General features: G+C 34.1%; 1 protein-coding gene across 1 annotated transcript; it reads left to right on the top strand.

Moving 5' to 3' along the window:
- Positions 1–377: 377 nt before the first annotated feature.
- Positions 378–45,938, top strand: MS3_00009256 (uncharacterized protein). Its single transcript, XM_051217605.1, has 8 exons — positions 378–559; positions 2,820–2,877; positions 4,010–4,412; positions 22,840–23,123; positions 26,201–26,807; positions 32,685–33,026; positions 35,391–35,874; positions 43,089–45,938. The coding sequence occupies exons 4-8, from the start codon at positions 22,863–22,865 to the stop codon at positions 43,363–43,365; spliced, it is 1,971 nt and encodes a 656-aa protein (XP_051065020.1). The 5' UTR covers positions 378–559; positions 2,820–2,877; positions 4,010–4,412; positions 22,840–22,862; the 3' UTR covers positions 43,366–45,938.
- Positions 45,939–60,948: the final 15,010 nt, after the last annotated feature.

Genomic DNA, 60,948 nt, shown 5'->3' with positions numbered 1-60,948 from the left:
GCACTTTGGCACTTGGCTATGCTTGTCTAGGGCGGGAGCAATCAATGAATATTGTGGCTTAACGATCCCGAATGATGTTGATTTGACGATATAGGACTTTATTTCTGGTAGTTACACATAGTTTTGTATGTGGAAAGCATGGATCGGTAGTTTTAGTAGGTTCTTATTCAGATCGTGGAATAGAACAGTTCACATCTATGAGCAATTTTGAAAATTTGTCAAATGTGTCAGCTACTGTCACACACTCGAATAACCATGTGTAAATAAGACTTTATTTGAAACAGCATCAAACACAAAAATGTGAATTCTATTTATTAGATGCACAGAGGATATGTATACTTTTGTTCGGAGTTTTAGGGTTGAAGCATTTCCCAAAAGTTGGTTTATATTTTTTCTGTCAAACGGTTAAAAGCGGGTTATTTAGCCTGACCAATAGGATTCGGGATTTCTTAGTACATATCCTGAAGGTCAATTGATATTCTGCTACATTTTCTACTGTTTTTGACGTAAAATTGTGGTTTCACAAGTACTGACCGTCGTGTAAACTAAAGAGAACTAGGTAAGGGATGTTGTGAAGTGCCCAACATCTGTATCTTAAGTTCTTCATCAAACGTGAGTAATCGTAGGATTTTCATATGACTTTAGGGAAAACCCGAAAATTGGGTGATCATATTCAAATTTCAGATTTGTGTAGTAAGGATAGAAGGCCTACGGCCTATGTTATTCCTTTTCTAGTATGCTTCTGTGAGTGTCCAGTCTTCTCTTGAAAGCGTCAATTGAAAGTGCGGACACCAAGTATTCCAAGTATTGATGACTCAGTGTGAAAACCTGTATGCCACGGGTATTTTGTTCGTTCTTGGCTTCTCTACTCGCCTGCTATGTCCTCTGAGGTGTCCCGATCTAGTGGGAAGAAAGAGAGAGAATTAGTTAGGTCCGAAATCATTTCTCAGTATTCTGTACATCAAAATTAGATCTCCCATTAGTCTGCAATAGGACAGAGTAAAGAGCTCCAGTTTTTCAAGCCGCTCTTTGCATGAAAAACCCCAGAGTTCCGGAATTGGATTATATTTTCGTATTGATGGAGTACAAACTAGATGATCTCTCTGCACTTGCTCTTTGGTGTTAACAATCACTTTCAGATCTGTTATCCTCCAATTTGGATAGTCTAGTCACTCGGTCGCACTATCCATAGTGGGCTCTACAGTCATTTTAAAATATGTTTAGTTTAGAAATGAGTACGTTCGTTTTATGGCAATATTTAGTCATAATTAAGATATCTGTCGTTTAATCTCTGATTGGTTTCGAATCACGGTAAGTTTGAGGAGTGTCGTGTAATTGCTAATTTCAGTGTTATTTATTAGTTGGATTGGTTCAAACTTGGTTTGTTGCATGTATGGTTAATGATGAAGCTGTCAGCTTTATTCATCTCACGTTGATCTGTGTTAATCATTATCGATCCAGTTACTAAGTAGTCACTTACTGTTACTCTTCTTGATTTTCTTGATACAACTGATGTCCAAGATTTGTTGTTGACATAGTCAATCATACAGTATGTAACTTGTAAAGAAATACGTGTCAATCCATTTTACTACAATTCCATGTGTTGTTCATCTGATCTGATCAAATCAATGAGAGAAGTTTATATGATGAGAAACCGACGGGTACATATAACGGTAACATCAGTTGCGGTAGAAAGACTGTGAGGGTAATTTCGACAGGCATAAGCTCAGTGATCAACAGGAATACAACAAGTGTGTGAACTCCCATATCACAATCAAATTTGAGCGGTTTTTCTACCCACAAATCACTATTATTGAATAGACCAATCAGAAAGACTTTATAAAAGTCAGTTAGTACTGTGGTTCCGTACAATTTGGGCTAGCTGCTAAGTATAATGTGTGGCCGTAGACAACGTAGAGATAGGATGACAAAAGCCTTAGATTAAACAAAAAACGTTTGTTACCAACTAAAAGATTCTGTTGGCTTGAGTCGCTCTATAAACTTGTTTGGGATTCACGAGGTTGTAGAAATAAGACAGTCAAGTGGACTATATATGCTTGTTTTTAATACGCATGAAGATTTTCACTTAAACTGAACATTCTAAAAGTTCTACGTAATTCCTATCCTCCCTAAGTATCACTGGAATTGGTATGTTTTCACTGTAAGTTCTTTGATATTTTAGAGATAAATATATGAAAATATAAGTAGTTTGACGTGGTGGTCTATGGCCTATAGTAAAATACATCGGTCATATTTTTTGGCAGTTTGCAATCTTTTCATATGTGTAGTTGCCTATGGATTTGTACTTATTTTCTTGAGATTCATCCTATTGCACACCATCTTTATGTTAATAAAAATTAATTGTAGATGACACATTCTACTTTTTTCATATTAGGGTTGAAACGAACGTGGATGTAGCATCGCGGTTTGAGCAGCATTTATTAGTCAGATGTAATTGATGTAAGAGCGTTCAAGTCTCCACCAACTGCGGAGTAATACATCTACCTTTCTCACTTCAGAGAGTTTTAGAATTTTACGGGAAATAAGTAGAAATTTATATAACAATATCAGTCTTATTAATTATTTTCTAAACGAATCTTATTATTGGTGAAATCAGTTTTACCATAAGTTTGGATAGTGTAATTTTTTCACTGGGATCGGTTTAATTTGGTGCAGTTCAATAATGAAATACAGGCCTTTTAAGCTCTGGGTGATACGTAGGCGATTATGTCAAATTAACATAATTTTATATACTATTATCATACTTTGTGTTTCGAAAATGCATAACTTATTTGGAAAATTTCGCTACAATTTTTTAGATGTGAAGGACGGGGTTATCCAGTGCATATAATAAGCTAAGGACCTGATCCTAAGTAGGTATGTTTTCTAGATCTTTTATACGCGTTTTATTTTGCTATTTTCCATACTAAACACCAAATTTTTGGTTATTTCTCTCTTCGATTTGTCAAGTTAAAATGGATTTATTTGTAATGAAATGTATGTTTCTATTAGCTACAGTCGTGGTTTGATTACTGTTCAGGTATCTGAACTGGAGTACATTTCGACCACTAGCTTAGTGATTTAAATTTTGCTTATGGATTTCTGGTTCTATATGACAACTGTACAAAATATATTTTTGTAAATGTGCAACTCAATCTAGCATGTAAACCTGTAGTTTCTGGTTATGTTGTTGTCATTTGATAACATTCTGTTATCTGCCAAATATCTAACTTCATTATTTCTAAAGAAATGGTTATCATAGTTTAGTGTTTCCTGTGATTTTATCTCAGTCTGACCCCACCTAAACGATTTTGGTCCAACATGTATAGCGTACTACTCATAGTGTCTAAACTATCAAAATATGATCTCTGAGATTTTCCTTTTCACTATAAGTCGTAATAAAACCCTATATTTTCATGTTTCTCTTTGGCAAGATATTTAGTGACTAAAGTCTGTAAACTTTCAATGGTTAGAACTTCACCTGGCAGTGGCTGTACATGCCTGCTCATGTAAGAGCATTTCGATAAGGAGAGCGGGATCTCTCAACTCGTCTGCAGACTTTTACTGCTAAAATTTCCAAGGCTGTAAATTGGGACGGCCAGTCAATATGAAATTCTAATGTTAGATATAAAGATCTACACAGATTTTCTATTTATCTCATTCGCAATATAAAGATCAGTTTATTTTGCTACTAGGTGCACTATAAGTGTGGGGGTTAGTGATACCGTCAGGTTGCCGAAACAGAAGTAGGTCAAGGTGGATTCGAGCCCGCAATATGGGGGCGAAATACCGAGTGTTTTAGCCATTGAACCACCGTTCTAGATTGAATGGTTTGTTTAGTCAGTGCGATTCTATCCCTGAAATAATCAAGCTATTTTGGATGTTGCTTTGAAAAATCGCTAGTTCTTCAATGTTTTAACAGAGAATATGAATTACATCTAAAATGGCATAGATTAACAACAACATGAAGTGCCATAACATGCTATAAATGTGATTCCTTAACATTTAGGTAAATATCGAAGTCCGCTTGGAATTCTTGCAAGAAGGAACGTATTTTTAACTTGATATTAAGAACAGATGAAACTCAATCCAAAACAAATATTCATGTGTTTTTCAAACTTCGATGGGGATACTTATTTCTTCTTACCTTATGATTTCATCATTCATAACGTGTTATTCTTATTTTTTTTGGTTTTTATTTTTAACTGTTACAACATGCCATTTTATGTTGGTTGATCCTAATATTAATTGTGATTGAAATAAGACAAATTTTCTATATTCTCCAGACATTGTGCTTGTTGTTTCGCTTCAAATTATCTAAGCAACTTGGCATCTACAATTTGAGATCATGCTTTTTACCTATCGATATGATATCGTATATAAATGATGATTATAATCACCGTTACTCACAAGTACGTTCACCTAAATACATTTACTGTATTACTTACTCTATCCAAACGGAATAAACACTAATGTACTATCAGTAGCTAAAATTTAAACCATCTACCGAACTTATTAAAGGCTAATAAATACGAAAAAGTAAATGACTAAAGAACAGGATTCTGGCTTGCACAACAAACTTTGAAGATATATACGTTATTCATTAAAATATGCTACTTTTTCATCTATGATTAGTCAGACAAAGAGTTATAACCTTTTGATGTTCTTGATGTTAGATTTCTTTAAAAGGGCGAGTTACAAAATGTTGCAGATTCCTATTACACATATTTTGGCAGTCGTCTTTTGGTGTCGTTTTCACTTCTTAGCTGTCTGATAGTAGATATAAGATTAATGATTGAAGGGATTATTACAGACTATTAGCTGATGTTCTTAGTAATTACGTTTGGGGAGTTATAGTTCAGTGTTGTAAACACTATTCGAGTTTGTTTAATTGCAAATTTCATTTTTCTTTAGGTGCCTTCAGTTTAGATAGTTATATATTAATATTGACCTTTGCTTAGTGTAGTCCGGTTTAACTGAAAAAAATTATGTATATAGTAATTTAATTAAAAGTGGTTTCAATCAATTCTTCTTACTGGTTCAGCTTAACCCACTTACCCTAAAGCTTCATGTTCAATATCTGTCACAATAATTTAGTTAGTCAGTGGTGTTTATTCTTACAATTTTTATAGTCGTCCTCATCATTAACTATGTCTTGGTGATGACTGCTATAGACTACTCAGTGGCTGATTTCCATCGAAAAAATCTCGATTGAATTCAGTTACGTAGACAACACTATCCTATTGAGGTGTTAGCAAAACTTAATCTACCAAACAATGTGAGCCATACCTGTTCGTATTCTGAATACGTCTTCATTTAAATATAAGATTGTTTTTCAGAAATGGTTCTCATTCACACTTAGGTTGATTGAACTAATTAACTGAAATATATATTTGCATTGCTCTCGACAATTTAGTATTAATTAAAATCTTGTCATGAGTAATATAGTTTTGATAACCATCTACTAACTTATTTCACTTATAGTTTGTCTTATAATGGAATACTCTGTTGGAGCGGTTCCAACATACAAATACTAAGTTTATTTGCTAAATGCAGGTGAAATAAAAATTCTATATTTTTGTAAGGAGCGATGCATTTGAAGATCCAGTCATGTAGGGTTAAAATTTAAAGTGTGCATTATTGAGATCCAACCTAGGGTTTCAGGTAACTTCATCTAGTTGACAAGAATACAACACCAATAAAACTAAGTGATGTGGGAAAACCACTGACTGGTTCAACCAAAATGAAACTAACTTGATCTGGCTGGAGTAGAAAAGTAATTTAAAATCTATAAAATAAGAGAAATCGGTAGTTAGAAATGTCCAGTAGATATATTCCATAACTTATCATGATAGCTAAATATCTTATTCCATGCATGGTTTTCTCTAGTTTTACTTTCTTTCATCGTTTACTCTCTAGTTTCTTCTCGTTCTTCCTATTATTATTACTACTAGTAGTGGTAGCAGTACTCCTGACCGTAGCTGTCCCCGATGTGGTGGTCGGGCTTTCCCATCGTGATGAACCAATCGACCTATGTTAGCTGAAATGCTTATTCCTGTAGATCCTAACATCGGTAAGACGGTAAGACTAAAAGAAGCAACTTAATGCTCGAGGGTGAAGTCATACTGCTGACTGTAGTGGTGTATGAGGGTAAAAATGTATTTCCCTCGGGCAACCAGTTTCTGCAGAGACACCACCTCACAATCGAAGGAGAAAGTTAGATTAGGTTTACTCCAAAAATAACGCATTACACCATCACACATTTCTGTGAATGTCTGTAAAACCCTGAAGAAAAGGAGCTAGTACATCAGAAAAATCCATGCGAATAGGCCGCATATGGCAGAGCTCAAGAGGTTGTCTTGTTGGCTTTGAGGTTATGCTTCCTGACAAGCGATAGCACTAAATATCCAGTTCTGTTTACAGGTTGCTCAAGAGGTATCTCTTCATGATGTGAGCAACCGGGAAGCGACAACTACTCGCATACTTCTAACAGCATTCAAAGTCACTTTTTTCATGAACAAACCTCACCTTTACTTTTAAGTATTTCCTATGTCGCCGCGATCAACCCTTCTCCTATGATTATACAACTACACCCTACCAACTCTAACGACTCAAGTTCACGAACCGTTATTCCCAGTATCTTGAAACAGTGCTCTGAATTACATGCTGCTGCTTTCAATGTCCGAACCTTATGTCTAATCAGACAATCGGCTTCGTTAGTTATGACTCAAGGATCTAGTACCATCAATGTATGCTGCGTTTTTGAAATGTGCATACATAATCCAAGTATGGTTATCCACTTAAACTGACCTAGCCAGTATAGGGAGCCAACGCAATATACCCTCATTGTGTCTGTTGGCTTGACTGCTACTTCTCATGGCCTCGCTTGTGTGATTATTTCATCAAGCTGAAAAGCAGGACAGATTCTCCTAGACTGGATTTCTGTAGATAGTCGCCTATCCACCATCCAACTAGAGAAGCCAGTAATAACTAAGAACGCTGGGAAAAAATATCGACTCCTCTTCGTCGTCTCTGACTACTCTCCAACTGACTTCAGCTCGAGCGAAGTGAAAGAGAAATATTCTAGCGAGCTTTCCACCCTCCTTCAAAAGACTAAATGCTTAGATGTAGTGGTGGTAGCAGGCGATCTTGATGCCAAAGTGGGTAGCCCGAATCTAGTGCAAGTCACTTGCTTAAGTCTTACGAAATCCCAGCTCAGCGGACAGAAATCAGTGACTTTTTACTGCAGCTGAGTTTAGCTGAATGTTATTTCTAGCAGACACCAACTTTAAACATATGGCGAGCCTTACAATTAACTGAACGACGAATGCAAATAAATCGTATCTCCGTCATCCATCGTTTGAGAGGCGCGATAGAAGACTGCCATTCATTCCGAAGCATGTGCTTAGACTCTGATTATTCTGTAGTATGAGCAAGCGCTTTTATGTGTCTTACCGGATGCAGAAGAGCTACAGCAATGAGATTTCCTTAAAGTTCAGTTTAATGACTAAAATGTCAAAACTATATTTCAAGAACAACTAGAGAAATTGTTAGTCGTGTATCCCCGACTTAGGTTGGCGTAATATCCAGATAGTTTTGAAGACAATGGTGGTAGCTACTAGTGACTGAAACCAAAAGATTAAGAAACATCAGTATATTTCGATGTCATTTACTGGACTGATAGTTGCCGGGAAACGTTTCCCATCAGGTTCAGATAATGGTATGAAGTAAAAGCATCTTAAATGTATACTGACAGTGATCGTGAGCAGTGGTGAACTGCGAAAACAGAGGAGATAGAAAAGATAGCAGCGATAGGTAACGGTAGACAACTATTCATGTTGATCAAGGAAACAGGTATTAAAATTTAATCTGTTAGTGAGACTATCCTTTGTGAAGATTGGACTATTATTCACTTAATCCAGGAGATCAGATTGATGAGTAGAACATTCTAAGCAAAAGTTTAACTGACCTCTAGCTACTTTTCAGTTATTATCTTCAAACTAAGTGGCGAATTGATACAGTTTCACCAACTCTTAGTGAGATTGCAAAGACAGTAGCTAATTTAAGTCTGTAGAGCATCAGTTCAAGACGGTTTATTGTAGAAGATCTTTAACGATAATGGTCCGGTTTCAGCTATTAGATATTGTTTAGAATTTGGGAATTGGACGTAACTCCATTTGATTGGGGTTGATCGCTAATCGTCCCAGTTTATTAGAAAGTGCAAAAATCTTTTTGTAGCAACCACAGAGGAATCAGCTTAACCAATATAGTTTCTGAAATACCTGTTCCTCCGATCATCCAGCGTTTAATCAGGGCTCGTCAAGATCATGTTGATAAGTGTAAAATTCTTTGTTGGAGTCCGTGTGATTATCATAACCACTTGTTGTAGATGTTGAGTGACATGACTCAAAGTTATTTTCGTTGAATCAAATGCATTCATTTGTTTTCCACAAGGTTTTAATTTCCAATAATATGATATACTTTTAATCTTTAAGCTCATTTTGTTTTGGTGGACCATATTCTCTGTTTTTAATCTTCCTTAATATCTTTCATATTACTTTAATTCCGACTCCTTCTCTATTCTTCTGTCAGTATCATCTCATGGTATACTGATGTAATGTGATGACTTGGAATGATGTATGTTTGTGCCAGGTCTTTCGTTGCTCGTAGCTAAATTAACATTGTTGTTGATCTTTATTGTCCTTTTATTTTGATTTGGTCGCTGAAAAAAGCCTTTCGAAATGTCAAGTCAATGAAATTTTCTGTCAGTTTACCGATATTCTGTCTGTCGTAAATAATCTGTGCGTCTTATCATTGTTATGTAAATTGAAGTACCAATGTCCAATAAATATGTGCCAGTTAATCATTGACTGAACCACTGAAATTAGTGGCATGTATTAGAATATGGAAAGAGAAAACTTTCATACTCACTCAAAAAGCTGGATTGTCGTGGACAGTGAATAACTATCAGTATTGCTAGAAATTATTAGTCGGACTTATTTCAGTCTAGAAATCAAAACAGTTGTTAAGTGTTCACTTCATTCAATAAGATTTCGTTTAATTGTTAGTAAAATGTGTTGTTTATCTTTTGATGGTATGTATGTGTTTCAGTGGGTGACTATTTCATGTTTCCAACATATATTCGTCCTTTTTTGTTCATAAATGAATAAAAGCAATGAATAAGCAGATTGAATTTTTTCAAATAATTGGATTTCTGAATGACCTACCAAGTTCGTATTTTTTAATCTCATACTTTTCAGACGACTGCTTGTCTTTTATATTTCTGTGTTTAGTATATTACATATAAGCGTGTAATTCTACTGAGGAAAAAACCTTTTCTTTTGGCTAGCTGTTTTATCATTGATATTAGTTCATTTGGACATTTGAGTCAATAATCCGATCTTGTGAGCAACCATCACTCGGTTACAACATGTCACTGCTCTCGTGTGCTGATTTGCGTTCCATTCATTCATTTTAACAATCCTAAACTTGTTCGTCAAACCATAAAATCCTAACCCATAACAATTCAGGCTAGTTGATTTGGACATACTGATATGATCAATTTATCTGTTTGAATTCTCTCTCACTATCTATAAAACAGTCGACATGATTAATGTAAGATATGGACTCTAAAATACAGTGATTATTTATTCTAGTAATTTTTTTTATTAAAATGACCTGTACAGTATTATTTAACTGTTGGTTAGTTAAAGGTAGTTAGTAGAAAGCTTTGAACCTAGGTTTCGGGCCAGTTGACATTCATCAAAAGTCGTGGGGGGACTGATCCACCTTATCGGTTTTAAACCCATATCATAATCAAAGATATTACCACTAAAGCTACTCAATATAACTCAACCAAAATTAACCACTGAGTAACATGATGTTGGTTACTTCTAAGTGATCAATTTATGTAAATACTTGCCATTTGATTGTACATTACTATGAGGAGGTTTCGTTTTAAGGTCTGCATTTTTGATTATTCTCTCTATACCTTCAAAAGAAAGTAATGACCAGTCGTTGAAGACGCTAGGTGAGATGGCCCACTAACACAATAATATTCAATCTTTATCCTCCTCTAAATTCTAAGCTTAGAATCACCCTATACTCTCCATCATTGTTCACATTCGTTTCATTTGAGTTTTATATCTTATGTCTAGTTTCCCACTACAGTTTATATTTCCTCATCTTTTTGCTTCTTCGTTGCCTCTTCTTTGTCTCTACATACGTTCCTACTGATAGAAGCTTGGATGAAGCAGGAGATGAATTTTGTAGGGAGCTTTCCAACCTCTTAAAAGCTAAACGCTCTTATATAGTAGTAGTGAAGGATGATTTTAATCTCTAGGTAGGTAGACTGTACCAAACCGAAAGGCACTTAGGTGGGTCTTAAGATGTTGCGGCTCATCGGACAGATAATGGTGACCGTTTAGTGCAACAATTTCTCGGAAGCATACGGTAAAACGTCATCTGACGTGTGACCCCCACAATCGAATCAGTGATAGATTCAAATAGACCACATTGCCATTAGCCATCGTTGGAGAGGCTCGACGGAAGACTGTCTCTTATCCTAAAGGATATGTTTAGACTCAGATGTATTTGTCTGAGTCCTACCGCACGTGAAAAAGCTACATCAAGGAAACCGTTTAAAGTTCAACTTAGTGGTGAAATAGTCAGAAATATATATCAGGAGAAACTTGAGGAGTTAGTCTACCACGAAAGTGATATTCACCCCGAGGCAACTTGGCATGATATCCAAACAGCTGTGGAAGCAGCAGTTATATCAAATAGTAACTTAAACCAAAAGGTTGGAAAAAACCAGTGAATTTCAGCAGCGTGAAGAGCTCACCCGAGAAAACCAGGCTGGTTTCAGGCCTGGACTTGTATGTACAGACCAAATATTCATCCTTCAGAAGGTTCCGGAATACGGGCATACTTTCTAACTATGCTTGTATTCCTTGATAATAAGGGCGTGTTCGACCCTAATCGCGAGGTCCTGTGACAATGTCTGTCATTAAAAGGCTTACCCGAGAAGTGCAATAGCGTTGCATAAACTTTCTTCTCAAAAACTGCTGATCGAGTAAGAGTTTAGAGGGAACTGCCGTCGGAATCGGTTATTTGAAGTGTTATTCGTTTGGGTTTTCCTCTTTCCTCATTTCCACCTAATTTTGCCACGTACATGATTTTAGGGACATTGCCATCGTCTGACTTTCCAGGTACCTATTTTCTACCAGGAGATACTCTGGTTGACTTAGAATATTTAAATGACACAATTCTGTTTGGTGAAGACCTTGACGAAATGCAGTCTTTTGACCACCTTAGGCAACAATGTATACATGCTTGGGATATGATTCTCTCCATCTAAATGCAAAATTTTGCTCCAGGACTGGTCTGCGTCAAAACCTGAACTAATGGTAGGAAATGCGTTAGTTTGGTGTACCAATCACTTCACTTATCTTAAAAGTCTCAGCTCTGATGCGTTAGTGTTTAATGAGACCTCGGTACGAGTTCGAAAAGCCCGGTCGGCTTTCACCAACTTGAGTCACTTGTGGCGTAGGTGAGATGCTTTTTGGCCAACTAACGGACGCGTTTATTTTGGAGCAGTTGACCTTGTTATATAGTAGTTGTGAAAAGGCCTTTAAAAGTAGAGGATATGTGTAGGTTACTAGTATTCGATCATAGATATCTTCAAAGCGTCGCTCGTGTATTTGAGGACCATTAGGTTAGTAATTGTGAGGTTAGGCTCAGAGTACTAAGTAAGTATGACAAATTGACCGACTGGGTACTGAACGTTGGTCGATTAAAATGGTTAGGACATGTATTACGTAAACCCATCCACCGAATACCTCGACGCACATTGATGGCTGGCATGGGAGTAGGTTGAAAGAAAGCTGGTAGCGGTCAAGTCAAAGCTTGGCAGTCGGACTGAGCCATATAAGTAGTTTCAGACTAACTAGTTTACATTTCAATTTTCTAAATTCCTGGTAACCTTTTGTTGTTTCACTAATTTGTATGTATGTATGCCTAATCCTTTCTATAACTATTAATCCTGTTACTACTTCTAATACTTTGAGATTTCCCCTCATAATTTCATCTCGCTGTGCCAATGGTGTATAGCAACTTAAACCGATGCACATGCTTATCCGGTTGTATGTTGAGATTGACAAGCTTTGAATCATACGTTTTGCGTATTTGAGGACGATTGATCAATATCCGGCTGCACAAACTTAGGTAGATAAAGTTGACAATAATACTTCTTAATAGTAATCATTTTTCCAACCGTTGCTGCTAACTAGACGTGGTGATCGGGCTTGCCTATCGTAATTAACCAGTCGCACTATACTGGCTGGAACAATCGTCCCTCAATGTCCTAACATGCCAGACAAGTCGGTTGAAGACTAAAAGCAGCAACCCAAGGTCAGAAGGCGAAGTCGTACTGCTGACTGTACAGAGGTGTGACGGCAGTAAGGTGTTTCTTTCACACAACCAGCATAACAGTGATGGTGCCTTCCCACAAGGAAATGTGAGGTTAAAAAATTCGACCCTAAAAATGCACACCTCACCTTATCTCCGGTGGTGAGGTTCCGACAAGTACCGAGCTAACATGAAAATTACTCACTAAAAAGTCGTGTGTGACTGACCTCAATCAGTTGTCCCTTGGGCACGGCAGTCACGCTCTCAGGTCACTAAGACCACTTCTAACCCGATTTCCTTCCCAGATAACTGTAGAAGAACCCTTCCACGGTGTGGGCGACTGGTAAGTGACAACCACCCTCATACCATTAACAGCACTCAAGATCACTGTATTCGTAATCAATCTCCCTCTTCGATTCCAATTATTCCTTCTACCTCAACTTTCAATTCCAAACTTCCTCTTTTGACTTCCTCCTCAAATGTCACCATAGTCAATAATCATAGTGCACAAAATACTGTCCCGGGTCTACTGAAACGTCGCTCCAAACTACACATTGGAGCCTTCAACGTACGTACTTTATGTAAACTCGGCTAGAGGGCCCCTTTCGCTAAGACCTCAGAATCTCGTACCATTGATGTATGCTGTGTCTCCGAAACACGCATACGGGGTCCTTGTTTGGTCATTCACCAGTACGGAGAGCCGACGAGATACACTCTTTGTTTATCCGGCGACTGGACGGTAAGTTCTCGTGGACTGGTGGGTGTAGTTATAGCATTTAGTACGAGGGTAGAACAAGCATTATTAGAAGGGATTCCTTTTAACAGTCGCCTTTGTGCTGTTCGACTTAAGTGCTCCGTAAGAACTCGGAAGGATAGGGACACACGTCGTTGCTTTTTCGTCATTCCTGCCTACGCTCCTACTGACTACTGTTCAGATGAAGTGAAAAATGAATCTTACAGAAAGCTAAACGATCGGAAATAGTACTCATGGCAGTTCACTTTAATGCCCAAGTAGGTAGCTTAAACCAAACTGAAAGACATTTAGATGGGTATTTTAGTATTCCGGCTCAGCGAACAGATAATGGTGATCGTTTGCTGCAACTGTGCTCAGACAATCGATTATTTTTGACAAACACTAATTTTAAACATAAGGAGAGACATCGTCTGATATGACGAACGCCTGTACCAAACCAAAGATGAACTCAAGTGGAACATATTGCCACCAGTCATCGTTGCAGAGACTCGACAGGAGACTGTCGCTCGTTCTGGAATACCTATTTGGACTCTGATCATGCTCTAATAGGAGCATGCACTTGCTTACTCCTCACTGGACACAGGAAAGTCACATAAAGAAGATTCATTAGAATGAGACTCAGCGATGAGAAAGTCAAAGGTAAATTCCATGAACAGCTGCAGTGAAGGTTAGGCAATTTCGAATATGAGGCTGATTCAAATGTTACTTGGGAGGATCTATGAACAGCTGTGGAAAAAGCGTCGACATCTAATAGTGATTTGAACCGAAGGGTCAGGGAAAACCAATGAATTTCTGCTAAGTCTATTGCACTGATGAATTCTTGCCAACACATCCCAACAGGCTCCGAACACGATGAAAAACGAAAACAAATCAGTTCTAGGTTAACCATGGTTGTTATAGTTCTCCAAGTTTCAACTCCATACAGTTGCTTTTCTTGGGTTACTGCCCGTCTAGATCCCGTGTAAATGAAGAGCGTTGAGTATAGGGTTAGCAACTTCATCTTTTGGAAAGCAACAATGCTGAAAATCGCTAGCTAGAATAAACAATTTAAACTCTGTCCTGGGAATTCGTGGATCTTCATTCAAAAGAATTATGACGCCTCATGGTGAAAGCCGATTTTACCTAATATAGCGTGTAAAATACTGGCGTCAATAATTATAAGGTGCCTAATAAAGACCCGCGAACTGCAAGCACGAGTAAACCAGGTTGGCTTCAGATTTGGTCGTGGCTGCATCGGCCACATATTCACTATTCGTCAGGTTTTAGAACACAAGCATACTTATCAGCTTCCGACAATGATAGTTTTTCTTGACCTAAAAGCAGCATTTGGTTCGGTAGACCGAAAGGTTCTGTGGCAGTGTCTGTCATTGAACGGTGTACCTCAGAAGCACATAAACATTATGAGGACTCTTTACTCTAACACCACCAGTCGAGTCAGAGCATATGGAAAACTGTCATCTGATCTTGCAACCTTAAGTGGTGTCCGGCAAGGCTGTCCACTATCTCCATTTGTGTTTAATTTTATCATAGACCTACTGTTGGAAACAACGTTCTCGCCGTCTGGATTTTCAGGAATTTATTTCCTACAAGAAGGTCCACTTATCGAGTTAGAATACGCAAACGACATAGTCCTGTTTGATGAAGACGCTGATAAATTGCAGTATTTTGGTAGCACTGAGCAACAATTCCAGGATGTTTAGGATGCGTTTCTCCCCTCTAAATGCAAGATGTTGATTGAGGACTGACCCTCGTCAACACCTGAATTACGGATTGGCAGTGATGAAGTAGTCGAACGCGTCGACAACTTCACTTATTTTGTAAGTCTGATCAACCCTAATGGGCTAGTGTCTGAAGAAATCTCTACACGGATTCATAAAGCTCGTTTGGCTCTTCCAACTTACATCATCTATGGCGAAGGCGAGATATCCATCTATCAATTAAAGGACGAGTATATCGCACGGTAGTTCGTTCTGTCCTAATTTACGACTGCGAAACGTGGCCATTAAGAGTACAAGATACTCGTAAGCTACTAGTATCTGATCACAGATGTCTTAGAGATATTGCTCACATCTGCTGGGATCACTGGTAAGTAATAGTGAGTTTAGACGCAGGGTATTAGGGAATGATGGTAAATCAGTTGATGAGGTTGTGAATCTCCATCGACTGAGATGGTTGGGCCACGTGTTACGTATGCCCGAACACCGATTACCACGATGTGCAATGCTAACCGGTGTTGGGAATGGTTGGAAGAACGTTAGGGGCGGTCAAACCAGAACGTGGTATCAGTGCTTGAAATCACTAACTTCTAGTCTGAGCCATGTTGGTAGATGCAGACTACTTGGTTGGGGTCTGCGCGGCTATCGTAACCAATGGTTGGAAACTCTGGGTGACATGGCTCAGAATCGATCACAATGGCGTTGGTGTATACACTCTTTGTCTTCGTTTAAACTATGAGATTAAAATCGCTTCATATCTTTCTTTTTACAAACTAATTCTTTCTTCCTATACTTTATCCTTATATGCAATCTTTCTTTTTATACATTACTACCATTTTCCTCGACCTGTGGATTTCCAAAGAAAAAATAATTATTGATTATCTATAAAATATTGTAAAATATTTTCATTGATTAATTGAATCTGTTTTGTTAAAGAAAATATGAAGTAAAATGTTTAATTTAACTTATCGATGACCCATTGATTATTAATCTCCATTTTACATTGTTTCATCTAACTGTCCTTATTTTGTTGTACGTTTCATTAAACTTTTTGAAAAATAAAAATATTTCACCAATTAGAAAGTAACAAGTAACTTCATCATTTGATGGGCATAAAAATCTTGTCGTTGACTAAGTAGTCACCGTAAGTAGTTGCATTTTTAATTCAATAAATCATAAAATGTTTGAATTATACATGTTATATAATATACGTGTATTTAGTTTTAGATATTGTTTGTATAAGAGGTTTTTGTTGGTTGTTATCTGTATAGCTTACATCACTGATTCGATCATTGACTAGGTCGCAGATGCGCATTACTAAAGAGTCTCATATAAAATAAAAACGCTTCAAAAAATATATATATGTATATCCGTCTGGCTTTTTTTGTCTACATAATATTTCGTAGTTGACACCCTTCACTAATTAAAGTAATCCACTTGACAGTGCACCTTTCAAGTTAGATCAGCTTAAAATATTAACGATGGAAAAGAACTACAGTATTCGGAAGTTTTTTTGTTGTTGATAGATCATTTATTTTCCTTAACTACATATGTTACTCATTGTACTATTCATTTCGGCCCATATCTCTGTGACAAATTGATTTGTTTTGACGATATACATCTTTACAATAACGCATTCACATCCTTGTTAAATTTGTGTGTAAATCTATAAATATTTATTTACAACTGTTGTAGAATTTAAACTATTCATTGTTGCCATGTATCATCGAAACAAGAAGTGAAGCTTTAAAATATCAAATAGATCTTGAAAAATAAATTTAAAATAATCTAGAACTCTAAGACGATATTATATAATTTCTAAAGATCTCCTAACAGTCATATTAAGTAAATAACTATTAAAAAAAAAGCCTCAAAACTTTAATGATCTTCCTTCCCATCATGAGCTTATTAGATCCTTTTTAACAAATTTATCTACTCTATTGATGTCATACTTCATCTCTTCAACATACGTTTTGAGCAAATATTTTAATAATCTGTATATTAGAGATTCTTACTATCCATTCTAATTTATTTATTTATTTGAACACATATATATTGGTACAAAGGGGCACCGAATACATATGCGCCAAACAAATCACTTGATTCGGGTGTGGGCTGATGCTACCCGGGTGCTCAGACCGAAGCAGGTGGTTTTCTCAGGGGAGCACATCCGGAGCCTTCGATCTAAAGGTCTGATCCACAAGGCAGTGGAGCAACGTTAGGAGATGCAGTCCCATGTCACCCGGTGACCAACAGTTGGTTCACACTTCATTTGTTCCCTCAGGATACTGGAGTCCATGTTCACCATTGGTTTAGAATGAGGGTTTCCCAACTCCCCTAGGTAGACTCTCCGTGTCCACCAACCCGTTTAAAGCGAGCATGTTTGTAATTACTTCTAATATCTGACTTGAGTGCTTCAACTGGTATGTTGTCTGATTCTGCTGGTTTCCCACTGATGATTTGTCTGATGGCCATGCTGATTTCTCCGATTGTTGGTGTGGTGACATCTATAGAGAGGTTTGTACGTGTTCCTTCGATGTTGGGTGGGTTCAGTGGGTCTGGTCTATTTAGGAGTTTTTCAAAGTGTTCTGCCTACCTGTTCCGTTGTGCTTGAGCTTCAGTGATTGGTTTGCCTTATTTGTTCTTGACTGTTCACTCTGGTTTACCATATTTTTCTGCTGGATTCTTCGGTGTGTCATATAGTTTTCTCTTATTTCCTGAGAGCAACATCTCTTTCGAAGCCGGTCTTTCCTGATCAACTTGAATCCAATCGGTTTTACTTATTCCAAGCTTTCCTATATTTTTCATTTCCGCAACTACTTGAATGGTCCTCCCAGTCTCCCATATCATGTGGATATTCTATGTGCATATGTTGACTGTTGCCCTAATTTTCGGAAAAAGCATCGGCTTCCTAACTTCTGAATAGCCCCCTTTCAAGATGATCAGGTGTTTTCCCGAACACTTCTTGAGGATGCACTGAAGCCTCATTAAACTGGTACTTTCCGTCTGAGAAGTATTTCTAAAAATGAATAAAAGAAAATACGATAATTTTTAAATTTCCTTGTTATTGCTGTGATTGTGTATATATTGAAAGTCTGTGCGTAAGTGTTTTTTACACTTTCTAAATTTAAATTTAGAATCAATTTCAGTCATATAAAACGAAAATGCTTCAGCTCAAGTTGCTACATCACGTTATGAATGATGAAATCATAAGGAAAGAAGAAATAGATATCCCCATCGAAATCTGAAAAAAAGCTGAATATTTATTTTGTTTCATCTGTTCTTAATATTAAATTAAAAATAAGTTCTCAAATAATTCATCTGGTGTTGTCGACCATTGTGTAACGTTATTACACATCTTTTATCAGTTGTTACACTCGATTAAGATGTAAGTAGCATGTGTATATTAGGGGGTAGATTATCAAGCCATATGGTGCACAGGATTATTTCGAAATGAATGTTGATACCAATACTTATCAGTTTATGATACATTGGTGGAAATTTTTAGATTGGAAGAAGGTTTTGAAGATGATGAACACTCCATAAAATGAATTTGGGTCATTTGAAGGACATATAGATATCAGAAAAAATGGACCGGCCTAAAATGTACTTATTCTAGGTAAAGATTAGAAGCGACTTCAGATATACTGTTAAAACGACTTACAAAATATCCACTATCCTTCTCTCATGAATTCCATACGTGTGTTTGAAATTTACCTATATGTTAAAAATTCACATTTTTAGCATCTTGTGGTACTTTATAGGGTTCATTAACATTATTAGTTACATGTTTGCGTAAGTTTAGGGGGTTAGATTTTGACAGAACATGTACGCAGTTGATTCGATATTGCGACGACGATATTTTTCGTTTGCAAAATCCCTCCTTATGACCAATCACTTTATATTTTGCTCATTTATGGTTATAGAATAGGCAGAAACGGGAGTAATGCCATGCCTCACAGTTCAGCAACTAGATTGGGATCTGACTTTATTTTGCTTAAAATTACAATCTGAGTCTGACGATGATTGTAACCCGCATATAAACATGAGTCACTTAAATTGTTCGCCAGAAAGTGAATGCAACTTAAAAATTTCTCATTGCTTATTAACAAATGTTGCATATGAAATAAAATCTTCAGGTCGCTTAATAATTTCAAGACAAATATATCACAAGTTAAAGAAGTTTGAGTAGCAAAAATTCCTGTAGGTTTTTTACTGTAGTATAAAGAGAAGAAGCACAAAGTTGTGAGACAGAACATCAAGTTCCTCTACAGCGGCGATGTAATACACGATAACCTCTCCTCGTGGCTACTTCAGTGAGAAGGTATTTACGTATGTACTCAACTATCCCATAGAATATTAATCAATTTCTTGGCCAATGATATGCATTTGGCATTCAGGTCGTCATCAAGTGACCATTTCCTTTGGCTACTTCTGACTGGCTCAACATATCAAACACATACCTTTTGAGGAACTTGAAAACAAATGGATTTGTAATGTTCTGTATGCCCTGGATTATAGATGAATTCCACGCGTAATAAATATTTGATCAACTTCTCTTTGTTAACTTACACTGTCAATCCTTTCAGTGTGTAGTGACAATTGTTCAGAGCCTATTGAGATCACTAATCGATCTAAATTTGACAACTATTGAAAACGTGGGAGCACTGAACAGCCGTTTCACCGCCGTGAGAAATTGTGACCAGTGTTCGACCATGTTGGGTGTGAGTAATGTATACGCAAAAGGTAGTGCAAGATGGTCGCGCAATGTCTCTAATAGCTTGAAGTTAGACTTGCACATCATTGAACCACGACTCAGGGGTCTAGGGGTTAAGTATTTTCTTGCTAAAACTAGGGATACGCACTTCCAGAGTTCTATACTAGAACGAAACGCTCATATGGTGCTCCCAAGTTTTCGGTGGTTGTCTAACTTAGGTTCGTGATTAGAATTACAATCCTTCCAGGTGACGCCACTTTCATTGTTTTGTGAAAAAGTAGAAGGGAATTACCTCAGAACCGCTACTGGCTCATATTGTGAGTCATATCTGCTAACGTCTTAACCCACTGTGTTGCACCATCTCTCAGACCCCAACCAGGAGGTTGTGATGGACTGAGAGATGTCAATCCTGTACAGATCTCTTTCATACCTCGGGACCATGCCACATAAACCAACCGCTTCTCCACTTTTTTCAATGGGTCCAAACATCCCAGAAATAGAGCACAGTTTGGATACTCGTATCAAATGTCCGAGCCATCGTGGTCGATGTTTCAGGATGGTGAAGCCAATTGAAGTCATTTTGCCCGAACATACGTTGCCAAACCTCTGCATTAATAACATAGTGTTGTGATTATACGTAGAATGATCGCACCAGTCACGCCACTACTAGCACTCGCACAACTAATCAGATACACGAACTTTCTGATTACTTCTAATTGTTTATCAATAGGACTGAGTGCAGACACAGGCGGCTGTCTATCTTGCAAAAGTACTTGCACTTAGAAGGCGCAAAGCACATGCCATACCTACGAACACTGATTGTCACCTGATTAAGTGCTGATTGGATGGCTTAAATATCTTCGCACAGTAAGACAATATCATCATGGTTGAAGATCGGAAATTCTTTCTCTAGGAAATAGTTCCACACCATCATTACTTATCTTCACTAGAGATGTTTCCAGAATGTCATCGATAATGAAGTTGAGGATGAATAAAGAGATTGAGCAACCCTCCTTAATGTAACTGCTTGAACAGAAGAAGTGGTCGCATGCTCCCACTCTGGCTGAGGTGTTTGTTCGTATAGCGTTCAACATGTTAATCAACTTCTCATGTACAGCCTTCTTTAACAGACAATTCCAGAGTGCTATTCTGTTTAACGAATCAGTGGAGAGACTGGTATCAAAAAACAAAATGGTTATTGGCCTGTAATCAGCATAGCTGTGCTTTAACATTTGGTAGGGGATGTATGTATAACCAATGAATCCACGACCAGAATGAACTCCAGACTACTCCTTGCAAGTCAATGTTTCATGGGTCTTGGACGATCTGTGAACTATAAGGGTAGCTAATAAATAGGATGGAATTGGATTTAAAATTGTTTCCCGACAGTTGTTGTATAGGTGACGTTTGTCCTCTTTAAAGATATGAACGACTCTTTCCTCGTTCCACGATATTTGAACAGTCTATTTACCAAACATTTGTGGACGACTTGATCAGTTCCATAACTAGGAGGTCTCCATCTTTCTTAGAAAGAATTGGAGGGGAATCATTTGGTCTAATGTTTTGTGGAATCTCAGGAGTTGGAGTTCCCCACGGACTTTGGTCTCGCCAGGTGTATCAGTTAACACTGGCCAGAAAGGATAGAACGGTTCGACTGATTTTGTTAGTGCAGGAGATCAGGTGAGTTTTTCGTCGAGGAACTCTGCCCATTTTTTAGGATGTCGTTGCTTGTTATTGATCGGTGTCTCATCAGTTTCACAGATTGTTTTACTCAAAGTAGATTTCTTGTGGGCAGTGACCTGAATGAGTTGAAAGAGCAGCCACCAGTTACTAAATGTGGCTGCTGCTTCCAACTCGTTAGCACGCTCCTACTGTAATGAACGAAAACCCAGGTGGGGAAAACAATACTACACTACCACCAGGTTTCTTGATCCTTACGCAAGCTTTGCATAATTTCTGCAATATTGTGCAAACGTTGGGGCATGTCAGTTTGAATGGCACACATGATTTCAGAAAGGCTAGTTCAGGATTCGTATTCGGTGGTGTCATTAAACTTTTGACCATTCAGTGACTTGAGATCTTTTAGGTAGGATGGAATTTCTACCATAGATAAGCCTCTGTATGAGTTGAAGAACAATAACTTATACAAAATGTAAATAGAAAAGAATAGACAGGTGACGCAATGTAAAATCCAGATGAATGTCACCGAATAATTGTTTATGGAATTTGTGGGGATGAGAATGCAGCGAAAATAAATTCCGGTTGTAGTTGTCTTTTGATTTGTGTGAGGGCTAGGATGCTGCATGGATGCCCAGCAGATTGTTCTCTTAGAGGGCTACTCCACAAACCTTTGATCTAGAGGTCTAGTCCAGAAGGCAGTGGAGCAACGTTAGGAGGTGCGGTCCCATGGAAGCTGATGGCCAAGAATATGTCCATAAGGCATCTGTTGCCTCAGAATCCTGGAGTCCATGTGGGCCATTGGTTTGGAATCAATGTTTCCAACTCCCTTCGTACCCACCAGCCCGGTTCAAGCTCTGGAAATTCGCGTTTCATCCTCTTAATTTAGTAAATAAAACCCCGTTATTTCTCTGTCGGTGGCTATATATACGTGGCCATATGAGATCATTTCGAGAAGGGGAGCGGACTCCCCCCACTTTCGGCTGTATTATGGTAATTGGGGGATTTCCGTTCATTGATATCTAAGGAACTTCAGTAAGTCGTAATATCGTATTACTTAATAGTATGCCTTTTGGTTTTCAGTCGTATTTCGATTGTATTCAATTCGTTGATGAATACCACCTACCACTAATTTCTATCATTGATATAGTCATTGTTTTATGTAATTTTAATTCACATTGCTTTACAGTCATTAGTCAGCATCCTTTTGTATGTCTTCTTATTAGCGGTTAGATTTTTCTTCGTATTGTTTATACGTATATGTGAATGACTAGTTAATAAATAATTATGTTGATACCATCCGAGCATGTGAAAATTGTGTTATTTCGTAAGCGAAAATTCCAGCTTTATGTAAGCATGCATGATTAAACTGATATTATTGTAGTTAAATATCCAATCTATTCACCTAATCATTGTAGTTGTCTTATTCTTTTCTGCTCAATACCATCCCCAGTGTTATCAAAGAAAATCCTCACGTACACAGCTAGGATGATTTTTACGTATTATTAATTAATTCACCTCTATCGTTTGTATCATTCACAACTACCAACATTGCTTCTTTATTTCAGGCTTTGATATTAACTTTTATAAAATGAGCGGTAGTGGGACTGGAGGTGGTGGCAGTAGTGGTGGAGGTTCTGGTCGTGCACACTTTCGTAGTCAGTTAGGCTGTTGTATATGTGGAACAAAGTCATCATCCTCTCGTTTTACCTCTAGTCAACGATATGCTGAGCATTTTGGTGCATGTTTTGGTCCACAGGGGACTACACGTTCAGGAGATTTATGCAATGCATGCGTTCTTTGTGTTAAACGTTGGCTTCAACGGGGTAGACAACCGAACTTCTTTGTACAAGTTAGTATATTGCTTATTTTTCTGTAGAATGTTACTCGCATATGTCATCTATTTCTTCCAATTTTAGAAGTAGTATGTTCTTCATTTGTTGTATTGTTAGATGTAAATTTAACTCACTTATTGTCACCTATTTTTAGGTTTAATTGTGTTTAGTTCACATCTCCTTTACTTATTTCAGTAAAATCATATATAATAATGTTGATAATAACGATTTCTCCTATAATTGTTAAGTCTATTCTTCCTGTAGCATTATATTTTTGGCTTTTTTTTGTTTTAATATGATATTTCAGTCAATCTCTTTTGTAATTACTCTCTGTTAGTAATAATTCTTTTGTCCATAGTTTTTACAGTTTATTTCTTAATCAGACTTTAAACTTCAATAAATTTTTCAGTGGTTCCTGAGATAAATCTCGCGAATGTTCAGTTTCCTGCATATCCATTTGTGCAGTATCGTATTATGGTTGAGAATGTTACATCACATCACCAACCCTTTTAGCTTATTTTATGAGGATAAGGATAGATAAATTGTAGCTGGCAATAGAAATTAGGACAAGCATTTTATCTTATCTGGGACACGCCAACTAAATGTACCTGCATCTAAGTATTGATGCCCACAATGAGGTTCGAACACAATACCTTCCCTTCAAAACTGATTGAGTTCAGATAGGCACTCCTATATGAACTGGATATGGTATTTATATTATTATTATTATTATTATTATTATTATTATTATTATTATTATTATTATTATTATTATTATTATTATTATTATTATTATTATTATTATTATTATTATTATTATTATTATTATTATTATTATTATTATTATTATTATTATTATTATTATTATTATTATTATTATTATTATTATTATTATTATTATTATTATTATTATTATTATTATTATTATTATTATTATTATTATTATTATTATTATTATTATTATTATTATTATTATTATTATTATTATTATTATTATTATTATTATTATTATTATTATTATTATTATTATTATTATTATTATTATTATTATTATTATTATTATTATTATTATTATTATTATTATTATTATTATTATTATTATTATTATTATTATTATTATTATTATTATTATTATTATTATTATTATTATTATTATTATTATTATTATTATTATTATTATTATTATTATTATTATTATTATTATTATTATTATTATTATTATTATTATTATTATTATTATTATTATTATTATTATTATTATTATTATTATTATTATTATTATTATTATTATTATTATTATTATTATTATTATTATTATTATTATTATTATTATTATTATTATTATTATTATTATTATTATTATTATTATTATTATTATTATTATTATTATTATTATTATTATTATTATTATTATTATTATTATTATTATTATTATTATTATTATTATTATTATTATTATTATTATTATTATTATTATTATTATTATTATTATTATTATTATTATTATTATTATTATTATTATTATTATTATTATTATTATTATTATTATTATTATTATTATTATTATTATTATTATTATTATTATTATTATTATTATTATTATTATTATTATTATTATTATTATTATTATTATTATTATTATTATTATTATTATTATTATTATTATTATTATTATTATTATTATTATTATTATTATTATTATTATTATTATTATTATTATTATTATTATTATTATTATTATTATTATTATTATTATTATTATTATTATTATTATTATTATTATTATTATTATTATTATTATTATTATTATTATTATTATTATTATTATTATTATTATTATTATTATTATTATTATTATTATTATTATTATTATTATTATTATTATTATTATTATTATTATTATTATTATTATTATTATTATTATTATTATTATTATTATTATTATTATTATTATTATTATTATTATTATTATTATTATTATTATTATTATTATTATTATTATTATTATTATTATTATTATTATTATTATTATTATTATTATTATTATTATTATTATTATTATTATTATTATTATTATTATTATTATTATTATTATTATTATTATTATTATTATTATTATTATTATTATTATTATTATTATTATTATTATTATTATTATTATTATTATTATTATTATTATTAGAAATTTATGGTGATTTTTGTCTATATTTAGACGTATACTTTCACAGTAGTTCGGCACTGAATTAATATAAAACCGAGTGACTTCTATTGTTATTGCTTACGCTTATAAATAAAAAGAAAGCATACAAACTCAGGTCGATATAGGTTTAATAATGAATTAGCATAAAAATCTGATCGTGTATTAATAAAAAGATCTTTTAAACCTGTCTCTCCGTAGGTGATAGAGTACTAGCTGTTCATGAGTTAAAATATTTCATGTAAATGTATCTGTGTATGCATATAATGCTTTACTCTTCTTTCTATACATTTCTATATGGATAATTTTTATTATATTTCTAATATGGTTGTGTTTACTTGCTTTTTAAAAAATCTTGAATTAAAGGTAACAAAATTATTTATACATTACAAAATAAAATAAACATTTGCATTACTAGTTTTCTTTGGAAATCCCTGGTTAGTTTAATTTTAATCACAATGTAATCACCAGTAAGACCATTGGAACAGACAATAAATTATCATTTGATTCACTTTTGTATTTTATTTTGCCTTGCAGGACTAGAACTCATATTCATTGTATAAAAATATATCATATATTGACAATTGATACTTTAAATAAGTAACCATGTAGTTTAGATTATAATTTCTTATTATTAATGCATTATCACCTGAATCCACTTACATTTCAGTATTCTTGTTCTCGTTGGGATGTCAGTTCGAATATAGTTGTCATAAAAGATTCGGGAAGAGAATTATTTTTTGTTTACTCGATAGTAGCAATAATGGATGCTTATCGATAGGTTTTAGTTGGTATTTATTCACACTTATACTGTTTTTTATTAGATAAAAATGTTCTTTAACAGTCCTTTCTGTTGTAATTAGTAAGTACCATGACGTAATTTTATTACTTTTTCAGGTTCTTGACAGTAAGAAAGGTCCTGGACCGAAACATATGAAAGAGATTACTAAACGAGCTCGTCGTCGGGAAGCCAAACAACAAGCGGCTGCTGCTATCGCTTCATCTGTAAGTAAAGAACAGAAATCTGTAAAATCTGCTTCGATTACTACCACTACCCATACTCCTACTACACGTTCGTCTTGTGGAAACGGTCATCATTGTTTGAATAGCAGTTCCGGCTCACGTGGCAATCTTCATTACACACAAACAAATCCGAAACCGGAGCATTATTCGCATACATCACCTAGTTGTATTCGTGTTCAGTCGAATATGTTTTCACAGCAATCTTATATGGGAGGTACGACACGATCAAGTGCACAACACTCTCAGGCATTATCAAATGGATTAAGGTGTTCTTCGCATAACAATAGCAACAATAATCGTAATAGTAATTCCCACTGTTATAATCGATCATTAAATCATAATAATAATAAAAATGACACTTTAGAACACATATGCTGTTCTTGTACAATTTTGGATCAGAAAGAATATTTATCGACATTATCTCATCCACAAGGTGCTACACGAACTCGTGCAGCTGCTGCTAGGCAATTAGAAGCAGCCAGTAAGTTTATTTTTATTTTTTGTACGTAATGCGTTTTTACTGCATTAAGCATTTAAAACGTTTTCTTGATACAAATGTTATATAATCGTCATCTGTGGTGGGAGGTGATCTTCAGTAACAATCTAAAAGTATTCCGCTGAAGGTGTATTTATTTTTATCGTCAGTTTCGTTCTTTTTTTCGAATGATATATATTCCACTTTTGTATATTGTAACTCTTGTCTTAATACACCGATCTTGAAATATGGTGATCTCAGTTGATGTAATTCTATGCCAGATTTTACATTGTTTATGAGTGATCCTTAAAATACCTAATTCTTTCTATGCTTGGGTTGGAAATCGTCAATTTTAGATAAAGTCATATTACTTTATTGGAGTAACTCAATTTTATGAACAATAAGAAGATAAAAATCTGAGTCAGTAGCTATGTACTAGTGTAAACGATCCTACTGCTCCACTGTTGATACAAGTAAGAAGTAAATGTTTCAACCGAACAATTTTTAAAACTAGTTAAGAATTAAAACAACTTCTTTACGTATGCTTAAATAAATTTTTGTTATTATATTACTAGGATTATAGCTGTCAACAATCGATTCTCATCACATCTTTTAAAGCTACATTACTTGCGGAGAAGTGTAAAGATTTTATATTGTTTTAATGGGTTAGAATAATTTCTTCTGTTTAAAAGATTTTTCACCATGAATTGACATCATTTGAAGAAGCAGTAAGAAAAGACTATCAAGCTGAACTACTTTTTGAAAATTTTGATCAATGGATATTAAACCATTTATCAAATAAGTTGAAATTTTGTATTTAGGTTTCGTGTCTGTATTGGCACTTGTCTTAAAAGCTTATCTGCAATTTTGAGAGGATTCAAACAGGCGTCCTGCAATAAAAGTTAAATATTTACACTGATTACTCCCAGAATAGTGACTGATATCATACTCAAAATAGCTAATGCGTCGAAGAAAATTGGAATCCAACGAGTAGTGTAAGTTTCCTCAAGATTATAGGCCAGCCTTGCTGCTAAATGCCGACTATCATGGAACCTAGGTCCGATTGTTTGCAATCACTTAACTTCAAAGTATAGTGAATTTATTTTTTAGTCACTTACACCAGTAATCATGTCTTAGTTTGATTGATTGATTTCGACCAACACAAAGGACTGAACAGGTATGGCATATTACTACTAATCAGTTCAGATTCAGTATAAATTTTGTATTCACTGGAATATAGTGTAGTGGTGCTTCAGCCATGAGGATGGTCAAGCCTCATTGAGGGAAGCCTACTGTCTTTGTTGGCAAGAAAACTTTCATTTTTGAGGTACACAAGCCTACTACGTGGACTTTTTGTGGGGAAGTAGTTAGAAACCCCCTGGGTCTTGATGCGCAGGCGTCGTCTGAAGCTAGTATATATTACATGCATACTAATAATACATAGGTTTTCACCTATGTATCCCATGGCATACAGATAGGCAAAGTTGTCCGTTTGGGAGGATTGACTTCACCATTCTGTTAACTCGTATTTGCTACGTCTTATACGTTATAAGCACACCAGAGGTATATAAGCTTGCGCTCATGAGCATCGTAGCATACACAGGCATGAGCTCTCTTAATGAAGCGCTGGTGGTCACCGCTTCTCTCACTCGTATTTGATACAACTTAATCAGAATACTGACTTCTATTACCCCATCTCTGTGCTAAACCAATGATTCGTCAAATCAGGGCGAAAACATATTGATACACCACACTTCCCTGAAATCCTGATTAGAAATCCTGACTAATGAATCTCACTTATATAGTGTGTAAAACTGTTACCCACTGATAGCAACCAGAAATGTAGCGCTATATCATAAATTGATTGAATTAAGAAATTTGAATCATTAGATACAATTCATTGGTTTAAAGCCTCGTTTCAAAATTTCAAGGTTTAAGGTTCAATCTGTTTTGACGATGTAAACGGACAACACTGTTGATAAGACCTAACCATAGACAAGCTTCCTTTTAGGATGATTATGCTAGTATATTAAAAGAGTTAATCATGTTATGTAATATTGATTTAATGTATGTCAGACATGTTTTTTTTCAGTAAACATTTTATACATGTTTCTTTTTTCTTTTTAAATTTTGACCAAGTAATAAAATAATGTTGTTTTATACATTTTTAGAGGTAAAAATAATAGTTGTACTGTTTTATTTCCCATGGTAATATTTGTAATCTGATCTAATTTTTATTGGGTTAACCATTTTTATTAATGAATAATTTAATGAGGCCATAATTTCAATTGTGTATTCTGACAATATTTTTTAAATTAAGATTAATAATATTGTTTTTCTATTTCTTACATCTTTTCAATATAATAATATCGATTATTTCAATAAATGATAAGGAACTTGATCATTCTTAAGATATCTATACCATTCAGTTAGTCAAGTTTTATCTGCTAGTCTCTTTGACGCGTTAAGCTATTAAATGTAGGAGTTGGATGGAGATCAAGTTCGTTTGCATTTGGATATGATATCAGTCAACGAGATAATAGACTGTTGAAGTGAGCTGCTTTGGAAGAAGTAATCTTCTTGGTTGAAGTCAAGAAGCTAGTCCGAATTTGTTTCAATTCAAATGGTTTAAATAGGTCATAGTATGCTATGTGCTACTTACACAGACAGGTATAAGTAGTATGTATCAGGCATGTGAATTAGAATTCTTACTGACATTAGAGGAAAATAAAGAGAAGATGAGAGAAAACTGAAGCCAATCAAAATAAAAACACAAATGAAAGAACACTGAAGTCTGTAAAATACAATTCGAAGATGTGCAAATGATATATTTAGTGTATAATCTTCATATTTTATTAAGCCACTGTGTGATTTGCCATTAAACAATAAATAGATTATCCCCACCAACTCTTCGTTCGCTATAATAACAATGCAAATTTTTTCATGCTTCATTCTCTTTAAAATCTTAATTGTTAATATTGCTTCATACAGTTTATTCATCGATTCTGTTCATCAGTTGGTAATCATATTCCCCATGTTTAGCTTTCTTCTATTAGTTCAGTATTGTTTTGATTTCTTCGATTTTTGACCTTAGAGTACGGCAATTCGAGGTGATGTAGATGTGTACCAAGCCTTTCATTGTTGATTGTTGTGTCATCATAAACTCATTTGCACTTTACTGAAATATATTACTGATAACTTAGTAAAGATTGACAATATAATCATCCGTTTGCAAACTTTCTATATTTGAACTGAAGTGGATTAGTTTAGCTTGAAAATAAGTAATAACTGTTATGTAATTAGTTATATTATTATTATTATTATTATTATTATTATTATTAATGAATATTTACTTTTAGTTAAAATCATTGATGAAGAAAGACGAGAGAACTGTTAGTCAATAAATATCTGTCGGTTGATAGATACGTAACCATATTACTTGGAAAAAACAAACAAACAATATATATGGCCAATCACTATTTCACTTTATTTCATTTAACCAACTTTTTACAACTCATTTGTTTCTATTCATGATCAATGTAACACATCGGTATATTCTTTATTGCATACGTATATACAAAACGATTTATTAGCCGTGTTTAGATCTTTTTTTTTGAAAATAAATTTAATTTATATATTTTAATTGTAATATAGAAGGTTTTTTGTTTGACAAACGAAACGTTTGTACTGTTTACGTTCTTTAGCTCATTGAATACTCAACTGACATGTAGATTTTATTTAAAGGATGGTTGTTTGATAGTATAGGTTGTTATTTTCTTTGTCGACTCAAGAGTTGATTAAAATAACTATATATTATACTTGAATCAATTAAACTATTAGCTACAGGTTTGTGCATTTATTTTATTGTTATATGGACTATTAAGTACACTAACTGATAGTCTTTAAAAAGGCAGCATTCTAACAACGCTATCAGGTAAGATTAAAAGATAGATAGGTACTGATTGTCTACAAATGCTCATCATACATAGAATATGAGACTGACCTGAGTTGAGTCAACTGAAATGCCTGTTCAACTGATCCCTGCTTTTGTGGTGTAACGGCTTGACCTGGTACATATTGGTCCCACATTTTATTTTGACTTTAATTAACCCATCTACTTTTTATGATAAAAGGATGGTCAAAAAATCTTCATTTTCTATATCACTTATTCGCTGTCCATATTTTCTAATTATACTACTAAATATATCAGGGAACTTCTATCCTAGTAGACTAATTATGTTTAATAGTAATATTTTCCGTTAAATTGTAATAGATATTTTTCACAGCAACAATTAGTCTTTTAGCTTCTATGAAAATTAATCTTATCAGTGTAGCATTTGTTAAATAATTACATTAATAAGAAGTTATGTGTTTCTCATGTTTATGTTAACAGGATCAATAATATACATTAGACTAAAGTTTTAATGAACTTAGGAAGCCCATTCATTTGAGTTTGAGATTCTTTAACAATCCGCATTAATGGTCACACACTTAATCTATCTCATGATAACGATATTATTAGATTACTACCTAATGGCCTTCATTTTCAACTTCATTCACTCAACTACATAACTCAGTCTTCAAATATAATTGATTAGTTACTGTCTCACTCCACAGTTCATCGTCTCTTTGTAGAAAAACTCACCAATACGCTCATGGTTATGACAAGCATTGCTTTTTTTAGTGGTTTCTTTGATAGGCCAGCAACACAACAACAGGACAAACTAAACTCTTCCACTGCGCCTCACCCTTGCTAACTAGAGGGAGAAAACCAGATTCAGTCGATGAAAAAGTATATTCTACAAGCAGTCCGAAACCATGAACGGACAAGCACACAACTCATGAATATATATACAGTACAAAAATGTCCTTGGGAAACGTCACGAAAAGTGTACTGAAAGAGATAATGAACCAATGACATTTAGGATCCTCCTAGGTGGGAAATACAAACTGAAGGTAAAAGTGGTCGCTTCTGGCGCGAAAATGAGAAATTCGAATTTTCAAAAATGAGACGTTTACCAAGTGTTTCTTGAGGATCCAGCATCTATAGCACTACCGAAAACCAGTACACTCGGATCTCTATATCAAATTCAATTCGGCATATCCATTCAGTACAGAAATCTTTCTAAATGAGCAAGCAAGATTATTACATCTGGAGAGGATAAACAAAAATATTTAATTGAGATCTTACAACTTAATAATTTTCTTATGAAATTTACAAAAAAATCCGATAAAACTTTTAGATAATAGTTCGAATGAAATAGCATGAATTAGTACTGCAGTTTTACCATACTGCATTGATACATCAAACAAATCTAAAGAGTCTTAAAACAACCAGCACCCTTCAAAATGCTTTAGTTCATATAAAGGATATTAACCCCTTTATGTCAGCACAGAATTGCGTCTACAAGGAAGGGCGTGAAGTTGTAGTTTTCCATATATCGCTAAATCCCACTACCCTCTATATAAAAGAAAGCCTTATTATCCATCTGACTTAGTCTATCTATCTGAGATACTATGTCTGGTTCTACTCATATCTCACACTATTATCATGTGTACATATTCAACTCGATCCTTTCACATTAAAAATGTCAATTTTCATCCATCAAAACACACACAAATCACATTGACTCGGTCAGACCAGTTTTTTGACTGTTCGCACTAAATAATTTTTGCATTGTTCCTTTGTGCTATTTAAACTTGGGCCAATGTAATTTGTTTATTTTTTCTCTGAAGAAGTGGTCTACACTAAATCACGAAACATCAGGAAATCTCATTTTTCTATACATTGGAATATTAAAAATATATTATTTTTATTAATTACATCAATACTGTTTATTTTCTTTGTCTACTCGTGTGTGTTTATGTTTCATCATTTCATAGGTGCTGCTGCCGCTTTTGCTCGAAATACTACCGGTGTCCTATCTACTTCATTACCATCGTGTAATAGTCATCATCGTCATAGTAGTAGTAACTTAGTGCTTCATTCAGAAAACATAAAAATGACTACATCATCAGATTCCAGTGAAAGTGATCCTAATAATAGTTATGATATTAACCAACAAAAATGTTGTTCCGAAACTGCAACATCGGCTTCAAGTTGTTCTAGTTGTTGCGCCTGTGGTGGAGGTAGCCTAAGTTGCTGCAGTGGAAGCACAAGCGGGTTCGGGTCGAATTCTTCAGACCTGTCACTTACGAGTAGTGTTAATTATCCCGGAATGAAATGTAAGTTATGCTTCGATATATGTATTTATGTATGAGCGACAATGCCAAGATGTTTTGGATGTATTTGTCCCCCTCTAAATGCAAATTGTTGCTTCAGGACTGGCCTGCGTCAATACTTGAACTACGGATAGGAGGGAGAAGTAGTCGAGCGCGTGGAGAACTTCACTCATCTTGAGAGTGTGATCAGTCCTAGTGGGTTTGTGTTTGACGAAATCTCTACACAGATTCAAGAGCTCGTTTGACCTTTGCCAACTTTGTAGCTGACTGAATGTTCGAAATAGACATATGAGATAACATGGTTAGGGTAATACGTATAACAATTTGTTGCTAAATTCGAAGAATTACAGTATTTGTCAGAAGTAGACTTCATTAGACGTTTAGAAAACTACCTTTTTGATTCTTGATTGAGATCATAAATCGATTGATGTTAGACCATCATTGAAAACCTGGAAGCACTAGACGGCCGTTTTTTCCTACTGTAAGACTCCTCAACAGTGCGATCCATGATCCCGCGTGGGAAGAGGAACAATTGGCGATTCAAATTTATTTCACACTATTAATAACGTTATTCCCCCTTTCAACACTCTTCTTTATTATTAATGCACTTTTATTAATGTGTGTTGATGATTATTGCACGGTGATTGTAATTCCTGATCCCCTCTCCAAAGTAGCATAAAGTGGTTTTATTGAATTTTATTTTGATGAAAAAATTCCGTCAGATGGTTCTATCATCATTTATTATAAAATTTTAACTTCTGAAAAAATAGACATCAATTCTATTCAATTGCTCTGTTATACTTGTGTCTGTGAATAGTTATTGAGATAAAAAAATTTATTTAATTTTTTGCTCGATCACATAGAAATGGAAATGAATTTGTTAGTTATCATGACAACAGAAAGACCATACTTATTATTAAAAGTAAATTGAGTATAACTAATAATAAGGGATTATTGAACATGAAAGCTAATAGAATGTTTAATCCACAAGTAGTAAACTGATATTTATTTTAGTATTCCAGTAAATTATTTTAATATATAGTTTGACCTTATAATAATCGTCATATATGCGTGCAATTATATAAATAAATTGTCGTGATATAAAACAATGAATAAGGTATATATTAATCACTCTAAACGTCGAGGTTCGGTGAATAAATAAGCGTTTATAGTTGTGTGTTTTTTTTACATTAATAATAATAATTTCAGAGGAAGAAGCAAATAATATTTATGCTTGGCTGATTTTGCAGACAATAATTCTTAATATGAAAGAATTATTTTATTTCGCTTTAAAAACGGTATCGATAATAAACGCAATATTTTATTCTTAAACACAATAGTGTACAGTCAAACGAGTAGTTGTTGCGTAACTTTTCAAATTCATCGAAATTAGAAATTGTTCCCAAGTATATACACCTAGTTGAACAGTATATAATTATGATAAGATAATTTCTCTATGTATACAATAATATCAATCAGTTATTGTGGTTGGGAATTGCACGGTAATTGTTACTTTTTTTTACGTAATGTCAATAGCAAATATTTTGTAAATATGCAAATATGTAAATACGCAAATATGACTAATATTTGAAATATAAAGAATTGAAGTTGGCAAAATCATTACTATTAACTGTACGCCATCTAGTTGATCTTAAAGTAACTTATCCAACATATTAGTAACATATAGTGTACTTCACGTCTGGATTTATTGGTTAAGTATATTAGAGGGATACTAATGAATCCTATGTACCTAGTTGTAATATTAAACCCGAAACAGCTAAATGTTACAATAATAACCATTTTACAGGCTTATTTCTGACATAATTAATTTCTTGGTCAATCACACTCCTTAATGCGAATAAGGTCATTTGTATCTATATCAACGTTGAATTTTTATATAATAAATAAAGTCTTATATATATATATATATATATATATATATATACTTTTTATTTGTTACATAGTCTTGCTTCCTGTGTTTTAGGATTTATCAATGTTTCCCTTATACTGATTGGTTAAGTTACGGTTTTATGATTAATGTTTCCACCTTCTTTCTGTTCAAGAGTGAAAAGCTTCTGGAGATTAAGAAGAGGGTAGGAAGTCTGTGTGTTCGTGTTCAAGTAGAAGACTTACTAAGTAGCATTAAGAGTGGTATCTCCTCTTCATTTCTTATTAGTTTTAGCTTTTACGTTAATACTTCAAAATGTTTCACTCGATCAACTCAAAATGGATTCAAGTAACCAAACTTTATCAATTTATCTAACTATTCATTTCATTCGGTTTTCTGCAACCTTTCATTTGTTTTTTTCTTATCTTTTATATCCATAACACATGCTTGAATGTGCATACAAATCCACATATGTTTAGCTAATACACACCACAATAAAAAACAACACAATTATTCAAACTGTACATGTCATGATAATAAAACTGTTGAAATAAGTAATTTTTCAATAGATTACAACTGTTCCACTCAACGATCCTACTGTCATCACCAATCTCGACGTGCTAATGAATTTAGATATCCTCAATTACCACAAACTGGCCAAATCAATATAAATAGTAATGGCACATGCGGTAACAATAATAGTAACGAAGATGAAAAGGGTGCATCTATATTTATAAATGGTAATGCTGGAAATTTTCAGAACTCTAATGATACTCAACAAACATCTTATGTTGCATCGGGACAAAATAATTCGATTGCAAATACCAATGTAGCCACAACATCATTAACAACAACAACAACAACTATTCCTACCCGACGTTATAACCGTAGAGTTGTCCTACCTCCAGTAAGAATGACCCATAACCCCGAAGTGGATTCTTTATTACGTGAAATCATGGAAAGGTAATTTTGCACGATAATAATAATAATTTAAAGATGCAGTTTAATAACTCAAACTTTTTTCACCATCATCTTGTGGTCACAAATATTTTTTAGAGATGTAACGTCAGAATATTCCATCTACGGTGTGCTTAGATGGAATTACTCATAGGAGGATGTTACAATAGTATTGCTATCATGTGCACTGAATGCACATTGAATTGATTATTTTTAACGTTTTTACGTTGAGAAGTCTGTATTAAAGATATTGAGTTATTAGATTAGTGTAGAAATGTTGGATACACTTTGTTTTCCCCCACTTCATTTTTTTCATAATTCAGTCTAACCCCGTTATTATTTAAAGAATTGTATATTCACCTCAGAAGCATATACTGTAGATGAAACTGTACAGATCTATTGTTCATTTACCGAAAGCTAATTAGATAGGATGGTCGTAAACTCTGCAAGTAAATATTTCAGTCTTGTACTTTAACTGCAAAATCACTTCTCGTATTCTTTGTAGTATGAATCGTACATAACTCAGACATTTATGAGCTTTTTTAGTTCATTTTCTAATCCATAAATCATTATTTTCAATTATTTGCCTTATCATATGGAATTCACAGGGTAACATCAACTGCTATTTCGTCTATCGATTAGGGTCCTAAGCTTCGACTAGTTATGCGCGTCAACTGCCAAGATTAACTTTAAGGTATGACCCAAATATTCTTGACGCCTATTGATCCGCCGAAAAACTCATTCCTCTGTCCCCCAGTCTTAAGTCTAAATAAGAGAACACGGCACGAAGGCTTTTATTATCTGTATTTCAAGTACCCGGTCTTTTTATCTCAAGCACTCATAAGTTTATATGCATACTCTTTCTTATGTATTTGAGATACATTGACTGAGTGAGAGCCTGTTCAAACCTCTTGGCATCCCATTTACCAACTGTGCAAACATTACGATGATTTCTTCTTACAATCGTTGTATTTTAACTAACTAGTTACATATGTTGGTCATAAGATGTACTCATACGCTTTCGTAGAAAGGTTACAGGCCGTCACAAAGCGAACTTCGTTCTGAACTCTTGTAGTAGTTGATAAATCATACTAGAATTAATACATTAAGTATATATTTGGTGAAAATTTCTATATACCAGGGTTTGTTTCGGCACGGCTTTTTTTTCTAGAAATTCTTAACACATTGAACTAGTAGTAATTATTGTCGTATTTGTCTAGTCCACAGTTTTGATCTAATTTTATCGAATATGTCCACAAATCTTAGTGCCTTGATATGGTATTATTTGTTTGAATCACTTAATTTGGTTATCATTCAGTGATTGACTAGTGTAAATTTCTATTACACCATGCAAATCAGACATAAACCAAGTGATAAGTTGGAGTTACTTACTGACCCACCCTATTGTCCAGGATTTAGCTTCACTTTCTAGGGCATATTCCATTGGTATGGCTTTATTTTTTGAAGTAGAAAGATATATCTTTATCCATCGGTTGTACTTATATTCTTGATTCAGTTAGTCAATAAAATCTGTTGTTTCTCCTAATCAAGTGCCTGTTTTGGATAAACTCATATGAAGCTTCTGTATCGACGTCAGACTAGAGCGATCGCACAACAAAACGACATCTCACTTCTACAGGAGGTTAATCGGTTTTTTTAAAAAAATAAATCTGCAAAAAATGTCTGGAATTAAGTGCTTATTGCCTGCAACCAACGTGAGATTTCTTTACTACAAGCAAAATATATGACATGGGATAAAGCGATTATTATCATGATTATGAATCTAGGAAATAAAATTTTGTTGTAAATAATGTTTATATCCTTGAATCTACTTTATGTGTTCCTTAATTGAGTCACTAGGTTAGATTACACTAATCCGAATATACTTTTCTCTTATAAACATAGATCAACAACTTTAGGTATAACTAATAGTTTGTGCATAGGCAAGTGAAGAGTGATAGAAAAGAAAGATCAAAACAACAATAATATGAATTCAGTAATTAAATGATATCCGAAAACAAATAAGACAGATTATGTGATAATTATAGAAGTTATTGAGAATTAAAATAAGATTCGAATCACTTGAAAATAGATATAAATGACAGTTATGAGTTGAAAATTGTCTAGAATTAGAAAATGACAAGACGGGTTACATAGTAGTTGAAAAGGATTTGAAGAGTTTGCATAAGTTTGAAGAATTAAGTGAATGAAAACCGATGCATGAAAGGATGATTTCAGTGTACATAAAATAAGAATTAGTTTGTCGAAGACTACATAACAAAATAAGCACAAATAAAATAACAATAATGACTAACATAAATAATAATTTACCAAGTTAGTGATAAGTTGATTACTGTCTCTTTCTAGACACATAAATCATGTTGGAGTGTCTGTATTGCTTCTGTTTCGGCAAACCGGATAGATATTGTGATTTTTGCTTGGTAATAATGTTGAAGGATATATATATATATATATATATATATATATATATATATATATATATATATATATAATCATTATTGATAAACCTTATTATTTTTAAATCTTTCCATCATCAGTGCCAATTATGTCACATTATATCATACTTCAGTGTTACGTATTAATACATATTAATGGTTGCAAATGGCTGATGAGAAACCACGAAATATAATGAATTCATATTATCCTGTCTCAATTATTATTTTGATTTTACTCAAATTCGTAAAGAGAACCAAATGTATGAAACGAAGTAGGAATACTAATTTAGGAATAACGAAATGTATATCGACAGTTCCAAAAGTTTGAACTTGAATAATTACTCTGTTACAACAAAGTATATTTCGTTCATGATTAAATGTAAGATACAAAAGGTTTTTTCTAACCATAACATAGAAACAAATATACATGGACTCAAACTTGGTTGATAAGTTGCATATGATTCTTAGCAGAATAGGTTTGTGGGTAGGACTATATTTTATGGACGACCTTTGAAGGAATTTTTAAGTGACCTTGAAACTAGTAGCCAATCAGACGAGAGTTAGTATAAAGTGAAAACATATTATAAAAAACTTATGAATTACAGCGGATATTCTTCTTTTACATGATTTAAAAACTTGTTAAGGTTAGATAAAGGTTCAGATGTCCTGAAATCATAGTGCATGGACTTAGGGTTTAGGTTCGGGTTGGGGTTATGGTTAGGGTCAGGGTGCACATCTACAAAAGCCGCAGCCAATGTTACTGGTGACTTCATAATCCAATTTGCAACAATTATCACGATTTGCCTTAGTCTGAGTCGTGATCGAGCGAAGAAAGTGCCAGTTCGAGCAGATTTTATCTCCTAACATATAGTACAACGAAATCTAATGTCATCACGGTAGTCTGCACATCGTGCTGCAGTCATTTGATTGCTGCAGTCACAGATACAGGAACTTCTTAATAGTCCCATCTGTTGTAGTCGCTCAAAAATCACATCTTCTCTAAAATCTGCTGTAAAACGATCGAATGTGAGCGTCTCTTATTGAACTTAGCGCCATGACCTTGAAATTCCTCAAACGCTTCTGACTGGCTCGTCCATAAATTAGTCTTACCGGTTTGTGGTGATTCATCACATTTTACCATAATCATTTGATGAACCACTGAAAACTGAAAAGGACTAAGCACATATTCTGTTTTAGAATTGGGCTCACTCACAACCCCTCCAATTATCGTACCCATGACTTTCATGCCTTGCCACTTGCTCCTATCTTTTAGATGAGCAATTCAAAATCAACTAGTTTACATTTCTAACATCAGTTGGTTTGTAATCTTTTCTCATCATCATCAACATGGTCGAATTTTACTGGTTTTCGACTTTGTATTAGAACTTCTAAATCTCTTGAAGGTAGCCATTAATTAGTGCCTTATTATTATTATTATTATTATTATTATTATTATTATTATTATGTGGGATTCATGGTATATAACATAATTAAAAATAAATTTTTCAATAGTTGAGATCATGAGTCAATTGGAGCTAGACCACCATGGAAAACCTGGAAGCACTGGATAGCGGTCCCGTCCTAGTGTGTGACTCCTCAGCAGTGCTCATCCACGATTCCGCCCCCCGCGAGATTCTCCACAAAACTTCTTCTGATAATAAGTTTTCATTGTAAAATAAAAGAAAAGCCATTCAATTTTTTTTCTATTCCGTTCATTTAGTAAATATTATTTTTTTCTTTTGAATTTCTCTATCTTTTGTTCATCAAAAAAAGAGAAAAAAAGATGAGGAAAATAATTTTTTTTTAAAAACATCCTGATAAACTAACTATGAAAAGAATCAGAGTGAATTAATTCTCTAAAATATTTTTCACTTCAATGTTATTTGACTAGAAAGAATACTGGGTCCTTTTTTCTTTTTAATATAAAACTCTAATGAATAGAATAAATACAAGTTTCTGTCTGATATGATGTAAGAATAAACATTGTGAAATGCAATAGTAAACCGTGAGCAAAGGTCAATTCAATATGAAACAATCAATCGATCAATCAGTGATGAATAGAATAAACAATAAATTAAAAAAAGTGAATAACTTTCCAATTGATCAATAGATTAACAGTGAATAAGTTTTATAATTAAGAAGCAATTCAGTAATTTAATTGTTTATTAGTTGTGAAGCCTAAATGAAAACTTGATTTTAGATTAGATTGAAACTTCATAGCGGTTTTGAATGTTTTAGCTCACCTTAGAAGGGTGATTTCAAGCAAAGATTTGGAAAACATATAGCTTAGTAACTTAATTATATTTCTTAGTTAAAGAATTTTTATCCATTAATTTTATGAATTGTATACACATATTGAAATAACACATTGATTAACTGCTAGTTCAATGGATTCATGTCATATTAACCGAACATTTAAAGTAATATATAATTACACATTTCAATCATTTGTAAATACATGGTGTAATCACTGTTCCATATATAAATAAATCTTGCATCTAACAGTGTTATTTTCTTTATTTCATCGAACCATTTCAGTCTTGTTCTATGCAACAAGTAACTGAAAGCAGCATGGATCTTTCAAATAAATCGATACTTAACAGTTATTTAAACGAAAATAAAACATTATCATTCTCTAGTACAGTACCATTGAAATTTAAACATATATCCGAGGCAAAAAATACTATTATATAACGAGTGATACATTAGCATAGCCTGTAACTCTTTTATCATGCACTAAGCTATTTAAACTAATAAGAGACTGATCAATTTCAGTCCTCAAACATCAATGGGAAGATTCAAGTAAAACCATACCAAGTGAATTAAACTTCACCCCATTGCACAAGCAAGTGGCTATCAGGACTCAGTAGCTAAGTGGATAACGCGATGGCGTTTGAAGCGAACGGTGCTGAGTTCTAGTCCCAGAGTGAACATCGACTCTGAGATGCAGGTACATCCAGCTGACGCGTCCCAAACAAGACGAAACACGCGTCTTCGATTCCACTGCTAGCCACTATCCATCTTTGCTTATAATGACTTCATTACAATTTGATCAATAGTATTCAACTAGACAACACACAACATTAGTCACTATTTAGTGATTAGTCAATTACAAATCATTTATTCCATGTATGTCTATTAGGAATTTCTTTTTAATAAATTTTTTTCAAACATACAAAGTATAACATTAATTACATCATTGTTTAATATGTTAACATGTCACTGGTTAAATTGTCCATATTGTTTTCTGTTTCAGAACTGTATATTCTACAGTTAAACAATGTGGATTGATATGTTACTACAATGAACCATTTTGATTATTTTATCCACTCGATTATCCCATATTGTTTGTGTTTTTTTAAAAAAAATATTATTATTCGAAAAGAGCAAGAACAAAGATTTAAGCAGAATAACATAAATTCATTTTTATTTCGTAGGTTCTCGTCAGCTGCTTACAACCTGTGATATTTAAAAATCATAATTACATAATGGGTTTAAATTGCTAACTGAATATTGTAAATATATAGTATTGTTATTATTAGCTTTATTCAATATCATATTTTTGGTACAATACAGAATTCTCAGGGCAAAGTATTTCAACAAGTTTCCGTTTTTTTCTTCTTGGTCGGTTCTGGCAATAAATATTTAGTGATCGCCAGTTAGATGTTAGTAGTCCAGTAAATGAACATCTGAATGATGTGCATTCTTTTCGTTGTATATTGCCAGCAACCGCATTGTCTCTTATTGAGCTTTTTGTAACTTTGACAACGAAAGGTTGTACACTTTTCAGAAATGCACCAGGATAGCTTATGCGATTAATAGACATAATGTTATATTAAAACAAACAAAAATAGATAACTTGATGAAATGTCTAGATGGCAGGAACAGGTAGCCCAGATGCTCAAGCAGGCCGCCTAATGTGAAAGAATATTCTACAACATTAATTGTGACAACAGTTCAAAAGTGGGTTAGAAACAATCGATTACATAATGAATAACATTGAAGGAATTTAGTGAGTAGAGTTCAGTTGAAAGATTATTAATTTGAAAGATAGTTAAAAAAATAAGATAGAGTCAGTGATGTAATAAATGCAAAAGAAAAAAGAAAAAAAAATTTTTTATAAGGTGCAGTGAAGGAATATTTGTCACCAGGGCAAGGAAAGATTAAGCACCGCCTTCTTTTGAATACATAGATCAGGTTTTTGACGCCTGATGGCAATGGCTTCAGCAAACTTCAGAAGACTAGAGTTTGGCTGCTTACTAATCACCCTAAAGGATTGTAAGGTGTCTACCTGATGTCTTGTATCAAGGAGATGTTTGGTGATTGCACTGTTCAGAGTCTTTCTTTCCCTTGTTCTAAGACCCATTATGTAATTATGATTTTTAAATATCACAGGTTGTAAGCAGCTGACGAGAACCTACGAAATAAAATAAATTCATACTATTCTGCTAAAATCTTTGTTCTTGCTCTTTTCAAAATGATAAAGGGAACTATGTGTATGATATTATTATTCGATTGAATTGTATTGCTTGTAATATTTTATTGTGTTAGAGAGGATATGAGATTAAAAAATCACCTTTTGTTTGTTAATTAATCTGACTAAAAATTCATTCATTTATTGGAATGCTTTTCGATTATCTCTAGTTAAGTTTAATGGTTTAGCACTGAAACATCTTGCTTATATCATTTTGTTAAGAATTCAAATTATCCTAACAGAATGATTTACATTGTTTAATTATTATGTTTTTTGTTCATTGTTTTCAGAAATAGTCAGGCTGTAAATTTCGATTCTCGTGAAATGCATATGGCTGTTCAACAAGAATTACGACTTCGTAATCGTACCATTCATACTGCTGCTTCAGTTTCTGGTGGGTCCATTTCTTCAATTAGTTCGGCTGACGGCTCTATAGAAGCCAATGCCGGGTCCAGTAGTCAAACATCAACTAATGGCGTGAAATGCAACCATCATCATAGTTCTCCGAATCATGAACATTTGGCTAAACGTCATTGTTCACATCATTGTTATTTCAGTTGCGAATAAAATGAAGAAAAAAGAAGACATTTTGTTTTCTCATATCTGCTTGGTCTTTAATGTACACCACTATCGTACAGCGTTATCATCTCTGTTATTAGCACAAGTATCAGTCTTAACATACATATATATAATACTCGTGTACAGGTTTGAACTGTGTACTGAGCAATTAATTGGCTGTTAAAGTTTATCTGTGTGTTGTAGAAATTTCATTTTCAATATTTTTGTTTTTAATATTTCCTTTTTAAATTATTATTTTGACTCTTGATGACATACTTTAATTCTTATTGCTTTAGAAAATATTCCTTATTCTTCGTCATTTGTATTTCTATTATATTAAGTGTTTATCTATTTTGCCAGTGATGCATATTAAAACGAAAGCAAAAGGAGTAGCGGTGATGGCGGGCTTTAGAGACGGAAGGGAAGGGAGAGACATAAGGAATACAAATCACCGTCTAAATAGAATGTACAATCAACTTGCCTACAATCTAGAGTACGAGAAAAACACTGAGCTTTTTATGCATATATTTTTGGCGGATATTGTTTTTGTTGCGTATAACTTATACACTTTCCCACCATATGTAAAGAAAAATAAGAGTTATTTATCAGTGACTGTTTGTCTATGTGTTTATCTTTTCTACTTACACTTCGTCTGGCTGCTAACATTACAATAATATACATTTATTCATATGTTGTTTACATTAATGTTATCTTTCTTTATTCGGAATAAATAATGTCTTCTCTCGTTGTATATGTCAATATATAATGTTTTATTGTTTGTGGACAGTTTGTTTTCGTTCTTTCAATGATCGATCTTTTTTTTTTTTGCAAAACAAATTAGTAGCATCACACAAATATCTCAACTTGTTATATTTTCTGTTCTCGTTACTTACGTTCTTTTCTTTGTTTGTTTATCTTCTTTAAACTGCTATGATGTGTACACCTATATGCACGCACATGTGGGACATCTCTAGAGATTTGCATTAATCTCATGTTACATTATTTTTTTAGTTTGACTTTTTTTCACAATACTCTTCTTTCTGTCAGTTATCCTTACTTTGACCATTATTATTATTATTATTACCAATAATAATAGTAGTAGTAGTAGCAGTAGTAGTGACTGTTGGTGTCCTATTACACTTTTGCTATTTTTAAGTGTAAAATATAATCAACAAATTGTTATTTTTGAAATCATGTAAAAAAGGATTAGTAGTCAAGCCTTGAGTTTTCTTTTCCTTTTTGTTGTCATTACGTTGGCTTCTTCTCCCGTATTTTACAGTTCCCATTTACCTACTTTGTTCTGTTTTAGTTGTAACTAGTTGTTTCCCTTGTGTGTTTATGTATATCTCTTGTTTACATCTGTTATTTCCTGGAATTTCCATCTTGCTTTCTCTTAGACCATCTATCTTAAACTCCTCTGAAAGGAAGAAATGTTCAAAAAACCTGATAATATCTACGATTGTATGAATATACACCTTATCTATGCTATTAATTTGTTCTCAAATTCATTTGATTGATTGTGATCGTTAACCTATGTATTATCTAACGATAAGGATAAAATTTCTATACACATGTTAATGCTCACTAACTATTCAGTCTCTATGATGGTTAATTTACCATGATTAAAAGAATACCAGTAGGCTAATAACCATGAAATCAATACTGATTAGTCCCAATGTGAGAATAATTATTTATCAGTGATTGGTCATTCGTAAAAGCCTTTTCTTAGTTGAGTCATTTGTATTCTTAATATTAATTTCAAGATGTTACCATATAATTTTTGTTTAAACAGTCAGTCACAACCAACATTCGACACTTACATTATTGTACATCGGTTCAAGTTGCTGAATCACAGCAGCACAGCGAGATGGAATTAAAATGATGGATAGCAAACGAGTCTGAATAGTGGCAATATCAATGATCAATAAACGTGCGGAACTAAACTAACCTATCGATGTCACAACTAAGACGATAGCTCTTCCCAATTTGCTCATATACGACTAGATAATTAGACTGTTTAGGTCGTTTACAAACGATATAACAGATAGTCATGAAGCAAGTCATAAGCATAATAAGGAATTCAACCTTTAGGGTCAAAAGCGATATATTAAGTAAAAGTGTAAGTGGGATACTTGACAATAAATGATCTCAAGAGCTCTATGCATGCCAGATCAAGTCCATTAGTGGATAGGTTGATTATATTCAACGAAAAGTAATAATAACTTCATTCATAACACCATGAAAGAAAAACAAAACAGTATAGAATTTACAGTCAATGACATTTGGAATATATATACACGGTTGTTCTATTAGTTGGTGTAACCATAGAAGTCTGGAGAACTGATATGATGGAAAGAAAAGTCAATTTTCGATTGATTTGCTCATTATGAGTCTTATTCAACATTACATCCGTTCTAATTCAATGTAATGTTTACTCATTGAAGTATTCGTTTTTGTTTCCCCGTATGATATTTTATTCTGTATAATATGCGAGATATTCTTGTATTCCATTGACATGAACTATGCTCAATATGTGATTTATTATAACTCTAAGTATTTTTCATATATGTGATTTCAAAATGGGTGTACAATCAATATATAAATGAGTGTATTTTCTACTAGAGTTGTCGTCGTCGTGCTTTGGGGTTAATAAATCATCACTTATACCAGTCTTTGTGTTCTTTCGCATCGTAGGAATTGCAGAAGTCCTTCGTTCCGGGTATAAGTGATAAGCGTTTCCGACGTAACAATCAGCGACGACCAGATACAAAAAGTAGCATTAAAAGAGTCAAGACAATAAGCATTCAAACGACAAGTTATAACAAGAACAATCCTTCTTCAATTCTTTCTTCATCAAACATCTACAGCTCAAATAATTATTTGCAATAAAGCAATAATTCAGAGATAACAAAAGACGATGACGATACCACATCGTACAAACTGACTAAGGTTGGAAATCTAAATTAATGGATACTTGTGTCAATTGTATTATCCCGGCTATGAGACCATGAAGTCCTAGGTTTTATCTCGTAAGGCGTTGTAGATACGTATTATTGAGAAGTAGTAAACTTGGGTGAAACAATATGATTGTTTCCAAACACTTTGCGGGGTATATATATTTAGTCGGATGAAAATTTCTTTTCACCAGACCCAAACTAACATATCATTCCTCTTCACTTTTATTACCACTGATGTGTATGCTTAACTGCAAATGTTTAGATCTAAATCTTTCTGGGGTAAATGTAGTTCCATTAAATTTTTCGAGCTTGTTTAATGCTAGCTGAGAGCACTCGTCAGTTCACTAGGAACAATTACTGACTTTTTAAATTACATTTTGATTTGATGGTAACATCATATAATCAATGCTCAGGTGTAACAGATTATCCTCAGCCATTACTACAGATGATAACTAAATTAAATATATTACATCAACATTGGTCATTCTGATCACTTTGTTTGCTGCAAAACTGGCTCTCAAATGAAGGATAGTCATGTTAGATTAGTAATTACAAATCCATCATGACTTATTCGATTTTTGCTTACAAACTATTTAATCTAGAATCTTCACTTTTTCGTAAATCCAGTTTAATTAAGAAGATAAGGTGATCTATCTAACATAAATAAACATTCAATGGTGGACTATAAAAAGTTATCTCTATCAGATGTTTTTTTGTTCAAAAAGGAAAGAAGACTATTTAGGGTGGTGAAAGTAAAATATAATTGGTCACTGGGCGTGGACAAACAGCCATTAACCTACTGACTATTAAAAATAGGATTTTCCTCTCATTTATTTCTACTCCGGACTCACTGAGAGCGAGTGCTTGTAATTGTGTTGAGTAACGTGTTATCTAGTCTACACTCGTGTCCTCTATTCTGGGTCGTAAATCCTTAGTTTGATATAAAGTGACAAGTCTCACTATTGTACTATCGTAGTATAACAAAGAGAAAAATATTTTAAACCACCCATCATATCAGGTAGACACCCAGTGTTATTTATGACAATTAAGAACATCAAATGATATTAGATTACAAACTTTGTGATCATCAAAGTATATGTTCAAGTTGTATTCAGGTAATCATGTCCAGACATCCAGGTAACTATGATCCATGATGTGAACTAACTGACTGCTAAATGACGTCAAATCCCAGTCTCGACAATTAATTCACTAACCAATAGTTTATAGCTAACCATTTTATTTCAGTTTAGTGAGTTTTTCACCATTCATATTATTCTTTCATTTGAAAGATTTCACTTGTGAAAGGGATATATCTTTATGCCTACTAATAACTGATTCTAAATTAAAGTGACTTCTGTTATTAAAACCTTGTGTTTTAATAAGTTAAAATTGTTTATAACACTTGAAAAATGTTATGCACCTAGAGTTGTAGATGAAACAGAGTCATTGTAAATAAGAAGTAACTAAATAAGAAAGAGCAACAAATATACGTAGATTAAAAGAACAATAAAATTGGCAGATCACATGACGGGACTACAAGGGAATAGTCACGAGAAAATACAATCTTACCAACAAAATCATATATGTGTAGCGTGGGGTCGTGTCGAGATTGGCTATGAACACCACTACAAAGGAACGCGTGCCAGGATATCCATAAAAACCCACGGAAGCCAAATACCAGAAGGCAGTTAACAGACCAAGTCGAGATATATTTGCTGACGATCTCGTGGTATCGAAAGAATACCGAGATCGTGCCGGGATACAAGCTTGGTTACTGAGCGTAAGCGGATTCGCGCGAAGTCACAATCGAAGTAAGTATAATGGATGTTTTTAGCACAGTTAAACAAAGAGCACATTAAAACAAGCACTGGTACAATTGGTTATAATAATAATTGTTTTCATTAAGCTAATCGTGTTCTCGTGATAAAAGTGAGTCACTACATATGCATTATAGAAACAAAATAGATACATATGTGGCGACCACTCCTATATGGCTGAGTTATGCAGTTTCGATCATGTTCAAGAGTTGACCCTTATTATTCATCAAATATTCTACGTCGTCTAACACAGTAACGGTTCAGCTTAATAAATGATTTGTAGTGATGTTTCTTTGTTGCAGCGTTTTCACTACAATCGCTTTCTGTAATTAGAAATAGGATCGTCTAAAAAAATTCAGAAATTAAATATGGAACCGTATTTTTGTGCCTATTCTTTCAATAGTACTAGGTCCCTTTGGAGCTTTTATGAATCCCCCTTACAACTGATGACTCTCCACAGTCCGATTCGGTCCTCATAAATAAAGAGTGATGATGATAAATACCATAGGTCCAAGTAAATCCCTCTATTATACCCAGAAACGAACACTCCAGTTCGATCACTACTAATATCATCAGGTGTGATCTGTGTGCCCGTCTAAAAACCGAGGAGAGGATTGCTGTTTCCACACTTTTGGAATCAATGTCGAACCTATAGAGTATCGAAAGAGGTTATTTAGTGGACGGGAATGGACTTTTCTTCGCGTTTTGAGCATGTGTCATTTAAACCGGGCCACTTTGTTGATTTAAGCTTAACTAGCTTTCCTGACACAATCTCAATGCTGCTGATGGTGGAGTATCAGTTGAAATTTGTTGACTTGGCGCCTGATCTAGCTGTTTGTCAAAGTTAGGGCTGAAGAGTATGACGGTTTTGGGTTTGTTTTTTACCTTTTCGACATGAACACATAAAACTTTCATCAACATACCAGTCATTCACCACAGACGACTCATTAGGTCATGAAACTTGTCCATAAAGATGAATTTTAACAGTTCAGATCCGCTTACTGTACCGTACGATTGAAAATATACCCAAAGCGTTAATGTGTAAAACACGCCTGTCAACTAAGACACCAGACTGGATATATATGAAACAACATAAGAAATGCAAGATTTAAACTGCAAGCCCCAGGTTCGCCCTATTGTAGCAGTCAGCATTATTGTTTATGAGAAGCGTTAGCGAAATTCATACAATATTCCTGTGATCGTAAAAGCATCTGGTAAGGACTCGGACGAACGAAGCACTCAATAATCTACGGTACTGAACAACGGAAATTGGTTGATGAATAGTATAATCCATGTTTACACAGTCAGCAGATATAAACCAAACACTCCCAATAAAACTATGTTACGTATATAGCGTCATAGAGACTATGAAAGACACTATCTTATCACAATTGAAGAAGTCGATGATTCTCCTCTTTTCTCTAGGTATTAGAAATTTCGGGGTTGACCTTGGCAATCATTTTGTCACAACGTCGTGGACGGTTAGTGTTTTCATTGGTTTGTTGTTTGCTAATGTTTATGTTTACAGTGTGACTTAATTGTATGAATTTAGTATATGGTTGACGGTTGTCACAATTTCACGTCTGTTGGCTGGGAAGCGAAAATGAGAGTTCAACCATTTATTTGTTATTGCATTCAACAGTACACCGAAAAAAGCGCCACACAAGTCACTTGATTTGTGTGCGGACTATGATACTGCTCGGGTGCCCAAACTGAAGCACATGCTTTTCTTGGGGTTTCTTGGGATTTAATCTACAAAATCACCAAAAAAGCAAAGAACATTAACTCGATTTGATAATGAACGCAATAAGTCTACAGGAAACACTGAAACCAGATGTTTCAAAACATGATTGTGTGTACGTCCAATTGCCCGTCAATATATCATGTAGCAAAATTTACAATCAAAATACCGACTTATATGACCTTATGTTATAACGTGAAAAATAAATGCTGCTGACTAAGGGGTAGCGAATTATTGATCGGACCAAAGACGCACAAACACGTAGAACGACCTAGGGTTCTGATTGGTCTCGCTTCCCTGTCTAGCCCAGCCAGATGAGTCCAGAACTCAAGTCACAGCCTCGGATTTATGAATCATTATATTTCAAACATACTTTGTTTATATACCAGTCAAGCTGTCCACAACGTACCATAAAATAGAAGATAACATTGTACAATAATGGCCAACAGGAAAATAACACGTTAAATAAATATTGACCAATAAGATGATACCATTTCATGTCCAAGGATAGCATTAGGCTTAACAGGATAATTTTTGGGATATTTCCCTGAATATCCCAACACCTTATCCCTGTGCTAAACAATGATGCGTCAAAAGGGCACTAGAGCTATTAGTCCTCATAACTGTAACTTCTTGCCTAGCTCAACCCTTTCAGTCAAGGAACATAAATACAAGCCTCCGCTATATGAATTATTTATTTCAGATATACGTCGTTTATATACAAGCAGACCAGACAGCATCACATTATAAAATGAAGAATAACGACCATACAAGATCAAGCCAAAAGTGGCTATGAGTATGAGATATTGTAACTAAAAGCTGGAAATAAATTAGCAGTAGATAACGGGTCAAATGAAAACTTACGATGAAAGGAATATAAATATGCATGATCCAGTTACTTGATAATTAAAAATATAAGGATACATATAGAATAGTCTATAAATAATTCCTAGAAGTTACCACTCATTTATTCTTCGTTCGGATATATGAATGCAAAATAACTTCAAACTTAGACCTAAAGATTGAGCGGAAGTGATCATATATGCCAATTCGGTTTGGGTAGTAGATTTTGTCATTTGATATTTGACGGACGATTGGACATAACACAATCATGTTTTGAAACATCTCGTATCAGTGCTTCCTGTATACATATTACGTTATCTACTCGGGTTTCTTGTCGTTTTGTTTATTCGATCAACCTGATGGTCTGGCAACACGAGAGATTTTAAAGGTGTTTTTTTTAAGCCACTTAAAAATAACGATTTTGGGATCTTTTCAAAATATTTAAGTTGTTTACATAATAGATTTCAAAGTACTCAGAACATACTATACAGAATAGTGGAATATTATCAATCCGCTTACGATGATGAATTTATGAGTTTCTGAAGCCCAAGATAATAGAATCTGTTTATTTATTCGATCTTGTGGTTGTTATTACTTTAGTTTGACAACTATTTTCACTTTTTTTAATGATGTTTGCATGTTGTCGATTTTATTTTCAATAGTTTTCACACTTTCGAACATGAATATTCTCTCACTTAACCACCTTATAAGTCTTTCATAAATTTTATCGTTAGTTTACGTATCTCCACAAATACGATATAAGTTGTGTACATCAAATGTCAATAATTATGACTATTGTTCCTAGATTGGGGGTGGTAAAAAATGTCAGGTCCACTCAAAGCTACCCGCCGTTTCGTCCCAACGACCTGGTGTGAGGTGGCCATCCTGTATTTGAATCACTGTGTGTTGGTCGAATATCCGTAGGGTTGCATGGATTTTAGGTGTTCTTATATTTGAGTAGTCTTCTGCTGCAGTAAAATCACAAAATCACTGAGCAAAAACATTAATTAAGCTTTCTCTGTCTTTTATTGCACACGTTGGCTCGATTGTTGCTTCATAACTTGATCTGGGATAACAATTACTCTATTGAACCTCACCGTATTTGTTTAAAAGTTGACGAAATGTCAAATAAACGGTATGTTTTAAATGTTAGTAATACTTTTTTCAGTTAGTAAACTGTTACTGTAATGGATATCTGTTTTTTTTTAAATAAATAATTATCCAGTACTGTTTTTGACGCTTCATGTTCATTTAGTATTTGAAAGGAATTGCAAACGCCAAATAAACCGATCCCAAAACTTCAAATAGTACTATGAAATTTGAGAAAAATCCAATCATCACAACATTCATAATACTATTAGCAATTCACAGTTAATATAAAGTACTCACATCATTGGAAAGCATTATTTAGATATTATTCATCAATATGCATTAGATCTTTGTTTAGAATTTGTTCAGTGATTGTAGATTTTGTTTACCGTAATTCATTCTCAATCTGTATAACAGACACATCATAAATTAATACTAACTAACAACATTGTTCAGTCACCATGTTCGAAACAAACATGCATCATTTTACCTGTGAAAAATATGTCACTAATTAATGTAACACAATGTTATATACAGTTCCTGTATACGTTCACAAAGTGGGAATAAAAGACTATTATCGTCAATTATTACTCACGTAATTTACATATCAAGATGTTAGTTCCGACAAAAACGATGATACTTATAACGGTTAGAACTGTTCATGGTTGTATGCTAGCAACTATGATATCATCCTGATACGATCCAACACCATCAAGACCGGTGATAATCAAAATATTGCACGTGAAACATTTAATCCGAATGATGGGAATTTGTATATGAACAGCCCAAATAGTGTATTAAAAGTAGTTAGTTCACTAGATAGTTCATCCAATGGAATTCGCAAATACGTATCTTTCAACTCTATTTTAGAAAAATACCTTGACCCTCATAATTTATATAATATACCTTTATTGGCACAACTCTGTATTTAGTGCCAAACTATAATCATCATATGTTCCTGATGGTTTTCTATCTGCCTTTATTGGAGTTATTGTGAGAGTAGCTCAGCTAGGATTATAATCACTTTTCCAATCAGTTCATTTAGCTCATTCTTCAAAACCTCTCTTAAATCGTATGGACTTAGTCTACGTTTCAAGATGGTGGGCTCTCTCCTTACGTTTGAGTGCAATGAGTGAATTTTCATGCTTCCAACAGCCTTCGAGCATCGTAAGACCAAATCTTTGATCATGGTGCTGTCAGAAGAATTAGTAAATAAAGAAATGCGTATGATCAGCAATCTTAAGTCCTTTGACCCAAGCACAAATGGGCCATACTCACTAACCAGGAAAGAAATTTCGAAACAATGAATTTCTCTTGGAAATAATTAACTCTATGCTACACGTATCGGCATTAAATGAATGGAACTCGCCCGTGTTAGCAATTAATCTTCGCATTAGGTGCAAAGCATTGCTCCAGACAGTAGTGAATAATAACGAATCCATCCTTCCCTTCGAATCAGCTGTTCTTGATCAACCATCATTCAGTGTTTTAGTAGTAAACTACTTGGAGCTTTGACAAGCATTTTGTATATGTCCAACCTTTCCACATATACGGACACGTGCACAACGAAATTGATAGTGGCTACGAAGATGCAGCTTACCACATGAAAGACGGGGTTTAATATCCAAAGACGAATTGCAAGTGCTTTTTGAATTATCCACTTAACTGAATGAATCGACACCGTTCCTGTTAGAAACTTGAAGTTTCTGTAGTATGGAAAATTTATTCACATTCACTAAAAAAACTTCAAGTTGTTTCGTAACGGCATCATGTGGATCAGCATTAAATGGTTTCATAAGTTTCTAAAAGACCATTTGTTTAACGGGTCTCTGTATCTAGTAGCAGTGGATGCCTGCAGGTAAGAAGTCAGGTATTTTTGACGACAAAAGAGAAAAATTAGTAAATTATAGGAATATACTTCTTTAAAGAAAAACAATATCGAGACTAATCGCTCAATATATTGCAGCCCTATTGACTGCGATATTCAATATATCACTTGGCCAAGGTGAGCTACCTACGGAGTGGACGTATGCAGTACATAAACAGGATCAAAATAACTATCAAACTATAAATCCGTCAGCCTCACTATTATCGTATTTAAAATAATGTAATTAATAATCAAAAAGACCATAATGACATTCGCAGAAACCAACAACTTGTTAAACAGCGCATAGCATTGTTTCAGAAAAGGTTTATCTTGCACAACACATCTCCTTATATCAAGGGAGCAATTGATAAAGGCTTCAGATAATGAAAAATCAGTGGATGTTGTCTACATATACTTCAGAAAAGCATTTTATAAGGTTCCAACAAATAGACTACTCTTGAAGCTGGAAAATCTAGGAACTGCCAAACTTGTCCTAAAATGAATTATGTTTTTCTTGGTAGGTAGTAGACAGAAAGTAAGAATAAATATCAAGTACTCCACCAGAAAACCAGTACTTAGCGGAGTACCGCAAGATTCTGTCCTAGGTCCGTTACTTTTTATACTATGTGTAAATGAACTCCAAAGTACAACTGAATCCCCAGTGCTACTACTATGGGCCCATGGGCTTTAAGACGGACATTTACCAGGTTAAATACTACCATGTTCACTACGGTATACACAACCTTAGTGAAAAATAACCTTGAAAACCGCGTTCACTCTGAAAAACTCTGTTTAAAAGGTGACTCAGATATCCTGGAAAGAGTGCTGAGGGCAGATACCCATGCAATTCTAGAACTCCGAAGTTTACTGTAAAAAGAGTGGCTTGAAAAGCTAGACCTCTTTACGCTGTCCTACTACAGATTACGAGGTGATTTGATTTTGGAGTATAGAATACTAAGAAATCATTTCGGACCAATTATATCCTCTTTCTTCTCTCCACCAGATTGGAACATCTCAGAGGATTATAAGAGCCAAGAACGAACAAAATATCCGTGGAATGCAAGTTCTCACACCAAGTCATCAATTCTTGGAACCTGTTACCCGAAAATTGATGCCCACACCTTCGAACGATTCATTCAAGAGAAGACTAGACACTCACGGAAGCATACTAGAAAAGGTATAACATAGACCGTATATCTTCTTTCCTTACTACACAAATCTGAATCTGTATGTGCATTAAATTTCAGAAATTAATTCCTCAAGGAGATATAACCAGTTAACAAATATGACGATTGTTATATCTAGAGCTTAGATTCTTAATATACCGCGCACAACTTGAGTACTCAAACTCTAGAACTCTTCACGTCGCAAATAAGAAGACAGAAGACAAGTGAAAGAAATGCTATTACAAACAGTGTCATTTATGGTACAAAGCTGTCAGTTATTTATACTTTTTTGTAAAAACGAAATCGTCATTATAGTCCTCCAATCCGCATACAGGGGGTTATTAGCATTTGTTCAATAGGGAAGTTACACGTAGGGATTCTGGAATATTCTTCCAAACGATGATTGGATTGAATATCTTCGGCTTTTTCTGAGCTTCTTAGGGTTTCCTCAATTTCACCTGTGGGCCGTCCTCGCACCTCCTCTCTTTAAAGTGTGTTGTGTAAGACGTTTTCCTCGGGTTTACCTGAAACTTGGTTACCGCATTCCCCTTGCAGTCAATCACTCTTAAAGGTTATGTCGCTTTGCCCTCTTTTATCTCTTCTAAATTCGTTCTCCTTCGGGCTTTTTCGAGGGGAATCCACGAGCATTTGAAATGGGAGTCGGCTTTGTGTAATTAATGTTTGCCCATCCTTTTAAATATGATTTATGTGTCTAATACACATCCCGATATTTTTTCCGGATTAGGTACAGCACATTTCCGATCCAACGTTCAATAACACCTGGTTCTTACTTCCTTTTACCTTGATACAACTTGTCAAGTACCCTTTCACCCACCAGGAAGCTGTGAGTGGTCGTGCGATACACATTCGTGGATTTATTTGTCTTTCTGGGCGGCAACATACTATTAAAGACTGTCCGCGTTTTTCTTCCGAACATACACTCAGCTACCGACTTTTCTTTTGGTAATGCCGGATTGAAGGTTACTCTATAAGACATTAGGAACTTACTGATCACTTGTTCTGGGATACCCTCTCCCCCCCTTTGACCAGAGCCCTTTTTATCGTATCCACGAATCTTTATGCCTGGCCATTCGACTGAGGATGGTATGGAGGAGACTGTAGATGCGATATTCCATTTTTCACTGCAAAAGTGTTTAAAAGTAGATGACATGAACTGAGTTCCGTTGTCAGTCACCAAGATCTCTGGAAACCCAAAACAAGCAAATAATCCTGATAATCTTTTTATTGTACTCTCTGATGTCGGCATACCGTATAATTCTGGCCATTTTGTGAAAGAATCGACAACAACTAGGTAATTTCTGCCCTGTATTGAACCGGCGAAATCTGTGTGTATTCTTTGCCAAGGTCCGTCCGGTTTTGGCCATGGTTGTGGTTCAGCTTTAGTCGGATTCTTTGCGGCCTCTAGACAGGACCAACAACAGCCGCATTTCTGTTCTATATCATGATCCATTGACGACCAATACGCATAACTCCGAGCTAGTGACTTCACTTACTTATACCCAGGTACCCGCTATGGAACTGCTCAAGGACTTGGTGTCGAAGATTTCTGGGGATGACGATACGGTGGCCAAACATGATGCACGAACCAACAACTATCAAAGAATCTCGCCATGCAGTTTAGATTAAGGCCACTTGTTGAGTATACAGCAGCTAGCTTCTTGAATGGCTTCAAATGTGGCCAGAAGCTCGGAAACTCTATGTGAACCTCAACTTCAACATCCACGGCAGCTACAAGCACCTCCTCTTCTTGTTTTGCGTGCGAACCAATCAATCTTGAAAGGGCATCTGCCTGTCCAAAATCCGTTGTCGGTTGATACTTTGTCTTGAAATCATAGCCCATCAATGTAGTTGCCCATCGCTGTAGACGGTTTGCTGTGTATACAATGATACCGTTCGTGGATCCAAAGACTGTCAGTAGCAATTTATGGCCTGTTAGTAAGGTAAAATGTCTGTCAAATAGCATCTTGTGGAACTTTTTACAGCGAATATAATGGAGAGGGCTTCTTCATTTATTTAACTGTGGTTTCGTTCTGTCGTAGTTAGCGATCTAACAGAGTGGGCGATTGCCTTCTCATACCCGTCAAGGTAGATATGTAAAATTACTGCTCCGATTCCGTAATTTGACAAATCTGCTGCGACCGGATCATAGTGTGTAAGCAGAAATTTTGATGATAGGAGCTGTTTTAGTTTTAAGAATGCTTCTTGGCATTTTGTTAACCAGAACCATTTGGTATCCTTTTTCAGTAAACGATTTTCGAGGGACACGGATGCAACGCAGATCTGGAATTAAAACACCATAATGGCTAACCATCCCCAAGATGGAACGTAAAGTTAACACATCTGTTGGTGTAGTCATGATCTTCATAACCTTGACGTTTTTTTGATCGGGTTTTCTTTCGTTTTTGTCGATTATGAATCCCAAATGACAAACTCGCTCCATGTAGAAATCACATTTTTCAGCACGTCATCTGAAACTATAATCTGCTACGCGATTGAGAACCATATCCACCTTCTCTAAATAAGCATAGTCTGTACCCATGATTAGTATATCTTCCAGATGGAATGCAATAACAGGAATATTTTGTGGCATAGAGTTCACAACTTGTTGGAAGATTGAATGGGCTGTCCTTACTTCAAAGTGAAGTCTAATATATCGGAACAAACCTTTATGAGTGTCTATTGTCAAGTAATGCCTGCACTTTTCGGCTACTGAAATCTGTTGATAAGCTTCTGACAGATCCAGTTTCGCAAAATATTTCTCCATATCCAGTTTCAATAGTTATTATTATTACTTTTATTATTCACAAACATATTATAGGTACATAAGTGTTGTGGAGAAACCTATTCGGGTTTCTTCAGAAATACAATAATACACAAGTTTCAATAATGTTAGCATTATACTTGAAAAAAAGAGTAATAATAATAGAACAATAATAATAATAAATCAGGTTTCGGATAATTGAGAAGAATATTGATTTGAGTTTAAAGAAGGAAAGGGAGAAAATAAGGGAATGGAAATAAAGGAGACGTGAAATATGTAAATAATTTAATAAGCGTGTTTGTGAACACAGAACAAGAATAAACGACCATGTGTGTATTGTCAGATTAGTAACAAAAATAAAATAGAAAATAATTAAGAAAAAAGTAACTTATGATTGCAGTAAGATATGACGCTAGAATAAATGTTTGTGCAGCCATAGTTTAGAGTGATGCTATGAAAGACTCAATTAAGTGCGAAAGATAACCAAATATCAATATGTATACATAGTGAAGATAAACGAGTCTGAGAAGTTAATTTACGTGTAACACAAGTTATTGTCTTAATTACAAACTTCGTAATCTTAAGAATAATATTTATTCAGAAGGGGAAAAGAGAGGAAAAGTAGTGAACACCTAGTGAATATCGACCTCCAAAGTAAACCAACAATTTAGATAAAATAAAATAAGATAAAAAATTCCTTTAGTGCACTAGGATAAACACATGTAGATTTATGTAATAGTATACAGAGTGAAACCGGATATGAGTAGAAAATATTTGTGCAATAATAATTATAAATGATGCTATTAAAGTCACAATTAATTACAAAGGATTATAAAATATAAATTTCTATGTGTTATATGTATGTGTGTGGTGATGACAAAATGAATCTGAGAAGTTAATCTATTTAAGTGTACCATGAGATAATTTGTTTTTAGTTATAGACTTTGGATGTTTAGGAATAAAATATGTTTAGAGGGATAAGAAGAAATAAAAAGAATATCCAATGTATCGGGGGACCAATAATGATATTAATAACGGTAATAATGATAAATACGAACATAAGCAGACTTCATATATTAAGATGAACAGAAATAAAATAAAATAGACGTGAAAAGTTTCAAATGTTTCATTTTGCTTTTCAATCAATTAGATGGATGACGGACCTTGTTTGTATAAATCATTATTAAATACATTGATATTCAATAGGTGACACTATCCACTTACGGAAAAACATCATCAAGGAGACTTCTGATCCAAATTGTAGTTTCACTGCAACAAAGGTTCACTGGCAGTCTGTTTCACATGGTTGAGTAGCGAATAAGGAAAAATTCTGACTTAAGTTTGTGTGGGTTCTTGGAATCGCTCAAATATTTTCCAATTTGCGTTGATTGTGGGATGATATCATAGAGTATGAAGGGGTGGATACCGAAGAGTAGGAAATATCGTTAATAAGCCGGTAGATAAATATAAGGTTTAATTTGACACGCCTGATCCACGGAGGTTCTTATTTGAGTTGTTGATATCTTTGGTGATAGTCCTTGTTGTCGCAATACTCCAAATCAGATTTGGTGAACCTTCCTTGAACATCTCCAATTTTAATCAGGTCATTATGCCTGCAATTACTGTAAACTAAAATACTATATTCAAGAATGGGTAAGATACATTTTCTGTATGACAATAATAATAATAATAATAATAATCTCGATTCGATATTATTGAAGTTTATCATTATGAATCCGATGAGCTTTGTAGCTTCGGATACTTGAGATACAATGTGCTCAGAAAAGTTCAAACTGTTGCTATATCTTAAGCCCAAGTCACGAACAGTGTTGAAAGGTTTCAGTGTGTGTTTGTGTATAGCCAGATTTAGGTTAAGGCAGCGACCAATGTATCAACATTAAGTGGCGAATTCCACGAAACTTTTCATTTGTCCATTTTCTTTATTACTTCTTGCATTGCCGCTGAAATATAGTTTCCTTTGGTGGGAGAAGAGAATGAATAAACCACTTTTAGGTCATCAGCAAAAAGGAAAGGTTTACCATACTGAAAGAGGGAACATACGTCATTGATTAAAAGGAGAAGGAGTAATGGATCAATCAGACTTCCTTGTATAACAAGGTAAAATAGAAAAACCATACTATAATACTTAATTTGCAAAATGTTCAATAATTGTCTCAGACTTCATTGTTTTTGCATTTCCATACTGATCGCTTTCCATCACCGTTCTTTTTTCCTTGATCTTCTCAATCTTCTGCTGCCAGACATTACATTCCTGACTCGCGTTATATACCACTTATATCAATATAAGTAGCACGCACCACAGTAGTAGAGGTGTTTTAATTTCCTCAGCTTTCTTTTAAAAGTTGTGAAAGTATTCTGGCCCCTATTAGCATTATAAGCCACATGGCCGATAACTGGAGAAGTGCAGTCAACGCAATATATCAGGCTGTGGCATAGATTGCAAAGAGTAATGTCAATGTTATTTGTGGTAAAATAAGTTTCTAATGGTAAACATCAAATAAGAGTTTCAGTCCGTTTCCAGGTTCGTTGATCGAAACATCTGCTCTGGTACATCATTGCAGCTTTAGTGTTCAATTGTATGGCGTTTAAAAAATGAATAATACTCAATACAACCCTATGATCACTCATAAAAAACTTGACTGATATGCACTGAGATAGAGTCTATGTTGACATACTAACATAAAATACCTAATGTGCATATACTGCAAAAATAATAATCAACCACAGAAGTCATGTACATGACCTTTGTGGTGATATCACCTCATGTAATTCATACAAATAGATCTGAAAATTTTCCCAGCTCGTAAATCGTCGCGATAACATAGTATCATTGAACATTCGTCCTATATCATACATCATCACGATGGCATCGTCTTCGTTAATTGAAAGATGGACGTTATCAGACATAGCGTGGCTGAACTCAATGACTTGATTTGATCGCTTCTGCAAAACGTCACGAATTGTCGAGGTGACACACCAATCATTTTACGGTGCTAAGCAACCTCCATAGTTGACGATACTCCTGAAGCGTTGCCCATATAGTAAAAAGTACGCTTATCTTAACGTGGGTTTACGCAAACCCGTCCACTGGATCTTCGTTGTTGCAGATATTTCTATGCCAATCATAGGTATAGATCTGCTACAACATCATAATTTACTCATCGACACGCGCGAACTGAAGTTAGTAAACGGAAACACTAATTTATCTATTTGTGTAACTTATTTTTCCGGTTGTTGTTTATCTCCAGTCACAGTAAGGCACACGATCGAGCCATACTACCAACAAATACTCGATAAGTACCCTTAGAT

Source organism: Schistosoma haematobium, chromosome 5, assembly GCF_000699445.3.
Source record: "Schistosoma haematobium chromosome 5, whole genome shotgun sequence".
NCBI lineage: Eukaryota > Metazoa > Platyhelminthes > Trematoda > Strigeidida > Schistosomatidae > Schistosoma > Schistosoma haematobium.
This window is presented reverse-complemented; position numbering and strand designations above follow the sequence as displayed.

Coding starts and splice junctions, on each gene's coding strand:
- MS3_00009256 (XM_051217605.1), top strand. CDS start 22,863: ATGAGCGGTAGTGGGACTGGAGGTGGTGGCAGTAGTGGTGGAGGTTCT. Junction 23,124..26,200: donor AACCGAACTTCTTTGTACAA/GTTAGTATATTG, acceptor TTACTTTTTCAG/GTTCTTGACAGTAAGAAAGG. Junction 35,875..43,088: donor TTACGTGAAATCATGGAAAG/GTAATTTTGCAC, acceptor CATTGTTTTCAG/AAATAGTCAGGCTGTAAATT.